At 42.6% G+C, this 72089-nt stretch overlaps 1 protein-coding gene across 1 annotated transcript; it reads right to left on the bottom strand.

Annotated features, from left to right (window-relative positions):
- Positions 1-13844: 13844 nt before the first annotated feature.
- On the bottom strand, positions 13845-39631 carry LOC311238041 (uncharacterized protein; the record flags this gene model as incomplete). Its single annotated transcript, XM_084326005.1, has 2 exons — positions 39362-39631; positions 13845-15340 (listed from the first exon to the last, which is right to left on the bottom strand). The coding sequence occupies exons 1-2, from the start codon at positions 39594-39596 to the stop codon at positions 13845-13847; spliced, it is 1731 nt and encodes a 576-aa protein (XP_084182131.1). The 5' UTR covers positions 39597-39631.
- Between the last annotated feature and the right edge of the window lie 32458 nt (positions 39632-72089).

Below are 72089 nucleotides of genomic sequence, written 5' to 3'. Positions count from 1 at the left end.
ATATTTTAAGCCGTTTTGAGGCTTGGCCACGCCCATACTCTGAAGACCAGCAGGGCTGAGTCGTCCGCAAACAGGAACAAGTTGCAGTCACAGGCTGCCGACATGTCATTTGCATAAATTAGGAACAGTAGCGGTCCTAGTATGCTTCCTTGTGGAAACCACACAGCTCACTGTGAGGGGGGGGGGATAGAGTACCGTTTACCTCCTGTTGTGTCTTCCATCTGTTAATAATGGCAGGTTCCAAGTACAACCCCCTCCAATGTACAGTCATTTACGGTTGTCAATAGTCCAATGTACAATTTTGTTTGTTTGTACAGTGTCTCCTCCCCCCCCCTCAATGTACAGTTTTGCTTGTTTATACAGTGTGTCTCCCCCCCCCCCCCCAACCACCTCCAATGTAAATTACCCAGTATGGGTGTCAATATCCCAATGCACCCAACCCCCCCCACCCAACCTCCTCCAATGTACAGTTTCTACGTCAAATGTATATACTCCCTTTTCTTGACTCCTTCTGTATCACAAACAGTACTGTATTTGCAAATCTGGTATGTCATAAATGTATAGATGTAGCAGTACTGAATATCTGTATGTCATGTATGTCCTGATGAATTGAAAATGGGGGACCCTGATGTAAACAAGACGAAAGCCTTTCTCTGGTCTGCATCCCCTTAACAATTGTGTGTATTGAGCTGTACTGTACTGTACCCATTCTGCAATCTGTTAATAAACTTTTCAATCAATCAATCAATCAATCAATCATCCTGGCGTGTCTCCGAAACGCGCTGTACTTCATCGTCTTGACGCGGAATGCATTGAGAACCCAATATTTTTTAAGACAAGAAAATAATAAATTAATAACGCTAAACACAAACAAAATGGAAACATAATGGATACATGACTTATGCAATCAATACCTTCTCCATTTGGTTGAAAGATGCCCCTGTGAAGTAGACAGCAGCAGAACGTTGTAGGTTCCCTGCAGGTGTGGTTCCAATCAGTGGCTGACTCGCCCACTTTCTGCTAAACTGGCATCACATGCAGCACTGCACACCGGACACTTTTGGAATAGCTGGAGGAGACAGTCTTCGTATACGATGTATTTAGGTACATCGTATATGGGGGGTGAGGCTTGCCTGCTCAAGGGATATGAGCGTAAGAATAAAGAAAAAAGGAAAAGAGAAACACAATGACGTAAATAAATGACGTCATCTACATCAGAACTGGCACATTACTATTAGAACAGCATTACTATTTACTGGCTAAGAACTTACGCTAGAATGGAGGACTCGGTCGTCGCTGAGTCAGGGGTGTAGGTGGAGTCATGAGGCTCTTGGTCCTCACAGGGGGAGCTGAAGAAGACATCATCATCATCATCATCATCCAAATCCAGCCGTGGTCGTTTACCGGATGGAAACGTCTTCACTGGTGTTGAGGTGGAGGGAGCAGGTTCATTGAACCAGCAGCGTCTTCACGGGTGTTGAGGTGGAGGGAGCAGGTTCATTGAACCAGCAGCGTCTTCACTGGTGTTGAGGTGGAGGGAGCAGGTTCATTGAACCAGCAGCGTCTTCACTGGTGTTGAGGTGGAGGGAGCAGGTTCATTGAACCAGCAGCGTCTTCACTGGTGTTGAGGTGGAGGGAGCAGGTTCATTGAACCAGCAGCGTCTTCACTGGTGTTGAGGTGGAGGGAGCAGGTTCATTGAACCAGCAGCGTCTTCACTGGTGTTGAGGTGGAGGGAGCAGGTTCATTGAACCAGCAGCGTCTTCACTGGTGTTGAGGTGGAGGGAGCAGGTTCATTGAACCAGCAGCGTCTTCACTGGTGTTGAGGTGGAGGGAGCAGGTTCATTGAACCAGCAGCGTCTTCACTGGTGTTGAGGTGGAGGGAGCAAGTTCATTGAACCAGTAGCCTGGGGTTCCAACTCCAACCTCTACAGACGCCACTTTTGCCTGAACAGCTATTTAGAAAACATACAGTAGTTTAGTCGAAGAAGGCAGACTTTAGTTCAATGTGTACAGATTGCTAGGCATTCACAAGTCTTATGGCCTGTTTAGTTTGTCTGTGGATGATATTACAGTAGATAGATTGATATCTAAAGGCTATTATAGCTGCCAAAACTACATGTGTGCATTACATGTGCAATAGCTACAGAATTGATATTCTAAGCAACACATCACAGCACTAACTGGAATACATAATTTGCTAATTGATCAGAAATGTTACAAACCTCGACTTTTGACATGTGTCTGAGTGCCAACAGATATTCTATTTGGAGGGTCGGTCTGGCAACAGATGTCCCGGGAAGCTGCGCGCTGCAAAGGCCTGCTGCCCTAAGGATAAAAACAATTACATATATAATACAATACAATGCATAATCTGTCTGTAACATATTTTGATTCACTACTTGGAATAAAACCATTGAAGGTAGGGTAAGAATAGTGCAGGTAAAGTTTAGATAGTCAGGCCCGACTGGATTATCTGATCATTTATTTCACAATTAGGATGGAATACCTTACACTCCGTCTAACACACACACACACACACACACACAGCGTGTACTAACGTTAGATTTTCTTGGCGCAATAAACAGCTGAGATAAACCTAGCTATTCCCCCCCAAACACACACAAGGAACACAATCATTCATTCGCAATACACACAACTAGGTCTACATATATATAATGAAGCACAGAGCTAAAATAACGTTAGCTAAGCTAGCAACAATTATTTAGTTAGCTGACTAATTACATTTGTACTTACGGATTCGTTCGGGTCCCGAATACTCGGTACAGCACCCTTCTTTAGTGTAATCCTGGAACTCATCCCAGCATCATAAAGTCCTTTGTTATCAATGTCATCCTTGCAAAAATGTGCGGTACAGACTCGACTGCGAGGAGTTGGAAAACCATTCGGCGGGTCGCCGAAAATAAACTTGGTCCATTGATGACAGGTCTCGCTATCGTCAGGGAATAAATGCAAGGACACATTCATTGCTCGGCAGTTAGGAACAGCACAACGTAGCTTGCCCGATTTGCTCATAACGTCTAGCTAATCCAATGCTAACTCACTTCAATTCAATTTGCTTGCGTCCTGCAATAAATACTGTTTGACTGTGTTTACCTGCGGTGGCTCGTGGCTGCCTGACCACCTGACGTCCCGAATACGCTAATTTTCAGATGACTCACTTGAGGGAGGGACATTATTGTGAGATGAGAATTGGAAGAATGCGCCAAATCGAGAATTAGAGACATAGATCCTATTACTATAAGTCCACATAGCTAGAAAATAACCCTAAACACTGCAAAAGGTCATTTATAAGATAGTTCCCCTTTAACTTGTACCAAACAGTCCATTTGAATGTCTTGACACTTTATATTGGCCGGCTACAACAATCACTTGGGACTTCAGTAATCAGGACATTTTATATGGGGGTTTATTATATGTTTAATAGTCTACCATCAGCTAAACTTGACATTTTCATTTAAACTGGGTGAAAAAAAACTACATTTTTAACAAAACACTTTTTGGAAAACATTTCCAGTCCTGGAAAACACCCTTTTTCCAAACACCATGCCGCCTCCAGGGGCTCCCTGCACGTAGGAACGATGTGGTTTAAATCCACCAGACAAGAAGCTGAAGTCACTCCACATTACATCCCTGGGGTGAATATAGAGGATTATTCCGGAAAGACTGCGTGTTTCCGGGCAGATTAGGGTTAGTGTCTTAGTGTGGCAAAAACCTCCTTTCTCCCTCCAACATGCAAACCATGTTCTTCCTAAGACGGTGTCCATAGCATCCATTCAATATTTGATCGTTTTGATCAGGACTGAAGTTGATTGATACAAACCTTTTTCTTCTCTGTGCATGCAGTAGGAGTAGGAAGACGCACACCGTTAGCCTAGCTTAGCGTCAGTCACTGGAAGTAGGTTCCTCCATTAGCCTAGTTCCCAACGTCTTCCTACTCCTACTGCACACACAGAGAAGAAAAAGGTATGTATCTTCTTGTCTAACTCCAGGGTTCCCAAAATGTTGGAGTGTTAAGATGCATACCTTTTTCTTCTCTGTGCATGCAGTAGGAGTAGGAAGACGTGCACCGTTAGCCTAGCTTAGCGTCAGTCACTGGAAGTAGTAATTTAATTTCCCAAAATGTTCCTTTAAGAGGGTAGTACATTTAAAATCTGACAAAACAAACAATGCATCCAGGGTATATCTGCAGGTTTAGCCCAGTCAGATTTAAGGCTTTTTAAGACTTTTTAATGCCACTCAGAATTAAATTTAATACCAGTTTCACAATAACAATGGCAAAAATCATGGGTACTCTCAGTACACTCATTCAAGGGTACTATGACTATGCCTGCACCTCATGGTACCAAAGCACCTCAAAGGCACTAAAAACAAGATTACAAACATCACAAAACAAACTGGTCAGACTACTGCTTAACCTCACTCCTAAAACCCACTTTACCCCTGCCCACATTCAAAACCGCTCTTAAAGAGCACCTACGGGAGGCTGCAATTCGAAACTGGCCACCGTAAATGTGCAGCCCCCCCCCCCCCTCCTCCTAATGTACAGTCTCATCCCCATCATATGTATATAATATTTTCTGTTAGGATCTCTGGGTAACAGTACTGTATATTATTTGCATATCGTATATGTCACAAATGTAACAGTACTATATACGTGTATGTATGTCATGTATGTCCCTATCCCATAAATGTCATGTATGTTGTGTATGTCATAAATGTCTATAAATTGAAAATGGGGGACCCTGATGTAAACAAGACAAACGTCTTTCTCTGGTCTGCATTCCCTTAACAATTGTGTGTATTGAGCCGTACTGTATTGTACCCATTCTGCAATCTGTTAAATAAAGTTTTCATTCATTCATTCAGTTGTTTTGTTTTTGTGGTTTGGTTGAATGAATGAATGAATGAATACTTTATTTAACAGATTGCAGAATGGGTACAATACAGTACGGCTCAATACACACAATTGTTAAGGGGATGCAGACCTGAGAAAGACTTTTGTCTTGTTTACATCAGGGTCCCCCATTTTCAATTAATCTTAACATATATGACACACAACATACATGACATTTATGGCATAGGGACATACATGACATACAGGTATATAGTACTGTTACATTTGTGACATATATGATATGCAAATATACAGTAGTTACCCATAGATCCTAACGTATATATATATACATATGATGGGGAAGACTGTACATTAGGAGGGGGGGGGGGGGGGGGCGGTGGGTGGGTGGTAGAAAAAAATACATACGGTGGGGTGAAGCTCTCATCGAACATCAACACAAACGTGTCCTTGTTTACATCCGTGAATAGATTATTTTGGATGTAAGAGGCCAATCCAAACCTGGCTATGTAGGAATGTTTTGTCTTTGCCGCATGTTAATGTCTTAGCGATTTCCGAGTCAGGGAACATGGCACGGAATACCTCTCCTAGTCCCTCATTGCCAGTGTAGGACTGGTGCTTTGCGACTGTTGAGAAACCACAGTACCTCAGCTTCAAGCGTTGGCGTGGAGCCGAACGTTATCCGGACTTCTGTTGGTGCAGATGTTATAGTCCTACCTGAGATGTAGGTAACATGCTTAGCGCTCTGCATGTGTGACTCGACTGCTTTTACTCCCATCGTAAAATCCTTTTTGCAGAGTTTGCAGCGGGCCTCGTAAATGTCTTTCACTGGGACCAACCACGGTGCAAACAGAGGGTTGTCGAGCCAGTTCTCATGAAATTTGCACTTTCCCATGATATTAAATTAACGAGTGCAAATAAATACAAATTAATAAAACTAAACTAAACGTCAGCGTTATCGCTATGGCTTGATAACGTGTTACCTATTACTCCGGTGCTCTGAAATAGTTCCAGACAAACATTAAGGACCATCTTTATTGGTTCCGCTCCATTGCGTGAAAGAAAAAAAAAAGTCAGACTTTATCTCCCGCTTTTCCCCAGATTTCACAATGAAACATAAGATGACATGTAATTTTATCTTTCCTGTCTATGGCATTTTTTAAGACCTCCGAAAGTCGGATTTAAGACAAATTAAGGCCTTAATAGTTGATAAACAAATTTAAGACTTTTTAAGGTCCCGCGGACACCCTGTGCATCAAAGTCAATATTTTGGCTAATCCTTGACATAGCCAAGACAAAAAAAACAAGCCACCCAACATTTGTTATATGGAATTTCCTTTTTTTCCCATAAATAACAGTGACATCAAGTAATCAAACAGGCATTTAAAGGGTTAAAATCCTTGAAATTGTTGAATGTTTGGTACTTTTGAGCATTAAGATGTTAGGGTTGAACGGTGGTTGGGGTTAGTGTCCATAAGGCAGGTCAGCGGTCCTTTACTGAGGCCCCGTTTAGACGGAAACGCTAGCAGGTGAATCCGCAAAAATATTTTTGCGGATGTGCCTTTCGTTTATACGGAAACGGCGTTTTTACGGGGTGAAACCGCAAAAAAGTGAGACTACCTTCCAGGGTGGAATTCCTAGAAACGCAAAAGCTTTGCGCTCTCGTCTAAACTGTTAAAACGTATACATCTGATAAAACGATGACGAAAGGTTTGTCACGGCTCTGGTCGCGCGTACTGCTTACGTCACAGGTAGCAGGTATGCGCCAGTAGCCGAGACGTAAACAAAGCAAGTATGTCTGACTTATATCAACGGAGATCACCTGAAGGCTACATTGGCAGTACTTTTAACCCTTTCACTGCCACACGACAGAAGGTTAACCCTTTACTATCACACAACCGGCTGTCGTGTGGCAGTGAAAGGGTTAAATACACAAGAATCTGTCCCGCGGCGTGAGTGGACCCACTGTCTGTGAGTGACTCTGCTTTGGTGCAATCACATTCCCCATCCACAGTCTGCGAATCAGAGGCAGAGTAGGGCGGGTCTTCACAGCACATCATGTGACATATGCGCCAATCGTGTGACAGTGGGGCTCCGTCGTCTCGAGTCGTTACAGCGTCGTCTGCACGCAGAATTCCATCCCAAAACGCTCGTCTAAACGTAAAATTAAAAGTGAAACCGCAAGATGACTTTTGCGGTTTCTGTTCACAAAACGCTCGTCTAAACGGGGCCTGAAACACCTAGTTTGTTACATTTAGGATAATCTAAATTTCTTTGCAAACTGAAGGGGATTTCTTTTTTTAAACCTTTAACTGTACAATGTGTCTGGTGAATACAAGCAATAGCCCAACATGTAACTATCCATATGGTTAGATATCAGATGTAACTATCAATACGGTTAGATATCAGATGTAACTATCCATATGGTTAGATATCAGATGTAACTATCCATATGGTTAGATATCAGATGTAACTATCCATACGGTTAGATATCAGATGTAACTATCCATACGGTTAGATATCAGATGTAACTATCCATACGGTTAGATATCAGATGTAACTATCCATACGGTTAGATATCAGATGTAACTATCTATACGGTTCAGGGTTCGAAATTAACGGGGGCTTGGGGCAAAATGCCCTCGAAAATTGACCAAATGCCCTCGAACATCAGTTAAGGGGGGCAAAAAAAGCCCCCGACAGTTTACTAATTATATATATAATTATATATATGCTCTACAGTGCGAGCATTTCCCTCGTATTGCCCCTAATAATATGTGTGTGTGCAAACCGGAAAAATCATTTACTTGCAGTGTGCGAGACAGACGAGTGATTGTGAAGATTACAAAACAGCTCCGCTGTTAATAGTTCAGATTGAAACTGGACTGAAATTCAGTTTTTGGGTGGAATGTTTGTTCCAAGGAGGAGGGAGGCGGGGCCCGCTGCGTGTTACAGGCACTTGAGAGGTGCTGCGATTCCTGCGAACACAGAGAGAGCGCTCTGCTCTCATCAAGCATTACACTGCTATCTTAACGTTAGCAAGCTAAGCATCTGCATAGCGCGACCTGTGTTCTGTGTAACGTTAAGTAACTTGTGTTCGGCGGGGAAAGACCATTCCATTTGTAACACAACTCCAAAAGAATAACATCCAAATCCGATCCCGATGCGCATTTCCTTCATTCCACAGCGCTGAGCGCGCAACGTATTTCATTGATCGATCTGGCCAGAGCCTATACTCACAAACGTTGCGTGTGTGGGGTTTTTCATCAATTTGAAACAAGCTTCTTGACTGTTGGAATTAGGGATGTTAAAAATAAAATATCTAATAATATTATTCAATATTAGACATTCGTTGATCCAGAGGCAACCGGTTATTATATCAAGACAACAACACAACTTGCCCTCACTCAGGGACAATAATATTTAATCTATTTAGATAGAGTATGTATGTATTATTTACAGATAATTGAAGGTACCTCAAAACATGAAACCAAGCCATGATGTCACACATCGTGTGCGTGTGTGTTACTTGAACAATTGTCACTGTGCTCCTAAATTTGTATTTAGATTTTATTTATTAACATTTTATTTAGGAGCACATGTGCTCCTTGGGAAAAAGGTTAGCGTAGAGCCCTATATATGGAGACATTAACATTACGTTATCAAACATAGGGACGAAGACTGTAAAAAAAGTGTCAACAATGTTTTATAATCTTTATGTTAATTTTCATTATAAAAATGTTGTGCCCCCGAAATACAAAAAAAGCCCCCGAAAAGCAATTAAGTGGGGCAAAAAAAGCCCTTGAATTTTTTTTTTTTATTTCTAACCCTGATACGGTTAGATATCAGATGTAACTATCCATACGGTTAGATATCAGATGTAACTATCTATACGGTTAGATATCAGATGTAACTATCTATACGGTTTGATATCAGATGTAACTATCCATACGGTTAGATATCAGATGTAACTATCTATACGGTTAGATATCAGATGTAACTATCCATACGGTTAGATATCAGATGTAACTATCTATACGGTTAGATATCAGATGTAACTATCTATACGGTTAGATATCAGATGTAACTATCTATACGGTTTGATATCAGGAACTGGTCATGACTGGACTATAGCCGACAGCAGCAAATACTTGACAGTTTGTCTGAGCTTGACAAAAAAAAACATGACACAGCAAAATGCAATAGCTGCAGCAAGAGTGTATTGGAGCCCCTCCAACATGACGCAGCATTTTCTCCGACCCTCCGCGCAGCAGTCAACGGCCTCCCAGTCAGACTCTGTTACCATAGCAATGTCACTGCTTCACTCTGGAGCACAGCGACATCAGGGATGGCCGACGTTCATCTTTACGCCGCGAGTACCAGTCAACGAATGATAATCCTTAGATGCAAGTTCACACTTCCGCCTCCAGCTCATCCCCCCCCCCCCCGAGACCTCCCGCTAAAGAAAACCCTGTTGACTTTAGCCGTGAAGGGGAGGATGAGACCATTGACTTTAGCCGTGAAGGGGAGGATGAGACCATTGACTTTAGCCGTGAAGGGGAGGATGAGACCATTGACTTTAGCCGTGAAGGGGAGGATGAGACCATTGACTTTAGCCGTGAAGGGGAGGATGAGACCATTGACTTTAGCCGTGAAGGGGAGGATGAGACCATTGACTTTAGCCGTGAAGGGGAGGATGAGACCATTGACTTTAGCCATGAAGGGGAGGATGAGACCATTGACTTTAGCCGTGAAGGGGAGGATGAGACCATTGACTTTAGCCGTGAAGGGGAGGATGAGACCATTGACTTTAGCCGTGAAGGGGAGGATGAGACCATTGACTTTAGCCGTGAAGGGGAGGATGAGACCATTGACTTTAGCCGTGGAGGGGAGGATGAGACCATTGACTTTAGCCGTGAAGGGGAGGATGAGACCATTGACTTTAGCCGTGAAGGGGAGGATGAGACCATTGGGTCTCTTTCTCTTAGTAGACCGTATGGTGAAGGCTGAGAAGTGGCTAGAAAACTATTCTCGTTCCCACCTCGGCGAATTACACAATTTTCACTCTGAGTGAAAGATATATTGGTGTAGATTTAGGAACAAAAAGTTCTCCATTGACAAAATAGCAAAAAAACTTTACACATCATTTTAAAGTCGGGACTAGCTCTTTCCTCGCGAGTGGATATTTTGTCACCAGACTTTTATTTGACGCAATTGGTGCTAGTTCGGTCACGTATCTTGCGGTCGACCAATAGCAGCCATCTTTGTTGCGAGGTCGTCGCAACAAAGAGAGCTGCTATTGGTTGATCCGGTGTCAACAAATAAATTGCATCCACACTCTAACGTCACAGATATCATGACATTTATGACACAAATCGATCTCTAAACACTACCATCACCGACATCTAAGAAGGGAGATCCCCCTTGAATGGCCCTTCTAAGGTTTCTCTTCTCCACATTGCCTGTGGTGCATTTTTCCCTATTGTTAGGTTTTAGTGAGTTTTTCCTTACCTTCGCGTGGGGTATGTCTGCATTGTCTGGGAGTGCTTGCATTCATTTATTTATTTGCATTTATTTTAAATTTGTTGGACCTTATGGTGTTCTTGTTTTATTCTCGACTTATTGTTATGTTTCTTCTTGACTTGTTTAAAGAAGACGTGTCCGGCCCATGGGGACATTAACGTGTGTTGTTGGGCCTTACAAATAAATTCGATTTGTTTTGTTTGTCTCCACAATGGTATGATTTTGGCCTGGTAGGTTAAGCCACCGTTCGACGCAGTTTCTATATCTATCCCACCGTGTCTGCGTCTAATCTTGTACACGTTCTTTCTGAATGGACGTAAGATGCATATAACATTGTTTAGAAACCTTTTTGCAAACTTTAGAAGGTGCTTTTCTGTCCATTTTAGTCCGTAACATTAGAGTGTGGATGCAATTTCTTTTTTGACACCGGATCGACCAATAGCAGCTCTCTTTGTTGCGACGACCTTGCAATAAAGATGGCTGCTATTGGTCGAGCGCAAGATACGTGACCGTCACCAAACTAGCACCAATTGCGTCAAATAAAACTCTGTGGTGACAAAATATCCATTCGCGAGGAAATATCTAGTCCCGACTTTTAAATTATGATTGCGCAAAATGTGCTATTTTGTCAATGGAGAACTTTTTGTTCCTAAATCTACACCAATATTATCTTTCACCCAGAGTGAAAATTGTGTAAATCGCCGAGGTGGGAACGGGATGAAACGATCCAGCCTTCACCATACGGCCTATAGGGCCATTTGAGACCTTTTCGGGCAAGACATGAATATAGACAATATATTATAATATAATATTAATTATATATGTTTTATTTGGGACGGTTGGTGAATCCCAAAATCTGCCCGAAAAGGTCTCAAATGACCCTAAGAGAAAGCCCTTTTTGTCGTAAGTCCTTGGAGGATGAGACCATTGACTTTAGCCGTGAAGGGGAGGATGAGACCATTAACCGTGAAGGGGAGGATGAGACCATTAACCGTGAAGGGGAGGATGAGACCATTAACCGTGAAGGGAAGGATGAGACCATTAACCGTGAAGGGGAGGATGAGACCATTAACCGTGAAGGGGAGGATGAGACCATTAACCGTGAAGGGGAGGATGAGACCATTAACCGTGAAGGGGAGGATGAGACCATTAACCGTGAAGGGAAGGATGAGACCATTAACCGTGAAGGGGAGGATGAGACCATTAACCGTGAAGGGGAGGATGAGACCATTAACCGTGAAGGGGAGGATGAGACCATTAACCGTGAAGGGAAGGATGAGACCATTAACCGTGAAGGGGAGGATGAGACCATTAACCGTGAAGGGAAGGATGAGACCATTAACCGTGAAGGGAAGGATGAGCACATTAACCGTGAAGGGGAGGATGAGACCATTAACCGTGAAGGGGAGGATGAGACCATTAACCGTGAAGGGGAGGATGAGACCATTAACCGTGAAGGGGAGGATGAGACCATTAACCGTGAAGGGGAGGATGAGCACATTAACCGTGAAGGGGAGGATGAGACCATTAACCGTGAAGGGGAGGATGAGCACATTAACCGTGAAGGGGAGGATGAGACCATTAACCGTGAAGGGGAGGATGAGCACATTAACCGTGAAGGGGAGGATGAGACCATCGAGTGGTTTATGCTGAACGGGTTACTTCCTTTCATCCACAGCGGTACTCATGAATATAATAACAAGCCTTCCTTGAGTTCTCGTCATATCATGTATCAGGATCAGATGACGGTAAACTGGACCGCAGCAAATTACGAGACAAAAGATTCACAATTGACTGATTATAGCCTCGTTTTGCTAAGAATAAGACGTAGACTTGTTTTTGTTGTTGATATTTAATTCCATCCGCCACCAAAAACATTAGAATCGGAACCCCGGGATTCGATGAGCAGAACCGGAGTCAATAAAATCCAAACGATAAAACCAATGTCCCTGATATCTTCACCTCTTGTCCACCCGGTGAGTCTCTCCACGGCCCCAGTGTTACCGCTGCGCACTGAAATCAAGTCAATAAAAACGCAGAAAAAAACACTTGCACACGTAAATTAATAAATAAATAAATAAATACAATTTGGAGGCCTGGATGACGCCAGATGGCCGTGTAACTACATCAGTAACTGAGCCTTCGCTGCCGCGTAACCAGCCCCCCCCCCCCCCCCCCACACACAGAGCCCCCCCCCCCATACAGCCATACAGAGCCCCCCCCCCCCCCCCCCACAGAGCTCCTCCTATACTTTTGTTTTTTAATTAGTGACTCATGATTTTATCCAAATTCTTTTATTCTACTTTTTTGTATCTGGTTTCACTGTTTTTTAACTGCCGTCTGTTGTTGTTGTCATTTATTTCAGATTTAGTTTGGTTGTGTTTTTTTTATTTTAACACTTTCAGTGCCCATGATGTCATATCATGTTTTATCAGCCCAATGCCTGAATGCCCATGATGTTTATTAGCGATCTGAATTCATATTTCATCAACCGAGTCTCCCGTTGGTACAGCAGCCCCTGTAGGAGCTCAGATGTGGAAAAACCGCCCCCTATCGTCTCCCAGATGGTAATGCACCCTTTTGGAATGGACTCAATGAAAATGGATGGGAAAAAAAATATCCGGAATCCACATTTTACTTCTCAGGCATGTAACCCGAGCCGATCGGATTCATTGTGGACCCTCAGAACAGCGTGGAATATGTACAGTATGTAGCGTTGGATCAATAAAAGCGATCGATATTTGGAATGGCGATCAGGAATTGGAATAATCTTTTTGGATAACATCTGATCTCAGGTAAGGTATCTATTTTACCAGTCTTAGGATAATCAGACCTATTTTCACGGAGATATAAGCTTTTCCCCTATGTGTGATGTGGCTGTTTGGCTGTGCGAGCGATCAGGAAATAAGAAAATCGATTTTTCAGATCGCCTATATAGCGTGCATACGTACACATATACTTCGATAATCTAGCGTTTATTTGAAAACGATTCATAAATAGGCCGAAAAATGACAACATTTTTGTGTATTCTAGAATATTCCAGTACAGGGCGATTATCACGGAATCTTTATATTTCCCTTGAAAACGACGGCTTTTCAAAATGCTATAAAGCGTAAATGAACTGATAAAAAAACAATCCGCTTTGACAATGTTGACTGCAAACAAGTCATTGATAAGCGACGGGCAGATTAGACACATAGCCATAATTTAAAACCTAGATTAGGCGTTTTAACGCTATCATTGAAGTGGGTGGTGGCACTCAAACACTAAATCGTGCGCCCCCTGCTGGCACTGAAAGTGTTAAGCTGTAGTGTAAAGCACCCTGTGCATTCGTGCTGTGAAGGGTGCTATATAAATAAAAGTCATTCATTCATTCATTCATTCCCCCCACGCCGAGCTCCCCCCCTCCCCCCACAGAGCTCCTCCCCCCACGCCAGGAGGGCCCTGTCACGTCTTGGCCACGAAGCACATGTCCTTCTTCAAGTGGAGCTGCAGCACGCCGGCGCTGGCGAACGTCTTGGAGCACTGCAGGCAGCGGTAGGGCTTCTCCCCGGAGTGCGTGCGCTTGTGCTTCTTCATGGTGTCGCCGTCGCTGAACGTGCGGTAGCAGTAGGGGCAGCTGTAGGGCCGCTCCCCCGTGTGGATGCGCAGGTGGCGCCGCAGGTTGCCCCGCTGGCTGAAGCTCTTGGAGCACCAGGTGCAGCGGTGCGGCCGCTCGCCCGTGTGAGTGCGCAGGTGGCGCCGCAGGTCGGCCGACTGCGCGAAGGACTTGCAGCACCAGTCGCAGGCGTACGCCTTGCGCTTCTGCTGCAGGTGGAGGCGCAGGCCGCCCTGCTGGCCGAACGAGTCGCCGCACCGCGGGCAGCAGTGGCCGAGCTCCGGCCCGCAGCCGGCCGCCGACGCCGGTTCGTCCCCCATGCCGTGCAGAGGCAGCCGGTCCGGCGGGACGCTGTCCGCGTGGCCGTTGTCCTCGTCCTCGTCATCGTCGTCGTATAGGTCTGGGTGGCCCGCCGCGCTTATTCCATCCATATCAATCCTGAGACTTTCCTCCTTGGAAGGGTTTCGGACGTGGAAGGAGTCCGTGTGCCCTAGAGGCAGCGTACCTGTGTGCCCTAGAGGCAGCGTACCTGTGTGCCCTAGAGGCAGCGTACCTGTGTGCCCTAGAGGCAGCGTACCTGTGTGCCCTAGAGGCAGCGTACCCATGTGTCCTACAGGCAGCGTACCTGTGTGCCCTAGAGGCAGCGTACCCATGTGTCCTACAGGCAGCGTACCTGTGTGCCCTAGAGGCAGCGTACCCATGTGTCCTACAGGCAGCGTACCTGTGTGCCCTAGAGGCAGCGTACCTGTGTGCCCTAGAGGCAGCGTACCCATGTGTCCTACAGGCAGCGTACCTGTGTGCCCTAGAGGCAGCGTACCTGTGTGCCCTAGAGGCAGCGTACCCATGTGTCCTACAGGCAGCGTCACCTTGTACGCCTCAGGCTCCATCTTGATCAGCGCCGGATGCAGGTGCAGCGCCTCCGGTGGTTCTCGGTGCGTCGGGGGGACGGTGGCGGACGACGTGGGGGCGACGGGCCTCCCACACGCCCCCTGCTGAGGGTCGGGCTCGGGCTTCAGATGCGTCTCCAGAGGCTGGGGCTTCTTGTCGGTGGGTTCCACAGCGTCCAGGTGGACCGAGGGGAGCTGCTGCTGCGTGAGGGGTGTCTCACTCTGCACAGACAACAGCTGCACAGACACCTCCCTGTCCTGCAGCTGGCTCACGGCTCCGCCCGGGGTGTGGAGCGGACCCAGGGCAGGGTCTGCTGCGTGGTGGCTGAGCTGACTGAGGGCAGGGTCTGCTGCATGGTGGCTGAGCTGGTCTGCTGCCTCTTCAGAACAGGACATCAACTCCTGATCGCTGGACTGCTCCTCGTGCGTCGGAGAAAGGAGGGTTGACCTGGTGGTTCCTGCAAATGGAATGATAGAATATAATTAGACTGAAGAATTAGACTTGCAAGACAACATGTATTACAAATAGTGTGTGCCCATCCCTAATACTAACTTAATTCTAAGAAGTGCAACTTGTATGGCTGTTACGTTGTCATTGACCTTCTTTAAGCTCGCTGTCGAGTCAATGCAACACAACAAGGAGACGGCAGTCAAAGTAGTGTATTAAGAAATATTTAATAAAATAATTACCATGGATGAAATGAAGAATAAACTAAAGTAACGACAGACAAGGACACATACTACACAGACAGGATCAGCATCAGACAAAGGGAAAAGACAGAATACTTATACATGAGGGAATGACGAGACAAGCCACACCTGGGTTAATTACAAATGGGTACAGCTGGAGGGGGAAATGATAAGGACTACAAAACCACGACAGGGAACTACAACTAGACAGGCCACATCACACTAGGAATGCCTGATCAGGGCACAAAACACATAACACCCCCACACCCGACTTTATGTCATAACCCCAAGGCGAAAATGGGGGAATGAACATAAACAAAAGGAGTCAAGGAACAATAATACTACTAATAACACTGTCAGCACAATAAAAACAAAAACGAATTGTACGAACAGCATCTATATGGACGGCCATAACCCCACACTCACCCAATTTCAAACCCCACCCGTATATACTGAGTTATATACCTATACCAGACCATGTTGCTATCGGACTATCATGCCCGTGGGCAGTCGTCCCCCCACCCCCACAGGCTGGAGGCGCACACAGCTCACAACACCCCCCCAACACGTTCCGTGTGACAGTACAGCCCACAATAACTACAGTACACAAATATCAACAAGCGGAAAAAACAGTGGTCGAGAAATGGGCAGCCCTAATCCGAAACCCCAGATCATCCCTCGTCACTCCCGACCCCTGGAAGACAGAACAAATCATTACCAACGAAGCAGCAAAGCATGCATAAACCCATACACAAAAAAATATATACAATAGGCAACACGACAGCTCTGACAGAGATCAACATTTCGCGAGGAATGTCCAGCCTCGTTTCTACTATTGCCTGGGATGGGACAATGACACCGGCCCTCAGCTCCCCAACCCCTTTAAAAAAGAAAAATCAAGGCTGTCATTATCACCGACACCCCTAGGTGGAGCCACCACCGAGACTGCCGCAGGTATAGTGGACACTGGAGATGATGACAGGCCGAGCTCCCCCCATCCTCCTCAGCATTACCCGCCATGGCCGTCGTAACTGCACCTGATGGAACAACTCCTGTATGTGCATTCGCCAGAACGTCCGCCGCAACAGGCACCGCTGGAGCGCAAATGACAGCCGACTTATTATTATTATACAATTTTTTCTTGTTTAACTGTGGATTGTGTGTTTCTTGTATAATGTTATAAATTATTATTTGTGTAAATTTGGTTGTAAGCCGACCATTAAGTAAATACTTGTTTAGTTTAGGAATAAGGGGCAGGTAACTATAAGATTTATTCTTCTTCCTGCTCCTTTTGTCCATGGAATGATATTAATGATTGTGTAATGAAGAAACTCTGATTGTATGATTCCATGTGGCAAATAAAAACTCTGAACTGAACTGAACTTTATCAACACCTTACCTCCTGCCACCTCCCTCTGTAACCGCGCCCGCTTATGTGGATTCACGCGATACGCGTGCTGCTTAATGGGCAATGCCTCCCCCACATTGATGTCATGATGCAATACATTTGTGAGCGAAGGGATATCGGAGAAAAGCTCACCATGAGCCCTAATCAGACTCATGATATCATCTCGCTGCAGCTCTGATAAATGGCCCAGACGACAGCCAAGAGTGACCAAAGACTCAGCGTTTGTCAAACGTCCCTCCACGACCGCTTTAGACGGAATAATGACATCATCTTCCATTTCACCAGCTCCCTCTGAAAAAAAAAGACTGTCATTATCATTGTCAACTCCAGGTGGAGCCACCACCAAGGCTGACACCGGCATATTGGGCATAGGTACCCGTCCCACGTCACCCATGGGCAAAACAGGGCCAGTACCATCAGGCACCGCGTCACTGACCGATACACCCACGTCAAATAAATCCCCCCCAGCACCCCCCGTCCCCCGCCAGTGCATCTGATGGAACAACTCCCGTACGCACATTCGCCAGAACGTCCGCCACAACAGGCCCCGCTGAAACGCAAATGACATCTGATTTTATTAACATCTTACCCCCTGCCAGGTCATTACCGAGGATCAATGACACTCCCTCAACCGGAAAACGGCTATCCACCCTGATTACGACAGGTCCCGACACCAGATCCGACTCTAAATGAATATTGTGTAGCGGCATTCTCATAACATGTCTACCAAAAGCTCTGACCCTTATCCCAGCATGTGCCTTTGATCTGTTATCAAAGGGTAACATATTCCTACGGATAACCGATTGAGACGCAGCAGTGTCTCGTAAGATAGTTACAGGAACTTTCCTACCACCTTTGCAAAATGATACCAACCCCCTGCTAATAAAAGGTAAATAGGTTGCCATGCCTTTACCCATAGCAGTGGGCGTCGCAACCAACAATATTTGTGGCATCTGCATGGTAGGACTGTTAACCCTGTGAAGGAGAGCATAACAATTGTCCTTGATGTGCCCTTTCTTCCCACAGTGAAAACACACGCAAGTGTCCCCCCCCATTCCTCGCTTAACTCCACCTGCGTCCGCATGTTCTAACTGCTCGCTACTGCCAGAGGCTACCGGTTTGCCACCGGAGCTTCACCCCGGTCTGTCCCCCCCACTAGGGCAGTCAGGCTTGACAAACAGCACCCTGTGTGTTAAAACAAACTCATCCACAAGGCTCGCAGCCACCGAGCACTCGTTACTTTATGCTCATTCATGTACATAGCCACATTGTCGGGCAAACTAACGACTTGAACTCCTCAAAGAGCACGAGTTCCCACATCTTATGTAGGGTGTCCACTTTCTCCGATGCGCACCACCGATCAAACAATAATAATTTTTCGTATGCAAACTCCACATAGGTCTGCGAGCTGTTCTTCCTCAGAGCACGGAACCGCTGCCTGTATGCCTCAGGTACCAGCTCATATGCCCTGAGAATTGCAGCCTTGACCATAGCGTAGTCCTGGGTATTTGGGCATAGCGACGCATACACATGTTGCGCTTTACCTGTAAGGACGCTCTGGAGCAACAACATCCAGTGTTCGATCGGCCACCACAGTGTCGTGGCTACATTTTCGAACATGGAAAAATATTTATCCACATCCTTTTCTAGAAACGGTGGTACTAGACGTAGGTACATCGAACCTAGGTTCCTCAGGATGTGCCGCCCGCGCCTCTACCCCAAGCCTCCTGAGTTCGAGCTCATGCACGCGAGACCGTTCCGCCTCCGCGCGCACCCGTTCCGCATCTGCATGTTTTAGCTGTTCGAACTGAAACTCTAATTCTAATTTCCGCAGCACTAGTGAGCCATCAGAGACTGGGTCTAACTCCTCCTCGCCAACAGAGCCCTGCAGCACCTCCTGGGCGGTCAGAGCCTCCACCAGTGCTACCCGCTGCTCCTTCCTCATGCCCGGGGCAAGCTTAACCCCATAGTGCTCCGCTATCCCCACCAACTCCTCTTTCGTGCATACGCCCAACAAGCCCACTGTTGGCCTATCCACAAAATCACCTACTTTTACCGGCATATTTGCGCCACTCAGGAATAAACAGGGGGGGAGAAAGAAAAAACAAAACCCCAGGAGAACAAAAAACCAGACCCGCCCCTACCACTGAATATGCCCAATCAATATATACACAAGAGCAGGGTTAGAAATTAAAAAAAAATTTCAAGGGCTTTTTTTGCCCCCCTTAATTGATTTTCAGGGGCTTTTTTTTGTATTTCGGGGGCACTGAATTTTTATGATAAACGGTAGGGGTGGGACGGTTAGCAAAATGGACGGTTCGGTTCGTATCACGGTTTTGGGGTCACGGTTTTCAGTTCGGTTCGATATACGTAAATTTTTATAAAAAAAAAATTTAACACTCAAATCTAAACATGTTTCTCATTTATTAAAAAAAAATTAAAAAGTTTACAGTGTTAGTGTTTACAGCCTTAAATAATGTTTGGCACACAAAGACCGAACTGACTGAAAAATATAGGCTACATTTGTAGTATTAACTTAGTGCAAACAAACAATATGCTCAGCCAGCACTAGACTTTCCTTTCTTTAATATAAACACAAAAAAACAATGTCAACCATGTTTAAATTCCCTGATTGTCAGTTCTTTGACAATGGAAGTTTTCTTAATGGAAAGATTCGTGTTCTGCTTGAAATTATTATGTATCTGTCTACATTTATTTAGACTAACATTATTTAAATATTGAGTGCAACTGTGGTGGATTACGTAATTCGGTGAGTTGGAACTATCTATGGGTTGGCGCCGGGTCCCCACGGACATTTTATTGTCACGCACCTTCAGCTCAGGCAATGTTATTATCAGCTCCGGTAGCTCCGGTAACGTTAGGAGGTGATGGCATGCAGCGGGAAAGCGGCAATAGTCCCGGTTGGAGTTAGTAAAACACAGTTGTATGTTAGCCTTCTTGGATGTTGAATAAACGCCTATCATTGTCTTTAAACACCCCGCCTCTCAGACTCCCATTTCCTTCTCTGCTAGCTAGTAGCTACGGTAACATTTCGTTGACTGTATTACCTCGCGGGCTGATTCTATAGTTAAAACGTGCGTTGTTTTGTACAAACTGCTAACGCTATGGCAAGATGTGTGTATGCCTATGTAATGTTAATGGCTATGTTTTTAAAGTCGTAATGAAGATTGATTTAGATTGTGCTTGCCATTTGTACACAAACTGACTAGCACCTGGCTCAGCTGCAGTAGCCAGTGCTCACCTCCGCCAAATGAATTTTTTTTATTTGCGCGTCATCTGAACGGTACGATACACAGACGCGCCATTACCGGATAAATATATATATATAATTAGTAAACTGTCGGGGGCATTTTGTGCCCCCCTTAACTGATTTTCGAGGGCATTTTGTCCATTTTCAAGGGCATTATGCCCCAAGCCCCCGTTAATTTCGAACCCTGCACAAGAGAGAAACAACAAAACAAAAAACAAAAAATGGCTTCACCCTATACGTCTGTATAGTCTGGTCCTACATACTTTGGCCACCGCTCCACTACCGCAGTGCTTAGGGCAGTCCCAACCACAAAACACTGTCACTATACATAAGAAAGAGAAAGAAGAGCACTGGTATGACCACCTAACGCCTAGTCCACACCTAAAAGTATTCGCAAATTAACAACTGTCGTGTGTCAAAAGAAAACCTAATCCCATCCCCAAACGTTCTCATCCCTCACTATAATGCCTCCTATGTAACTAAAAGCTAGACACACGCCGGCCTAGGAGGAGCCGGACAGGATTTTTCTAAAATCCCGACCGCATATGGTGTGTCCCCAGGCGACGGAAGGCACCATAAAAATTTTTCCAACTGCCCTTGCTGGTTGAGAACGCTCCCTGTTGGAGAATCATTTGCCAAGGGGGTCTAAAACATGGGCCACACACACAACACTGCCAACCATACTTCACAGTGTGGGTTGCTGTTCTGGCCGATACCGATATTTACCGATGTCGATCTCTGTATAGAAAACACTTTTTTATGATAATCAAATAAAGAGCTATTTTCCAAAACGCATAATTGTTTTACTTTTGTAACTTATTTTCAGAAATGACTGATATTTTGAAACTATTTAAGGCCAAAACATGTTAAAATAAAAAAGATTTAAAAAAATACTTTTATTTTTTTTTATATCGGCCCATATACTCAAATCTGATTGATTGAAAATGATTGCAGAATGGGTAGAATACAGTACGGCTCAATACACACAATTGTTAAGGGGATGCAGACCAGAGAAAGACTTTCGTCTTGTTTACATCAGGGTCCCCCATTTTCAATTTATAATGAATTGTAAGTAGGGTGCAACTAGCACCGTGCAATCCATTCTTAGTGGATCTAGCCCCAAGTATTTGATGGAGCTAGTGATCAGATGCTTCACCCCTATTCCATTGGGATGGACACCATCGTGTCTCTGAACAGGTCATTGCTCGACCAGAACAGATCAAAGTTATTCATGTAACCAAGGCCAGCGGCGATGAAAGGTTCTGTAACCAACAGTTCAAACTAACGGGACGACTGAACCGCTCTGAGCCCCGTCAGGGATGGAATGGGGCCAGACAGGAAGCAGATTTTCCCCAGACTCTCAACAGACTGTCATGTTGGCTGCTGCTCTGGGGAAAATCTGCTTCCTGTCTGGCCCCATTCCATCCCTGACGGGGCTCAGAGCGGTTCAGTCGTCCCGTTAGTTTGAACTGTTAAGTAAGGGATAATGTATAGCTACGAGGTCATTGTCGCAAAATAATTGACCGACACAGAGTTTAGAATACCGAGGCGCAGCCGAGGTGTTTTAAACGTCAGTGAAGGTCAATTATTTTATAGTATAGGCTATACATTATTATTTTATAGTATAGGCTATACATTATTATTTTATAGTATAGGCTATACATTATTATTTTATAGTATAGGCTATACATTATTATTTTATAGTATAGGCATAGGCTATACATTATTATTTTATAGTATAGGCTATACATTATTATTTTATAGTATAGGCTATACATTATTATTTTATAGTATAGGCCAGGGGTTCCCAAACTTTTCAGGCCAGGGCCCAGAAAATAAGGCGTCAGAGAGCCGCGGCCCAATGCACATCGTCGGGGTTTTTATTTTTTTTTATTTTTGTCAGGCGACCGATTTTTTAAGCCAAATATCACTTCAATCCTATTAAGTTAGTTCAAGTTAGTTATTCATTTATATGTGCTATTTATGAGAGGGCTAACTTGTTGCAAAAGAATAATGATTATAATAATAGCCTCATTAAAATACTATTGTTGCTTCGGTTGTTTTCAGCGTTTTATGTGCATAATCTGTTATTTAGTTTGAAATGTTCGTTGAAATAAGTAGATTTTTCGTTTTTGTTTATTTATTAAGTTAATATAAAACCATATAGTCACATTTTAGAATACAATAGAATATAATTTTAGAATACTACTAGAAACACTGTCCTGGCCTGCTTCTAAGTTCAGTGGCCTGACAAAAAAAAAATTATACATTTTTTTTTTTTTTTTAAATCATCTCACGGCCCACCTGTGGCTGCTGGCGGCCCACCTTTGGGTCGCGACCCACGACTTTGGGAACCACTGGTATAGGCTATACATTATCCCGCTTATTACATGGCTAACTTACTAACAAATATACCTAATTCATTGTACACCATCGACAAGACGAGATCAAATGCAGACGCAGTTGTTCTGTGGCTCTGTCAGCCCAAATAAAGTGATTATTATTATCGGCAGCTGGCAGGTCTCTGGTCTGATTGCACTGATGACTGAGTGCAGCTGTGCATATGCTGAGCAGCACTGATACAGTGTGTGTAGTGGGCTTGATTGGTCCAGCTGCACACAGCGGTCATTATTGCTCAGCAGAGGTCCGTTATCGAGTAATAACGGACCTCTGACGAGCGCTATTGACCAATCACAAGCAAGCATTTCGGCGAATGTTAAAACGCCATGTAATAAATTAAGTTATTTTTTTTTACCCAGGTTGGTTACAGAATAATTGTTTGTTTGTTTCATTGCCACTGGCCTTGGTTATATGAATAACTTTGATCTGTTCTGAGCAGCAGCCAGGATGATGAGCAGCAGCCAACCCGCTGGCGCCAGACGAGGTGGCCAGGAGAGGGAGGGGGCATCCACCAAGCTGACCCCCGGAGAGACAGCACGACAACCAGGCCGAGGTCCGTTCACAGGGGGAGACACATGACCCGGCAGACGAGGACGCTTGACTCCTGGAGAGCCGGACTTAGCTGAGGTTGTGGGAGAGTTGGTTAACGAGGGAGGATGCGGGGCAGAACGTTTCCTACGTCGGAGAGCAGCTCTGCACCCAGACTGCAATGTGGAGGACTTGCTAGCAGCTAGTGTCGTCACGATACTGGCATTTCTAACTTCGATACGATACCTTGAAAAGTATCGATATTCTATACCATTTTCGATACCACAGGGAAAAGATTTTAATCTTAAAATGTAAATTCCTTTATTACATTTTTTTTTTTAGCTGTTGTTGCTGGTCGATTCTCCTCACCTTCTCTCTGGTATTATAAGATAAGATAAATATAACACTTTTAAAACCCTTTGTTTTAGGGCTGGGCGATATGGCCTAAAAATAAAATCTCAGATTATTTTTATTTATTTTTTTTTTAAATCTGATTTACGATTTTAATCGATTTTTTTCTCTTGAAAACTAGAAATCATTCAAATAACCTTTGTTTTTATTTGACACAAAAAATATATCAAACCAAGATGAATTTCCCTATTGGGATTGAAGTGCAAACCTAACTTTCACCAATCTTCATTAAAAAAAAAGAAATAATAATAATATATATATAAAAGGTTACTCTTGATCAAACAAAGATGAATGTCCCTATTGCAGGGCTCTACGCTAACCTTTTTCCCAAGGAGCACATGTGCTCCTAAATGAAAACATGTAGGAGCACACAAAGAAATTTAGGAGCACACAAAAATATTTAGGAGCACAGTGAAAATATTTCAAGTAACAGAGTTTTTTTTTTTTTAATAAATGTATATTTGTACTGTGCGTGCATGTGTGTAAATTAGCTCTTGCTACAACCCTGCATGTTTACATTTTGTATTTGATGTTCATTAACATGTGCTGTCCCTATCAAATAAACTATCAACTCAAACTACTGCTACAAAAGTAACAGTCACTTAACTTTAGCTTTTGCCCCTTTTATGCATACAATGCCTATGTTTTGGCTGTGTTGCTCTTCTAGAAAAATAATCCTTCCAGGGTTGCCTATTGAAATACTGTACACCTCCAGTACAGAAACATTGTTTATGAGTTTGCGTGTCAGGTAGACCATTGGTTGACAGTCGATTACGCCAATTACGTCACACCGCTTGCACTCCGGCCGTCCGGCGCTGCAGCTGGACCCTATTGCCCACCTCTGCTGTTCATAACGCTAGCCAAGTTAGCTGTACACACATACACAGTGGGCCAGTTACTTTGGTGTAGGGGTGTAACAATGCATCGATCCTAAGGGAGAAATTCAACTGCATCGATTTGAAAATGTTAGAATCGATTATAGCAATTTGAATGTGTACACAGTGTTATGTTGTTATCATGTCCGTTACAGCCAACACAACGACATACGCTACTGCATCAACGTTATGATTAACAAAGCAAGGCATTCGTTTTGTTGCATTAACGTTATATTACTATTGCTATCGCTAAATCTAGGTGTTCTAAAATCTATTGCTATTGGTAAGACTATAATAACTATGTTAGTGTCTCGGAAAACGCTTGCATATCGCAATCAGAGCCCTGATCGCAATGGCAGACTTTCAGGAAGTAAACAAGCCAAATGAGAGCTTCCGATTGGTCATTTGCTTTATTTCCCATGAAACCAGTCACGTCACTCTACTGTGATTGGACCGTTGGCTTAAGTGCAATGTGGGACTTGTAGTTTAACGATTCTCAGCGGAAAAATAAAAAGAATGACTGAGGCTGTAATCTGCACTCGCACACCGTGCGAGTAATTGATTTTTCAGGTTCGCACACACATATTTTTAGGGGCATATGCGAGCAATATGGTCGCACTGTAGAGCCCTGTATTGGGATTAATAGTGCAATAACTTGCTTTTTCACCAAACTTCACTTAAAACAAATAAAAGGTGCCTCTTGATCATCAAACAAGAATGAATTTCCCTATTGGGATTAATAAAGTGCAAATCTAACTTTCACCAAACATCACTTTTTGTAAAATAAAAGGTGACTCTTGGAGAGAAAAAGAAATATATATAAAAAAAAAACATTTTTGAAAATGGATAGTGCAGAAAGTATCGATATTGCGGGAAATTTGTATTGAAACTGTTTTAAATATTCAGAATCGATATGTATCGAAAAATCTATATTTTTGACAACACAACTAGCAGCTAACGTTAGCATGGGGTAGTCCGCTAAGGGAGCAACAAAGCTAGACAGATGGAAGCTAGGCTAGTGGTCCGTATCCGCTTCCATTAATTTGTGCTGTAGGCTAGCTTTCTACTGAACGCACAGAGAGGAAATTGGTATCTATCTTCTTGAAGTCGGTAAGCGCTTTGCCCATAATGTTGGTGTGTTCCTTTAAAATGAATGGCGTGAAGACCATTTTGAGACCTGTGGTTCTCAAAGTGCGGTCTGGGGACCCCCACGAGTCCTTGAAGGGGATCCCTTGAAGAATAGTTAAATTTCACTAGAACTTCATCCATTAAGAACACAATCTGACAGGATGGATAACTCTGGTTATAGGTTTCACTCTGTCATCTCATCATCTACAGCAGGGCTGTACAGGTGCTATGAAAAAATCTGTCTGTGTGCGATGAATGAATTTACTGCGTAGCACCCGTGCGATAGCCTGACAGCCTGTGGGTGAAAAAAGAAATGTGCGTGTGAAGTGAATCGATGGACCTGGGCCACGCTATTCTACTTGGTAGTTGTAGTCAATCGTGCGATTAAAGACCATGTCCCCGTCTGCGTAGAGTTCTCAATAAAAAAACATTGTATGGCTAATTTAAACAGATTTGCACTGCTAAATTTGAAGCGTAACATGATGCCTTGTATACAGTTGTTATGTCCCTGCAATTTACCATTATGGGCAAATAAAGAGAAAATGTTTGTCTGAAGACATTTCTTGTTAAGGTTTGGATTTTGCGTGCCCTGTATGCAAGATTCACGTCACATACCTATTTAAGTGATGGACTGCACTACGTGTGGTTGTTTTGAGAGATTTTAGATACGTTTTATACTTGTGCTACAAGATTTTGGCCTGTAGCACCAGTGCTATGTGCAAAAAAAGTTAACGTACAGCCCTGATCTACAGTATAGATTAGATTGAAATGTATTGTCGTCATACACAGTACAGTACAATGAAAATAAGTTTGTCATCTAACCAGAGTGCAAATGTAGCAGTAAAGTGCATTAACAATATACAAGTGATTACATGCGATATACAGTGTGCATATGTGTAACAAGATAAAGAGTAATATATGCTAAACTCATGTATGTACAGTCTAATAATGTACAGTGATACAGGTATAAATTACACTATAGTAGTAGCCATACTGGCCAGTGGTATAACTATTAAGAGTAGGTATGGGATACATACAGATATTGATATAATATATACAGGTATGCAAGTGAACATGAATGCATTATGCATATATATCCAATATCATACATATATTGTAACGAATTCATGGGGCAGCCGGGAAGCGAACCCAGGAGGCAACAACACTAACCCAGGTGGCCCAGACAACAGGAGGCAACAACACTAACCCAGGTGGCCCAGACAACAGGAGGCAACAACACTAACCCAGGTGGCCCAGACAACAGGACGCAACAACAACACTAACCCAGGTGACCCAGACAACAGGAAGTAACAACACTAACCCAGGTGGCCCAGACAACAGGAAGCAACAACACTAACCCAGGTGGCCCAGACAACAGGAAGCAACAACACTAACCCAGGTGGCCCAGACAACAGGAAGCAACAACAACACTAACCCAGGTGACCCAGACAACAGGAAGCAACAACACTAACCCAGGTGGCCCAGACAACAGGAAGCAACAACACTAACCCAGATGGCCCAGACAACAGGAAGTAACAACACTAACCCAGGTGACCCAGACAACAGGAGGCAACAACACTAACCCAGGTGGCCCAGACAACAGGAAGCAACAACACTAACCCAGGTGGCCCAGACAACAGGAGGCAACAACACTAACCCAGGTGGCCCAGACAACAGGAGGCAACAACACTAACCCAGGTGGCCCAGACAACAGGAGGCAACAACACTAACCCAGGTGACCCAGACAACAGGAAGCAACAACACTAACCCAGGTGGCCCAGACAACAGGAGGCAACAACACTAACCCAGGTGACCCAGACAACAGGAGGCAACAACACTAAACCAGGTGGCCCAGACAACAGGAGGCAACAACACTAACCCAGGTGGCCCAGACAACAGGAGGCAACAACACTAACCCAGGTGGCCCAGACAACAGGAAGCAACAACACTAACCCAGGTGGCCCAGACAACAGGAAGCAACAACAACACTAACCCAGGTGGCCCAGACAACAGGAAGCAACAACACTAACCCAGGTGACCCAGACAACAGGAAGCAACTACACTAACCCAGGTGACCCAGACAACAGGAGGCAACAACACTAACCCAGGTGGCCCAGACAACAGGAGGCAACAACACTAACCCAGGTGACCCAGACAACAGGAAGCAACAACACTAACCCAGGTGGCCCAGACAACAGGAAGCAACAACAACACTAACCCAGGTGGCCCAGACAACAGGAAGCAACAACACTAACCCAGGTGACCCAGACAACAGGAAGCAACAACACTAACCCAGGTGACCCAGACAACAGGAAGCAACAACAACACTAACCCAGGTGGCCCAGACAACAGGAGGCAACAACACTAACCCAGGTGACCCAGACAACAGGAAGCAACAACACTAACCCAGGTGGCCCAGACAACAGGAAGCAACAACACTAACCCAGGTGACCCAGACAACAGGAAGCAACAACACTAACCCAGGTGACCCAGACAACAGGAAGCAACAACAACACTAACCCAGGTGGCCCAGACAACAGGAAGCAACAACACTAACCCAGGTGACCCAGACAACAGGAGGCAACAACAACACTAACCCAGGTGACCCAGACAACAGGAAGCAACAACAACACTAACCCAGGTGGCCCAGACAACAGGAAGCAACAACACTAACCCAGGTGACCCAGACAACAGGAGGCAACAACAACACTAACCCAGGTGACCCAGACAACAGGAAGCAACAACACTAACCCAGGTGACCCAGACAACAGGAAGCAACAACACTAACCCAGGTGACCCAGACAACAGGAAGCAACAACACTAACCCAGGTGGCCCAGACAACAGGAGGCAACAACACTAACCCAGGTGACCCAGACAACAGGAAGCAACAACACTAACCCAGGTGACCCAGACAACAGGAAGCAACAACAACACTAACCCAGGTGACCCAGACAACAGGAGGCAACAACACTAACCCAGGTGACCCAGACAACAGGAAGCAACAACACTAACCCAGGTGACCCAGACAACAGGAAGCAACAACAACACTAACCCAGGTGACCCAGACAACAGCAAGCAACAACACTAACCCAGGTGACCCAGACAACAGGAAGCAACAACAACACTAACCCAGGTGGCCCAGACAACAGGAAGCAACAACACTAACCCAGGTGACCCAGACAACAGGAAGCAACAACACTAACCCAGGTGGCCCAGACAACAGGAGGCAACAACACTAACCCAGGTGGCCCAGACAACAGGAGGCAACAACACTAACCCAGGTGACCCAGACAACAGGAGGCAACAACACTAACCCAGGTGGCCCAGACAACAGGAAGCAACAACACTAACCCAGGTGGCCCAGACAACAGGAAGCAACAACACTAACCCAGGTGGCCCAGACAACAGGAGGCAACAACAACACTAACCCAGGTGGCCCAGACAACAGGAAGCAACAACACTAACCCAGGTGACCCAGACAACAGGAAGCAACAACACTAACCCAGGTGGCCCAGACAACAGGAGGCAACAACACTAACCCAGGTGACCCAGACAACAGGAAGCAACAACACTAACCCAGGTGGCCCAGACAACAGGAAGCAACAACACTAACCCAGGTGGCCCAGACAACAGGAGGCAACAACACTAACCCAGGTGGCCCAGACAACAGGAGGCAACAACAACACTAACCCAGGTGGCCCAGACAACAGGAGGCAACAACACTAACCCAGGTGGCCCAGACAACAGGAGGCAACAACAACACTAACCCAGGTGGCCCAGACAACAGGAAGCAACAACACTAACCCAGGTGGCCCAGACAACAGGAGGCAACAACACTAACCCAGGTGGCCCAGACAACAGGAGGCAACAACACTAACCCAGGTGGCCCAGACAACAGGAAGCAACAACACTAACCCAGGTGACCCAGACAACAGGAGGCAACAACACTAACCCAGGTGGCCCAGACAACAGGAAGCAACAACACTAACCCAGGTGGCCCAGACAACAGGAAGCAACAACACTAACCCAGGTGGCCCAGACAACAGGAAGCAACAACACTAACCCAGGTGGCCCAGACAACAGGAGGCAACAACACTAACCCAGGTGGCCCAGACAACAGGAGGCAACAACACTAACCCAGGTGGCCCAGACAACAGGAAGCAACAACACTAACCCAGGTGGCCCAGACAACAGGAAGCAACAACAACACTAACCCAGGTGGCCCAGACAACAGGAAGCAACAACAACACTAACCCAGGTGGCCCAGCCAGGAAGCAACAACACTAACCCAGGTGGCCCAGACAACAGGAAGCAACAACACTAACCCAGGTGACCCAGACAACAGGAAGCAACAACACTAACCCAGGTGACCCAGACAACAGGAAGCAACAACAACACTAACCCAGGTGGCCCAGACAACAGGAAGCAACAACACTAACCCAGGTGGCCCAGACAACAGGAGGCAACAACACTAACCCAGGTGACCCAGACAACAGGAGGCAACAACACTAACCCAGGTGGCCCAGACAACAGGAAGCAACAACAACACTAACCCAGGTGACCCAGACAACAGGAGGCAACAACACTAACCCAGGTGACCCAGACAACAGGAAGCAACAACACTAACCCAGGTGGCCCAGACAACAGGAGGCAACAACACTAACCCAGGTGGCCCAGACAACAGGAGGCAACAACACTAACCCAGGTGACCCAGACAACAGGAGGCAACAACACTAACCCAGGTGGCCCAGACAACAGGAGGCAACAACACTAACCCAGGTGACCCAGACAACAGGAAGCAACAACAACACTAACCCAGGTGGCCCAGACAACAGGAGGCAACAACACTAACCCAGGTGGCCCAGACAACAGGAAGCAACAACACTAACCCAGGTGGCCCAGACAACAGGAAGCAACAACACTAACCCAGGTGGCCCAGACAACAGGAAGCAACAACACTAACCCAGGTGACCCAGACAACAGGAGGCAACAACACTAACCCAGGTGGCCCAGACAACAGGAGGCAACAACACTAGCCCAGGTGGCCCAGACAACAGGAAGCAACAACAACACTAACCCAGGTGGCCCAGACAACAGGAGGCAACAACACTAACCCAGGTGACCCAGACAACAGGAAGCAACAACACTAACCCAGGTGACCCAGACAACAGGAGGCAACAACACTAACCCAGGTGGCCCAGACAACAGGAAGCAACAACACTAACCCAGGTGACCCAGACAACAGGAAGCAACAACACTAACCCAGGTGGCCCAGACAACAGGAAGCAACAACACTAACCCAGGTGACCCAGACAACAGGAAGCAACAACACTAACCCAGGTGACCCAGACAACAGGAAGCAACAACACTAACCCAGGTGGCCCAGACAACAGGAAGCAACAACACTAACCCAGGTGACCCAGACAACAGGAGGCAACAACACTAACCCAGGTGGCCCAGACAACAGGAAGCAACAACACTAACCCAGGTGACCCAGACAACAGGAAGCAACAACACTAACCCAGGTGACCCAGACAACAGGAAGCAACAACACTAACCCAGGTGGCCCAGACAACAGGAAGCAACAACAACACTAACCCAGGTGACCCAGACAACAGGAAGCAACAACACTAACCCAGGTGACCCAGACAACAGGAAGCAACAACACTAACCCAGGTGGCCCAGACAACAGGAAGCAACAACACTAACCCAGGTGACCCAGACAACAGGAGGCAACAACACTAACCCAGGTGGCCCAGACAACAGGAGGCAACAACACTAACCCAGGTGGCCCAGACAACAGGAAGCAACAACAACACTAACCCAGGTGGCCCAGACAACAGGAGGCAACAACACTAACCCAGGTGACCCAGACAACAGGAAGCAACAACACTAACCCAGGTGACCCAGACAACAGGAGGCAACAACACTAACCCAGGTGGCCCAGACAACAGGAAGCAACAACAACACTAACCCAGGTGGCCCAGACAACAGGAAGCAACAACACTAACCCAGGTGACCCAGACAACAGGAAGCAACAACACTAACCCAGGTGACCCAGACAACAGGAAGCAACAACACTAACCCAGGTGACCCAGACAACAGGAGGCAACAACACTAACCCAGGTGGCCCAGACAACAGGAGGCAACAACACTAACCCAGGTGACCCAGACAACAGGAGGCAACAACACTAACCCAGGTGGCCCAGACAACAGGAAGCAACAACACTAAAAAGTACTAAACTAAAGGACCCGTTAGCCCAGGGCTAGCTAGTCTAGGCATCCGTGACTGTTACACTATACTAGGGTTGCACGGTATACCAGTATTGGTATAGTACCGCGGTACTAGAGTGTTTGAAATGATACTATACTGCGTTTGGGGGAAGAAAAAAAAACTGTACTTTTTTATTTATTCACGAATGCCTTCCTATTGGAGCACAGCGCTGCTGTCAGTGGTGACGTTGCGCTAGTTTACCGGAAGCAACCTTCTGGAATGAAGAACAACAAACTCTAGTTGGGACGGGAGCTGGCATGGCTCGTCCGGCGAGTGTTGGCATCGGTGGCACGACTGCAGTGCTGATGGGGGGCTGCTGTGGCGAGCAGCGTTGGTTGTCGTGGCCATCGGCAGTCGCGGTGAGGATCTTTGTTGATTGGCGTTGGCTGGCTGGCTTTGGCTAGAGTTGTGGTTGGCTAGCTGTGTGGGCTAACGTTAGCCGAGTTGACTCTGGCAGCGTGTGCCGGCTAGCTGGCGTTGGTCAATAAAGATCCTCACTGCAATTAGTTAGTTCTCATAACCATCGGCAGTTGCAGTGCGGATCTTTGTTGATTGGCGTTGGCTGGCTGGCACATTTTGCAATAGGGGGAACTCGGCTGGCGTTGCCTTGTGTAGCTGGCGAGCTGTAGTTCTGGTTGGGGCTGGCTAGCTGGCGTTGATCAGTGGGGATCCTCGCTGCGATGGACCTGTCTCAAAACCCTGCCCCTTTTCTTGATCCTCCAATCACAACTGTTTGTCCGAGGTAAGCGACAGTTGTGATTGGAGGATCAAGAAAAGGGGCAGGGTTTTGAGACAGGTCAATTGCAGATGGTTGTGGTGGCTGGCGTTGCGTGCTGCGGTCGCTCCTGTCGGTGCTGTGGTCGTGCCGTTGATGCCAACGTTCGTTGGACGGGCTATGCTGGCTCTCGTGACTACAGTTCCTTATACGAGCATTAGAACATTTCCACAATGCTATTTGCAAGAATAGAAAATAAATTGAAAAGCCTAATAATAAGCTATACAGAGCCTAAACTGCCGTGCTGAAAGCTAGTAAACACAGCATCTCTATGGCTTAGTCACAAACGTGATTTATACAGAGACATTTGACAATTGCCCATTAAATGGTTCATACATACTGTATAAAGACAACGGAAATCTATTTTATTTTTGTTAAACAGCCTACAATATGACATAACCTAGTTCTAGATTATGATAGGCTATAATCAGTCTCACTCATCAAAATGTTTTCTAGGTTATGGTATCTCAAACTAATTAGGCCCTCTGCTATGACAAATGTATAATAATAATAATAATAATAATAATAATAATAATAATAATAATAATAATAATAATAATAATAATAATAATAATAATACAACTATACTTTTTCTACCCCTTGAATTTTTTTTAACTACAGAAGTCTGCTGCATTTGGCTCACAGAGTGACTCCCCCCACTCAGAAGCAACCTAACCTCCGCTTTTTTTTAGCAGCATATAAAGTACACAAATTAGTCCAAAGATGATAAAAGGCTCAACAGGGCAGTCTCAGAGTTCATCTGTATGGACCAAGTTCCAATATATATACAGTTGAGAAAGCTGGGTTCAGAAACCTTGTACAGCAACTGTTTTGAGTGCAAAAAAAGTTCTCCAGCCATTTGAATGCCATTGCTTTTAATTTAATTTATTTATTCTTGTCATTGTTCATCGTTGTGTTTTAAAATAAAGAACAATAATGACATCTGAGAGTTTTTCCCTGATTTTGAGGAAAAGTATCGAAAGTATCGAAATTAATATTGGTATAGTATCGAAACTAAAATGTTGGTATCGTGACAAGTTCAACCCTACACTATACCACGTATATGCGATAGTATTATTGTACACATCTAAAAGCTAAAACGTTAAAGGGGAACTATCTTATAAATGACCTTTTCCAGTGTTTAGGGTTATTTTCTAGCTATGTGGACTTATAGTAATAGGATCTATGTCTCTAATTCTCGATTTGGCGCATTCTTCCAATTCTCCCCTCACAATAATGTCCCTCCCTCAAGTGAGTCATCTGAAAATTTGCCTATATGGGACGTCATATGGTGCATTTGCATAATAACACCCGCCGAGCGAGAGAAGCAGAGAACTGTAAACGCTCTGCGTGTCTCCCTCTCCCTCTCGATGAAGTCCACCACCGTGCTGCGCTACAGCTCATGCTCCCGAACCGAGAGAGAACTGTAAACGAGCTCCCGAACCGAGAGAGAGAGAACTGTAACACTGCGTGTCCTCCCGGCTCCCTCTCCCGGGAGGACACGCAGAGTGTTTTCTCTTTTCTCTCTCTCTCTCTCTCTCTCTCTCTCTCTCTCTCTCTCTCTCTCTCTCTCTCTCTCTCTCTCTCTCTCTCTCTCTCTCTCTCTCTCTCTCTCTCTCTCTCTCTCTCTCTCTCTCTCTCTCTCTCTCTCTTTTCTTGTGGCTGAAAAATGATGGGTTTGAGTTGAGTACTTGATTAGAAATATAAACCAATGCATTTTTTTTTTTTTAAACGTACAGATGTCTTCAATAGACTGACAGGAATTGTTTAAAGTTGCCCAAATAGTGCTAGGAATAGTAAAATAGTTCCCCTTTAATATGCAGGTGTACATGGTATAATGTGCATCCGTTTAAAATAAGTTTGAGAAGACAAGTGTGTTGTTGTTGTTGTGAAAGTGAGCTAACGTTAGTAGCAGCAGTGTCACACTACCAAACGGTTAACCCTTTCACTGCGACAACACACAGAAGGTTAACCCTTTCACTGCGACAACACACAGAAGGTTAACCCTTTCACTGCGACAACACACAGGTTAACCCTTTCACTGCCACACAACAGCAGGTTAACCCTTTCACTGCCACCAAACGACAGCAGGTTAACCTTTCACTACCACACTACAGGTTAACTTTTCACTACCACACTACAGGTTAACCTTTTCACTGCCACACGACAGCAGCAGGGTTTCCGTTAGAAAAAATTGTTGCCGGTCTCCGTGACCTGCAAGATTTCAATCTACCGGACAAATGAGATTAATTCCGGTCATAGTTTATTGAGCTTTAAAACAATTGAATAAAGAATGTCATCCTCAAGGCATGTAGATTTATAATATTATTACTTAAAACTATAGGCTACTTTTGCGTATACAGTCATTAATATATTCCAAATAAAATAAGTCCCTCGATACTCCGTGCTGCTGCTGACTTGAAATAAAATAGACCGCGTATGTGGGCAGTCGGTCCGACACTAAACAGCAGTCTGTTATAATCACATTTTTATGAGCTAACGAATTCCGTTATATTGGACATTTGTATTAATTATATCAAGCGAAGAACTGAGAAATTTTGCAGAGAGACTGCAACATTATCGTGGGTTTGCGTGATGTATATCTCCACCTCCGAGTCCCAACGACTTGGTGCTGGTCATAATGTCCGGTGAAAACAACTCCCTCCAAGCACAACTTGACCACCCGAACCGTACCAAAACAGGCCAAAATTAAATAGCCCATGCGACGAACGATTCATTACATTCGTTTCATCGTTGCTCCACCAAGCAGCCGGTCCAACAATGAAAGCTGTTATCAGCGCGAGCCGGTCGCAGTTAGTTTGCAAGAAGCATCCAGCTGCAGACCCGCAGAGCAGCTTTCCAGGTCTGGGGACCGCACTGTGCCAGCAAAGCTGGTGGGTTCTGTGGGTCTGCAGCTGCATACCTTCCGCAAATCCAGCAGCAAGCTCTCGCTGAGCGAAGCAACGACAACAAACGCAATGATTGTTTCGTTCATCGCATAGGCCACCCAACTCCAGCCCATCCAAATACAATTCAAATAATCAAACTGTGCCCAGAGGGAACTATTTTCACCGGACACTATGACCGGAGAGATTAAATATGTCGGACTTCAACAGATTTTGCCGGTCAAAAACCGGTAATTACCGGCTAACGGAAACGCTGGACAGCAGCAGGTTAACCCTTTCACTGCCACACGACAGAAGGTTAACCCTTTACTATTAAGGGTTAACCTTTTGTTGTGTGGCAGTGAAAGGGTTAAAATACGTTTGAGAAGACATTAAGTGTGTTGTTGTTGTGAAAGTGAGCTAGTAGCTAACGTTAGTAGAGAATACTTTCACTGCCACACGACAGAAGGTTAACCTTTCACTGCCACACGACAGAAGGTTAGCCCTTTACTATCACACAATCGACAGCGATGCTCGCTAATGATGGAGCATCACCGTCGGTTGTGTGATAGTAAAGGGTTAGCCTTCTGTGTTGTCACAGTGAAAGGGTTAACCTGTAGTGTGGTAGTGAAAGGTTAACCTTCTGTAGTGTGGCAGTGAAAGGGTTAACCTGTAGTGTGGCAGTGAAAGGGTTAACCTGTAGTGTGGCAGTGAAAGGGTTAACCTTCTGTGGTGTGGTAGTGAAAGGGTTAACCTTCTGTGGTGTGGTAGTGAAAGGGTTAACCTTCTGTATTGTCACAGTGAAACCTCCTGTATTGTCACAGTGACAGGGTTAACAACATTAGTGGTGTCTCTCTCTCTCTCTCTCCCTCAGGGTTAACAACATTAGTGGTGTCTCTCTCTCTCTCCCTCAGGGTTAACAACATTAGTGGGTGTCTCTCTCTCTCTCTCTCTCCCTCAGGGTTAACAACATTAGTGGGTGTCTCTCTCTCTCCCTCTCCCTCAGGGTTAGTAACATTAGTGGTGTGTCTCTCTCTCTCCCTCAGGGTTAACAACATTAGTGGTGTCTCTCTCTCTCTCTCTCCCTCAGGGTTAACAACATTAGTGGTGTGTCTCTCTCTCTCTCCCTCAGGGTTAGTAACATTAGTGGGTGTCTCTCTCTCTCTCTCTCTCTCCCTCAGGGTTAGTAACATTAGTGGTGTGTCTCTCTCTCTCTCTCTCTCTCTCTCTCAGGGTTAGTAACATTAGTGGGTGTGTCTCTCTCTCTCTCTCTCTCTCAGGGTTAGTAACATTAGTGGGTGTCTCTCTCTCTCTCTCTCCCTCAGGGTTAGTAACATTAGTGGGTCTCTCTCTCTCTCTCTCTCCCTCAGGGTTAACAACATTAGTGGGTGTCTCTCTCTCTCTCTCTCCCTCAGGGTTAACAACATTAGTGGGTGTCTCTCTCTCTCTCTCCCTCAGGGTTAACAACATTAGTGGGTGTCTCTCTCTCTCTCCCTCTCTCCCTCAGGGTTAGTAACATTAGTGGTGTCTCTCTCCCTCTCTCTCTCCCTCAGGGTTAGTAACATTAGTGGTGTCTCTCTCCCTCTCTCTCTCCCTCAGGGTTAGTAACATTAGTGGGTGTCTCTCTCCCTCAGGGTTAGTAACATTAGTGGTGTCTCTCTCTCCCTCACTCAGGGTTAGTAACATTAGTAGTGTCTCTCTCTCTCTCTCCCTCGGGGTTAGTAACATTAGTGGGTGTCTCTCTCTCTCTCTCCCTCAGGGTTAGTAACATTAGTGGGTGTCTCTCTCTCTCTCTCCCTCAGGGTTAGTAACATTAGTGGTGTCTCTCTCCCTCACTCTCTCTCTCACTCTCTCTCTCCCTCAGGGTTAGTAACATTAGTGGTGTCTCTCTCCCTCACTCTCTCTCTCTCTCTCTCTCTCTCTCTCTCCCTCAGGGTTAGTAACATTAGTGGGTGTCTCTCTCTCTCTCTCTCAGGGTTAGTAACATTAGTGGTGTCTCTCTCTCTCTCTCCCTCAGGGTTAGTAACATTAGTGGTGTCTCTCTCTCTCTCTCTCTCTCTCTCTCCCTCAGGGTTAACAACATTAGTGGTGTCTCTCTCTCTCTCCCTCAGGGTTAGTAACATTAGTGGTGTCTCTCTCCCTCACTCTCTCTCTCTCTCTCCCTCAGGGTTAGTAACATTAGTGGTGTCTCTCTCTCTCTCTCCCTCAGGGTTAGTAACATTAGTGGTGTCTCTCTCTCTCTCTCTCTCTCTCTCTCTCTCTCCCTCAGGGTTAACAACATTAGTGGTGTCTCTCTCTCTCCCTCAGGGTTAGTAACATTAGTGGATGTCTCTCTCTCTCTCCCTCAGGGTTACTAACATTAGTGGGTGTCTCTCTCTCTCCCTCAGGGTTAGTAACATTAGTGTCTGCCTCTCTCTCTCTCCCTCAGGGTTAGTAACATTAGTGGGTGTGTCTCTCTCTCTCTCTCCCTCAGGGTTAACAACATTAGTGGGTGTCTCTCTCCCTCTCTCTCTCCCTCAGGGTTAACAACATTAGTGGTGTCTCTCTCTCTCTCCCTCAGGGTTAGTAACATTAGTGGGTGTCTCTCTCTCTCTCTCTCTCTCTCTCTCTCTCTCTCTCTCTCCCTCAGGGTTAACAACATTAGTGGGTGTCTCTCTCTCTCTCTCCCTCAGGGTTAACAACATTAGTGGGTGTCTCTCTCTCTCTCCCTCAGGGTTAACAACAGTAGTGGGTGTCTCTCTCTCTCTCCCTCAGGGTTAACAACATTAGTGTCTGTCTCTCTCTCTCTCCCTCAGGGTTAGTAACATTAGTGGGTGTCTCTCTCTCTCTCTCTCCCTCAGGGTTAACAACATTAGTGTCTGTCTCTCTCTCTCTCCCTCAGGGTTAGTAACATTAGTGGGTGTCTCTCTCTCTCTCCCTCAGGGTTAACAACATTAGTGGGTGTCTCTCTCCCTCTCTCTCTCCCTCAGGGTTAACAACATTAGTGGTGTCTCTCTCTCTCTCTCTCCCTCAGGGTTAGTAACATTAGTGGGTGTCTCTCTCTCTCTCTCTCTCTCCCTCAGGGTTAACAACATTAGTGGGTGTCTCTCTCTCTCTCTCCCTCAGGGTTAACAACATTAGTGGGTGTCTCTCTCTCTCTCCCTCAGGGTTAACAACAGTAGTGGGTGTCTCTCTCTCTCTCCCTCAGGGTTAACAACATTAGTGTCTGTCTCTCTCTCCCTCAGGGTTAGTAACATTAGTGGGTGTCTCTCTCTCTCTCTCTCCCTCAGGGTTAACAACATTAGTGTCTGTCTCTCTCTCTCTCTCCCTCAGGGTTAGTAACATTAGTGGGTGTCTCTCTCTCTCTCTCTCTCCCTCAGGGTTAACAACATTAGTGGGTGTCTCTCTCCCTCTCTCTCTCCCTCAGGGTTAACAACATTAGTGGTGTCTCTCTCTCTCTCTCTCTCTCTCCTCAGGGTTAGTAACATTAGTGGGTGTCTCTCTCTCTCTCTCTCTCTCTCTCTCTCCCTCAGGGTTAACAACATTAGTGGGTGTCTCTCTCTCTCTCTCCCTCAGGGTTAACAACATTAGTGGGTGTCTCTCTCTCTCTCCCTCAGGGTTAACAACAGTAGTGGGTGTCTCTCTCTCTCTCTCCCTCAGGGTTAGTAACATTAGTGGGTGTCTCTCTCTCTCTCTCTCTCTCTCTCTCTCTCTCTCTCTCTCTCTCTCCCTCAGGGTTAACAACATTAGTGGGTGTCTCTCTCTCTCTCTCCCTCAGGGTTAACAACATTAGTGGGTGTCTCTCTCTCTCTCCCTCAGGGTTAACAACAGTAGTGGGTGTCTCTCTCCCTCACTCAGCCAGTCCGTCTCGGCCTCCAGCTGCAGGATGTCCCTCAGCTGCCTCCGCAGGCTCCGGTTCTCCCGCTGGCTCCGCGCCGTCTCCTCCCGGTGCTCCGCCACCGTGTCCCGCAGCCGCGCCGTCTCCTCCCGGTACTCCGTCACCGTGTCTCCCACCACGTCCACGATGTCCCGCACCACCGCCGCCAGCCGCTCCGTCAGGTAGGCGTTCAGAAGCTGGAGTTTGGTCATTTTGGAAGCAACATATAAACAACAGCCACCACGGAGGCTGCCTGGCTGCTTCCTGTCTGTCGAGGGGACCGAGAGGAAATGGAAATGGTGTTGATCCTTTCTGTTGTGTCTTCCGCCTCTATGTTGTCGCCACCTGCTGGAGGGAGTCTGGGGTGAAGAACACTGTCTGCCACAAGGTGGCAGTAGCTACTGAATGAATGATGAATGAATGAATGAAAACTTTATTTAACAGATTGCAGAATGAGGACAATACAGTACAGCTCAATACACACAATTGTTAAGGGGATGCAGACCTGAGAAAGACGTTTGTCTTGTTTCCATCAGGGTCCCCCATTTTCAATTCATATAGACATTTATGACATACACAACATACATGACATTTATGGCATAGGGACATATAGGTATTTAGTACTGATACATTTGTGACATAAACGGTATTCAAATATACAGTACTGTTACCCCTAGATCCTGACAGAGTATATACATATGATGGGGAGGAGACTGTACATTAGGAGGGGGTGGGTGGGTGGGAGAGAAATATACATACGGCGGGGAGGGAATATATACATGCGGTGGGGAGGAGACTGTCTATTAGCTGTCGTTTGGTGGCAGTGAAAGGGTTAACCTGCTGTTGTGTGGCAGTGAAAGGGTTAACCTGTGTGTTGTTGCAGTGAAAGGGTTAACCTTCTGTGTGTTAACCTGCTTTCGTTTGGTGGCAGTGAAAGGGTTAACCTGCTGTTGTGTGGCAGTGAAAGGGTTAACCTGTGTGTTGTCGCAGTGAAAGGGTTAACCTTCTGTGTGTTGCCTCCTATACTAACACATGACTGAATGATGAATGAATGATGAATGAAAACTTTATTTAACAGATTGCAGAATGGGTACAATACACTACAGTACGGCTCAATACACACAATTGTTAAGGGGATGCAGACCAGAGAAAGACTTTCGTCTTGTTTACATCAGGGTCCCCCATTTTCAATTCATCAAGACATTTATGACATACACAACATCTCAAGTTTCTTTAATAGTTGTCATACAGAAGTACAGAATACTTTTATACAAAATGCTTCTTACTGTTACGCTCCAGAGACTGTGCTAGACAAGATAAGTATGAAATAAAATAGTATAGCATGTAAAATAGAAGTAAAAATAGAGGTCACAGTGTTCAGTATAGACATATGTACAATGTTCGATGCAGAATAGAAGTAACTGAGTTACCATACAATATACAATATACTATGCAATGTACTAATATACAATATACAAATAGTATATATTTATTATAATATTATATTATTTAATATGCAATTTGCAATAGTGCAAAGCAGAAATGGGATGAGGTACAATTTAGGTACAATTTACAGTAAGGTGTACGAGTTGTAGTGCAAATCCTTTACCAATAAATATAAAGTGTGTTTAGGTGATCTAAAGTGTGGAGAGTGGGTGCTGCAGTGTGTTGTTTGTTTAAAGTGAGTGTGTGCGTGTGGATGTGTGTGCTGTGTGCATTTGATGGTTGTTGCATAGTGTTTATTGTTTGTTGAGCAGCCTGATGGCCTGGGGATAGAAGCTTCTTCTGAGTCTTTCTGTGCTCGCCTTGAGACTCCGGTATCGCTTGCCTGACCGCAGCAGTTCAAAGAGGCAGTTGTTCGGGTGGCTGGAGTCCTTGATGATTCTCTTAGCCTTACCCCTGCACCGCTTGTTGTAAATGTTCTGGAGGGTGGGAAGCCCCCCTCCAATTGTGCGTTCGGCTGAATGTGTCACTCTTTGTAGTCTGCTACATGCCATCATGACATTTATGGCATAGGGACATACATGACATACAGATACAGGTATATAGTACTGTTACATTTGTAACATATACGATATGCAAATATACAGTACTGTTACCCATAGATCCTAACAGAGAATATATACATATGATGGGGAGGGGACTGTACATTAGGAGGGGTGGGTGGGTGGGAGAGAAATATACATACGGCGGGGAGAGAATATATACATGCGGTGGGGAGTAGACTGTACATTAGGAGGGGGTGGGTGGGTGGGAGAGAAATATACATACAATATATACATACAGTGGGGAGGAGACTGTACATTAGGAGGGGGTGGGTGGATGGGAGAGAAATATACATACGGTGGGGAGAGAATATATACATGCGGTGGGGAGGAGACTGTCTATTAGGAGGTGGTGGGGGTTTGGACATTTACGGTGGCCAGTTGCGAATTGCAGCCTCCCGTAGGTGCTCTTTTTTTTTAACTTTTTTTTTTTAGCGTTTATCGCTTTTCTGGTCAAGCATGACCGACAGATACAGGGTGAATCGGGATATAGAGCAGGGGAAGACATTCTGGCAAATGACGGCGGGTCCGGGAATCGAACTCGGAGTCCACCAGATCCGTGAGTGTGACGCAGCACGGTTTTCCCCGACGCAGAAATAGCGCCGAGATATGCGGTGAGCTACTGGAGCTCCCCCCCGTAGGTGCTCTTTAAGAGCGGTTTTGAAAGTGGGTAGTGATTCACATTCCTTTACAGCTGTGGGTAGGGCGTTCCACATTGATGTGGCATAATTGCGAAACGTGTTTAGTCCCTTGTTTGAGCCGAATCTGGGTTTAACATGATTTGTGGAGCTTCCTCTGGTGTTGTGGTCGTGGTATTCACTGACCTTTGGGAAGTATTTTGACATGTACATGGGTACCTTAGGCTGGAGTTACACCTAGGTTGTTTTCGTTTCGTTTTCAGGATGAGTTTCGCTTTTCCAGGTGGCAACGTAGTGGCAGCCGAGTTAGACATTCGTTTTGCCTCCTGAGCACAGTGATGTAGTACAATGCCAAAGCAGTAGGTGGCAGTAGGTGGCGAACATGAAGGCAATTTTCAACCAATCAGAACTTGAATGTGCCAATACACTTCCTGCAAAAATAATACACAAGCCGCCATCTTTAAATTTCTCTGTGAGCTATTAACCACTGTAGCACTTATTTTTCAGCAAAGAACGTGCAATAAACAAAACGGATACATTCACTGTGCTCTGCCTCTCATTTGTTGATGAAACAAAACTAACATCAACACAATTGAACACCAAAAGCGGAGTTTAGTCTCATCGGCGCCGAATTTGTTAGCTTACATGCTAACGTGAATGGAATATGCCAGTATAACAGTATAGCATTGTGGCTAGCAGCTAACGTTAGCTCACGTTAGTTAGCAAGCCAGCACCAAACTGATGATATCGGGAGCTATCAGTAGCTAGATAACATTAGAGACAACGCCTCATGTATTAAACAAAAGTGAATAGATGACTGGGCCATTTTGTTTAATGCTTGTTATGTTGAAAGAGGGGCTCTGAGCTAACAGGGTCTGGTAGCTACGGTAGGTAGCTAACGTTAGCTCACGTTAGCCAGCTGCTCATGCAATCGTTAATGCTAGCAGAATGAATGGATGTAAACTTTATTTAACATATTGCAGAATGGGTACAATACAATACGGCTCAATACAAACAATTGTTAAGGGAATGCAGACTGTTGTAGCTTGGACTGGGGTCCTTATAACAATAACTTGACAACACATGGTAGCTGCAGCTATTTGGGACAGCTCTGTTGTCACCGGACGTTGGTGAGGGCACGCAGATGTCGGTATCTACTGCGAATGGGGGCGTTGAGCAAAAACGGCTCCGCGCAGATTACACGACACGTTCTCGGCGAGTTTTGGCGAGTGTCCAAAAACGAAAACACCTTTTCAGCGTTCCCGTAGTGTAACGGGGAAGCCTGTGAGTATATCCACAGTCACAGAAACAGGGGTGTTGACAAGTGACTGTGGCATTACGGGCTGGTAAGTTAAACTCACTTCCTTATAACAGGGTTAACAGACGCATAGGTACGGTACATAGCAGTGGATTCACTTCTTAGTGCATCTGGGGGAAACATCAGGCCCACACAATGACTTGCATAAAACTCATAAATCTAGCCGGCCCAGATATAGCGAACCATTAAAATAATACGATATCCAGCGTCAAATATTAACCTATTTATAAATCGAGGTTACAAAATTTATTTGACGCCGTTTGGTGTTAAAGTCATAACGCAGTGATCAGAAAAAAAGGAAAACTATCCATCACGTTGTGGGTCCTGCATGTAATCCTCGGCTTCTTTAGGCGAGGAAAGATAAACCCTCCGTCCGTCTTTATCGATGATGGAAAGCTTTGCCGGGTACCACAGTGTTGGTCTGAGCCCTTTCTCATAAAGTTGAGACATCGCTGGCTTGTACCGGGCTCGTAGACTCACAACTTCACGGCAATAATCCTCGTAGAAATAAACTGGTTTCCCGTTGTATTTCAGAATACCCTTCATCTTCCGTGCCTCCCGAATAATCCTATCTCTTGTTCCAATTTGACGTAGGCTAGCAATAACCACGCTGGGCTTGTTGGGTTTGTTGTCGTTGTTAATTCGGGATCCAATTCTATAGCAATGATCCACTTCAGGTGGCGTAGAAAGGATACCGGATCCCAGAATCTCAAGTAACACTGCCGCAAACGAGACATTGGGTTGTACACAGCTCACAGACTGATCCAGACCCACTATACGGATATTCAATCTACGGGCCTGGTATTCAAGATCGAATATCTTAGCCATTATCTTCTTGTTGTTTTCCTCCATCTTAACTGTTAGGTTCTCGTTGTTTTCACCCATCTTATCCGTTAGATACTTGTTGTTGTCATTTATAGCTCCATCGACCACATCGAATCTCTGTGTGTGTTCGACCAAGGTAGCTTCCACTGCAATAGTGCGTTCGATATGTTCACCAGCCTCTACCCTTAACTCTTCAATTTTGGTGTCGAGAGAATCTTTGATAGCGTCAACCTTATCAGATAAGGCCTTTGATGATGTAACTATTAGCTTAGCAAGAGATTCTATATCGGCGGTGGTGGAATAGGTCTCCGCTGTTTTTGCCTCTATCTCTTTTGCTCTATCACGCACGGAGCCCATATCCACTGTTGGATCATCTGCAGTTGCTCTAGTTCCCCGTTTCTCTTTTCTTGTTGTTGTCATCTTGATTCTTTCAGTCAATATAGTTAGTTGAAGATCTCAGTTGATATATACGTCGAGGTTTAAACGCATTGGTGGTGTAAAAAGAGGCTTTTAAAAGCAAAATAAAAATAACAGGAGAGGAGCTGTGTCCAATGCGACTCACTCCATTCTCAAGCAAAACTGGGTCTTATAAACCAGTCACAGTAAAGATATGATGTGTTTACTGGGTCTTATAAACCAGTCACAGTAGAGATATGATGTGTTTACTGGGTCTTATAAACCAGTCACAGTAGAGAACAGTGATTTGATTTGATTAGATTTTTATTTGGAAATTAGAAACACATCATAAAAACAAATTATAATGACCAATTTGTATTCCTGAGGATATCACCTAAAAGCATTCATTAAAATACTTATTTCCAAGGTGGTCCTCGATGGAAGACATAAAAACATAACAAATTTAAAACATAAAAACATAAAACACAGCACCTATAGCCTACTAGGAAGAACTAGAGTTTCAGTCCCCTGTCTACTCAGCCCTGGAAGCTGATTTACTGCCAGTTGCTCTTCCCATAATTTAGCCTTTACCTTTGTTTTAAAAATGCTTTTGGTTTGACTTTGCTTGGTAGGCAGAGGTAGTTCATTCCAGAGTACAGACAACATCTGTGTAAAAAACGGAGCTCCTTGCTATCTTACTCTTAACTTTAGGAACACTGCAACACATAATGCTAGCTCTGGTGTTATGATCGTGGAGCTCTCTTACCATAACCACATGACCTTTCATATATTCAGGGAACCTGTCGTTAACATACATGTGGTTGGGGCGGATAGGTGGTGCAGTGGCAAGGCACCCACCACCAATGCTGGAGACGCTGGGTTCGAGCCCAGCTCTCCACATTGTTTTCAGTTTGGCTGGTCGTCCGTACTAATACAATTGGCAGCATTAGAGGGTGGGAAAACTGATGGGTGGGGATCGGACGTTGTGGACAGCGACTCCTACAGGTCGGTTGGTGCGCCTGCGCAGTAGAATCAGGAAGCGATGGGGGCGACGTCCCTCCAAAGCGCAGACCCCTGACGCTGAAAGATTGCGCTGCGCAGGTGGAAAGATGCGACTGCTGTTACCTCGAGTATCGGAGGGGACTCGTGCTATATGTATGGCTTCGTCCACATTGCAGCCGGCTTGTAGGAGGCATGAAACAGCGTTCGAGACAGGGGAGGGTAGAATTGGATGATACGAAATTGGGATGGGAAGAAAATAGAAAATGGGAGAAAAAGTGGACCCAAAAAAAAAACATACATGTCGTTTAGCTTTAGTTGTTTTACTCTTTTATCTACTGGTAATAGTCCTACTTCTTCTCTTTCTATCGGCCTATAGATGTGTCCTGAGAGGGGCGTTTAACATGTATCTACACACATCGTTCTGTGCAGCCTGCAGTTTATTTTTGAGCCTTTGGGAAAGACCGCTATACCATCCAGAACAATCATAATCAAAATGACACTGGATTAGAGATGCAACTAATACTTTGACTTTTAGGTTTAGATCACGTGTGTATCTATATAGAAATGTTACTTTCCTTGCGACTTTGGACAGGACTGTCACTACGATTTCTTCTCCAGAGACAGACTGGTCAAGTGTGATTCCTAGATATTTCATTATGATGTTCCCTTCACACTGTACTGTGACCGTTTCCTCTTCCTGAGCTTCATTTTAGTTCCAAATAAAATAGACTCTGTCTTTCCTAAATGCAATGAGAGTTTGTTATCTATCAGTTTTTACTGGGTCTTTTTCAAAGATCTACATTTTAAAAGGCCATACCTGTCTTTTTGACATGTGGATTCTGAGTCATTCTTGCCTTGATACAAAACAGTGATGTGTCACAAACGATTAGATTATTTTCAACGGCTCTTTGGAACGAACGAAGGGAACCGAGTCACACTTGGCGGGAGCCGTAACACTTTCAGTTTCTTTGAATCCGAAATTGCAACCATTGCCACAAGCGCGATTCATTTACAATCTCATGTCCCCTTCTGCCTTCTATAACGTGATAAGGATATAAGCGTTTTTATATTCTTTAATGTAAGAACGAATTGGGAACATTTTGGGCGACATTCTAACAATTTAAGGCTTTGTTTCCAGGGGCTTTAAGTATCTGATCCAAATCCTATCATTATCCTAGTGATTATTCTATCATTATCCTAGTGATTATTCTATCATTATCCTAGTGATTATTCTATCATTATCCTAGTGATTATTATTCTATCATTATCCTAGTGATTATTATTCTATCATTATCCTAGTGATTATTCTATCATTATCCTAGTGATTATTCTATCATTATCCTAGTGATTATTCTATAATTATCCTAGTGATTATTATTCTATCATATAGTGATTATTCTGCTGATAAACCAAAGATTTTTATTTTTATTTTGAAAGAAAAAGAACGATGAGCCGTTATTTTGAAGGGCTCTTGGAAAGGAACAGAGCCAAAAGATCCAGCTCCCCTCACAGAGCCACAATTCACATCACTACAAAACTCAAGGCGCCCTTCTTTTTTCATAATCTTTTACTTTTACCTATTTTTTTAAGTTATTTTCTGCTGACCACTGCCACAGACTTCTGTTTATATCTGTAAATGTGCCTTGAACACCACAATAGACCAGAATACCATGCATACAGCATTACTGGTCATCGTGACTGCAGGGTTGTTATCGTAGCCGGTCTTTCTCTCTCCATATCTGCATCGAGGCTCAGTCGGGCGGAAATAGGGAGCGTCCGTGGCCAAGCAAGCAGATGCAGATTGTGCAGGAAAAGACTTGCCTTGCAGTCGATTCATTGATTAGATAATTCAGTCAAGGGAAGCTAATGAAATCCTTCAAGGTTGACTGTAATTCTCTCCAAGTGTCTTCCCTAATACAAGTCTCTCTGCTAATCTCTCTCTATTTTTCTTTCTTTCTTTCTTTCTTTCTTTCTTTCTTTCTTTCTTTCTTTCTTTCTTTCTTTCTTTCTTTCTTTCTTTCTTTCTTTCTTTCTTTCTTTCTTTCTTTCTTTCTTTCTTTCTTTCTTTCTTTCTTTCTTTCTTTCTTTCTCTCTCTCTCTCTCTCTCTCTCTCTCTCTCTCTCTCTCTCTCTCTCTCTCTCTCTCGCTCTCTCTCTCTCTCTCTCTCTCTCTCTCTCTCTCTCTCTCTCTCTCTCTCTCTCTCTCTCTCTCTCTCTGTTCAGTATTTGTTCAGGCTGTTGGTGCTGATCACCCCACTAACCAAGTTAATTAAACTAGCATCCTACACCCCCCACTAACCAAGTTAATTAAACTAGCATCCTACACCCCCCACTAACAAAGTTAATTAAAGCATCTTACACCCCACTAACTAAGTTAATTAAACTAGCATCCTACACCCCGCACTAACAAAGTTAATTAAACTAGCATCCTACACCCCCCACTAACAAAGTTAATTAAACTAGCATCCTACACCCCCACTAACAAAGTTAATTAAACTAGCATCCTACACCCCCACTAACAAAGTTAATTAAACTAGCATCCTACACCCCCACTAACTAAGTTAATTAAACTAGCATCCTACACCCCCCACTAACAAAGTTAATTAAACTAGCATCCTACACCCCCACTAACAAAGTTAATTAAACTAGCATCCTACACCCCCCACTAACAAAGTTAATTAAACTAGCATCCTACACCCCCCACTAACAAAGTTAATTAAACTAGCATCCTACACCCCCACTAACAAAGTTAATTAAACTAGCATCCTACACCCCCACTAACAAAGTTAATTAAACTAGCATCCTACACCCCCACTAACAAAGTTAATTAAACTAGCATCCTACACCCCCACTAACAAAGTTAATTAAACTAGCATCCTACACCCCCACTAACAAAGTTAATTAAACTAGCATCCTACACCCCCCACTAACAAAGTTAATTAAACTAGTATCCTACACCCCCCACTAACAAAGTTAATTAAACTAGCATCCTACACCCCCCACTAACACAGTTAATTAAACTAGCATCCTACACCCCCACTAACAAAGTTACTTAAACTATCATCCTACACCCCCACTAACAAAGTTAATTAAACTAGCATCCTACACCCCCCACTAACAAAGTTAATTAAACTAGCATCCTACACCCCCCACTAACAAAGTTAATTAAACTAACATCCTACACCCCCCACTAACACAGTTAATTAAACTAGCATCCTACACCCCCACTAACAAAGTTAATTAAACTAGCATCCTACACCCCCCACTAACAAAGTTAATTAAACTAGCATCCTACACCCCCACTAACAAAGTTAATTAAACTAGCATCCTACACCCCCCACTAACAAAGTTAATTAAACTAGCATCATACACCCCCACTAACAAAGTTAATTAAACTAGCATCATACACCCCCACTAACAAAGTTAATTAAACTAGCATCCTACACCCCCACTAACAAAGTTAATTAAACTAGCATCCTACACCCCCACTAACAAAGTTAATTAAACTAGCATCCTACACCCCCCAATAATAAGTTAATTAAACTAGCATCATACACCCCCCACTAACAAAGTTAATTAAACTAGCATCCTACACCCCCACTAACAAAGTTACTTAAACTATCATCCTACACCCCACTAACAAAGTTAATTAAATAGCATCCTACACCCCCCACTAACAAAGTTAATTAAACTAGCATCCTACACCCCCCACTAACAAAGTTAATTAAACTAGCATCCTACACCCCCCACTAACAAAGTTAATTAAACTAGCATCCTACACCCCCCACTAACAAAGTTAATTAAACTAGCATCCTACACCCCCACTAACAAAGTTAATTAAACTAGCATCCTACACCCCCCACTAACAAAGTTAATTAAACTAGCATCCTACACCCCCCACTAACAAAGTTAATTAAACTAGCATCCTACACCCCCACTAACAAAGTTAATTAAACTAGCATCCTACACCCCCCACTAACAAAGTTAATTAAACTAGTATCCTACACCCCCACTAACAAAGTTAATTAAACTAGCATCCTACACCCCCCACTAACAAAGTTAATTAAACTAGCATCCTACACCCCCCACTAACAAAGTTAATTAAACTAGCATCCTACACCCCCACTAACAAAGTTAATTAAACTAGCATCCTACACCCCCACTAACAAAGTTAATTAAACTAGCATCCTACACCCCCACTAACAAAGTTAATTAAACTAGCATCCTACACCCCCACTAACAAAGTTAATTAAACTAGCATCCTACACCCCCACTAACAAAGTTAATTAAACTAGCATCCTACACCCCCACTAACAAAGTTAATTAAACTAGCATCCTACACCCCCACTAACAAAGTTAATTAAACTAGCATCCTACACCCCCACTAACAAAGTTAATTAAACTAGCATCCTACACCCCCACTAACAAAGTTAATTAAACTAGCATCATACACCCCACTAACAAAGTTAATTAAACTAGCATCCTACACCCCCACTAACAAAGTAAATTAAACTAGCAGCATCCTACACCTCCCACTAACAAAGTTAATTAAACTAGCATCCTACACCCCACTAACAAGGTTAATTAAACTAGCATCCTACACCCCCACTAACTAAGTTAATTAAACTAGCATCCTACACCCCACTAACAAAGTTAATTAAACTAGCATCCTACACCCCCCACTAACAAAGTTAATTAAACTAGCATCCTACACCCCCACTAACAAAGTTAATTAAACTAGCATCCTACACCCCCCACTAACAAAGTTAATTAAATTAGCATCCTACACCCCCACTAACAAAGTTAATTAAACTACTGTAGCATCCTACACCCCCCACTAACAAAGTTAATTAAACTAGCATCCTACACCCCCCACTAACAAAGTTAATTAAACTAGCATCCTACACCCCCCACTAACAAAGTTAATTAAACTAGCATCCTACACCCCCAATAACAAAGTTAATTAAACTAGCATCATATACCCCCACTAACAAAGTTAATTAAACTAGCATCCTACACCCCCCACTAACAAAGTTAATTAAACTAGCATCCTACACCCCCACTAACAAAGTTAATTAAACTAGCATCATACACCCCCACTAACAAAGTTAATTAAACTAGCATCCTACACCCCCCACTAACAAAGTTAATTAAACTAGCATCCTACACCCCCACTAACAAAGTTAATTAAACTAGCATCCTACACCCCCACTAACAAAGTTAATTAAACTAGCATCCTACACCCCCCACTAACAAAGTTAATTAAACTAGCATCCTACACCCCCCACTAACAAAGTTAATTAAACTAGCATCCTACACCCCCACTAACAAAGTTAATTAAACTAGCATCCTACACCCCCACTAACAAAGTTAATTAAACTAGCATCCTACACCCCCACTAACAAAGTAAATTAAACTAGCATCCTACACCCCCCAATAACAAAGTTAATTAAACTAGCATCCTACACCCCCACTAACAAAGTTAATTAAACTAGCATCCTACACCCCCACTAACAAAGTTAATTAAACTAGCATCCTACACCCCCACTAACAAAGTAAATTAAACTAGCATCATACACCCCCCACTAACACAGTTAATTAAACTAGCATCCTACACCCCCACTAACAAAGTTAATTAAACTAGCATCCTACACCCCCACTAACAAAGTTAATTAAACTAGCATCCTACACCCCCCAATAATAAGTTAATTAAACTAGCATCATACACCCCCCACTAACAAAGTTAATTAAACTAGCATCCTACACCCCCACTAACAAAGTTACTTAAACTATCATCCTACACCCCACTAACAAAGTTAATTAAATAGCATCCTACACCCCCCACTAACTAAGTTAATTAAACTAGCATCCTACACCCCCACTAAAAAAGTTAATTATACTAGCATCCTACACCCCCCACTAACAAAGTTAATTAAACTAGCATCCTACACCCCCCACAAACAAAGTTAATTAAACTAGCATCCTACACCCCCACTAACAAAGTTTATTAAACTAGCATCCTACACCCCCACTAACTAAGTTAATTAAACTAGCATCATACACCCCACTAACAAAGTTAATTAAACTAGCATCCTACACCCCCACTAACAAAGTTAATTAAACTAGCATCCTACATCCCCCACTAACAAAGTTAATTAAACTAGCATCCTACACCCCCCACTAACTAAGTTAATTAAACTAGCATCCTACACCCCCACTAACAAAGTTAATTAAACTAGCATCCTACACCCCACTAACAAAGTTAATTAAACTAGCATCCTACACCCCCACTAACAAAGTTAATTAAACTAGCATCCTACACCCCCCACTAACAAAGTTAATTAAACTAGCATCCTACACCCCCAATAACAAAGTTAATTAAACTAGCATCCTACACCCCCACTAACAAAGTTAATTAAACTAGCATCCTACACCCCCCACTAACAAAGTTAATTAAACTAGCATCCTACACCCCCACTAACAAAGTTAATTAAACTAGCATCCTACACCCCCCACTAACAAAGTTAATTAAACTAGCATCCTACACCCCCCACTAACAAAGTTAATTAAACTAGCATCCTACACCCCCACTAACAAAGTTAATTAAACTAGCATCCTACACCCCCCACTAACAAAGTTAATTAAACTAGCATCCTACACCCCCCACTAACAAAGTTAATTAAACTAGCATCCTACACCCCCCACTAACAAAGTTAATTAAACTAGCATCCTACACCCCCACTAACAAAGTTAATTAAACTAGCATCCTACACCCTACTAACAAAGTTAATTAAACTAGCATCCTACACCCCCCACTAACAAAGTTAATTAAACTAGTATCCTACACCCCCCACTAACAAAGTTAATTAAACTAGCATCCTACACCCCCCACTAACAAAGTTAATTAAACTAGCATCCTACACCCCCACTAACAAAGTTACTTAAACTATCATCCTACACCCCCACTAACAAAGTTAATTAAACTAGCATCCTACACCCCCCACTAACAAAGTTAATTAAACTAGCATCCTACACCCCCCACTAACAAAGTTAATTAAACTAACATCCTACACCCCCCACTAACACAGTTAATTAAACTAGCATCCTACACCCCCACTAACAAAGTTAATTAAACTAGCATCCTACACCCCCACTAACAAAGTTAATTAAACTAGCATCCTACACCCCCCACTAACAAAGTTAATTAAACTAGCAGCATCCTACACCCCCACTAACAAAGTTAATTAAACTAGCATACTACACCCCCACTAACAAAGTTAATTAAACTAGCATCCTACACCCCCACTAACAAAGTTAATTAAACTAGCATCCTACACCCCCACTAACAAAGTTAATTAAACTAGCATCCTACACCCCCCGCTAACAAAGTTAATTAAACTAGCATCCTACACCCCCACTAACAAAGTTAATTAAACTAGCATCCTACACCCCCCACTAACAAAGTTAATTAAACTAGCATCATACACCCCCACTAACAAAGTTAATTAAACTAACATCCTACACCCCCCACTAACAAAGTTAATTAAACTAGCATCCTACACCCCCCACTAACAAAGTTAATTAAACTAGCATCCTACACCCCCACTAACAAAGTTAATTAAACTAGCATCCTACACCCCCACTAACAAAGTTAATTAAACTAGCATCCTACACCCCCCACAAACAAAGTTAATTAAACTAGCATCCTACACCCCCACTAACAAAGTTAATTAAACTAGCATCCTACACCCCCCAATAACAAAGTTAATTAAACTATCATCCTACACCCCCACTAACAAAGTAAATTAAACTAGCATCCTACACCCCCCAATATCAAAGTTAATTAAACTAGCATCCTACACCCCCACTAACAAAGTTAATTAAACTAGCATCCTACACCCCCACTAACAAAGTTAATTAAACTAGCATCCTACACCCCCACTAACAAAGTAAATTAAACTAGCATCATACACCCCCCACTAACACAGTTAATTAAACTAGCATCCTACACCCCCACTAACAAAGTTAATTAAACTAGCATCCTACACCCCCACTAACAAAGTTAATTAAACTAGCATCCTACACCCCCCAATAATAAGTTAATTAAACTAGCATCATACACCCCCCACTAACAAAGTTAATTAAACTAGCATCCTACACCCCCACTAACAAAGTTACTTAAACTATCATCCTACACCCCACTAACAAAGTTAATTAAATAGCATCCTACACCCCCCACTAACTAAGTTAATTAAACTAGCATCCTACACCCCCACTAAAAAAGTTAATTATACTAGCATCCTACACACCCCACTAACAAAGTTAATTAAACTAGCATCCTACACCCCCCACAAACAAAGTTAATTAAACTAGCATCCTACACCCCCACTAACAAAGTTTATTAAACTAGCATCCTACACCCCCACTAACTAAGTTAATTAAACTAGCATCATACACCCCACTAACAAAGTTAATTAAACTAGCATCCTACACCCCCACTAACAAAGTTAATTAAACTAGCATCCTACATCCCCCACTAACAAAGTTAATTAAACTAGCATCCTACACCCCCCACTAACTAAGTTAATTAAACTAGCATCCTACACCCCCACTAACAAAGTTAATTAAACTAGCATCCTACACCCCACTAACAAAGTTAATTAAACTAGCATCCTACACCCCCACTAACAAAGTTAATTAAACTAGCATCCTACACCCCCCACTAACAAAGTTAATTAAACTAGCATCCTACACCCCCAATAACAAAGTTAATTAAACTAGCATCCTACACCCCCACTAACAAAGTTAATTAAACTAGCATCCTACACCCCCCACTAACAAAGTTAATTAAACTAGCATCCTACACCCCCACTAACAAAGTTAATTAAACTAGCATCCTACACCCCCCACTAACAAAGTTAATTAAACTAGCATCCTACACCCCCACTAACTAAGTTAATTAAACTAGCATCCTACACCCCCACTAAAAAAGTTAATTATACTAGCATCCTACACCCCCCACTAACAAAGTTAATTAAACTAGCATCCTACACCCCCCACAAACAAAGTTAATTAAACTAGCATCCTACACCCCCACTAACAAAGTTACTTAAACTAGCATCATATACCCCCACTAACAAAGTTAATTAAACTAGCATCCTACACCCCCCACTAACAAAGTTAATTAAACTAGCATCCTACACCCCCACTAACAAAGTTTATTAAACTAGCATCCTACACCCCCACTAACTAAGTTAATTAAACTAGCATCATACACCCCACTAACAAAGTTAATTAAACTAGCATCCTACACCCCCCACTAACAAAGTTAATTAAACTAGCATCCTACATCCCCCACTAACAAAGTTAATTAAACTAGCATCCTACACCCCCCACTAACTAAGTTAATTAAACTAGCATCCTACACCCCCACTAACAAAGTTAATTAAACTAGCATCCTACACCCCACTAACAAAGTTAATTAAACTAGCATCCTACACCCCCACTAACAAAGTTAATTAAACTAGCATCCTACACCCCCCACTAACAAAGTTAATTAAACTAGCATCCTACACCCTACTAACAAAGTTAATTAAACTAGCATCCTACACCCCCCACTAACAAAGTTAATTAAACTAGCATCCTACACCCCCCACTAACAAAGTTAATTAAACTAGCATCCTACACCCCCCACTAACAAAGTTAATTAAACTAGCATCCTACACCCCCACTAACAAAGTTAATTAAACTAGCATCCTACACCCCACTAACAAAGTTACTTAAACTAGCATCATATACCCCCACTAACAAAGTTAATTAAACTAGCATCCTACACCCCCCACTAACAAAGTTAATTAAACTAGCATCCTACACCCCCACTAACAAAGTTTATTAAACTAGCATCCTACACCCCCACTAACTAAGTTAATTAAACTAGCATCATACACCCCACTAACAAAGTTAATTAAACTAGCATCCTACACCCCCCACTAACAAAGTTAATTAAACTAGCATCCTACATCCCCCACTAACAAAGTTAATTAAACTAGCATCCTACACCCCCCACTAACTAAGTTAATTAAACTAGCATCCTACACCCCCACTAACAAAGTTAATTAAACTAGCATCCTACACCCCACTAACAAAGTTAATTAAACTAGCATCCTACACCCCCACTAACAAAGTTAATTAAACTAGCATCCTACACCCCCCACTAACAAAGTTAATTAAACTAGCATCCTACACCCTACTAACAAAGTTAATTAAACTAGCATCCTACACCCCCCACTAACAAAGTTAATTAAACTAGCATCCTACACCCCCCACTAACAAAGTTAATTAAACTAGCATCCTACACCCCCCACTAACAAAGTTAATTAAACTAGCATCCTACACCCCCACTAACAAAGTTAATTAAACTAGCATCCTACACCCTACTAACAAAGTTAATTAAACTAGCATCCTACACCCCCCACTAACAAAGTTAATTAAACTAGTATCCTACACCCCCCACTAACAAAGTTAATTAAACTAGCATCCTACACCCCCCACTAACAAAGTTAATTAAACTAGCATCCTACACCCCCACTAACAAAGTTACTTAAACTATCATCCTACACCCCCACTAACAAAGTTAATTAAACTAGCATCCTACACCCCCCACTAACAAAGTTAATTAAACTAGCATCCTACACCCCCCACTAACAAAGTTAATTAAACTAACATCCTACACCCCCCACTAACACAGTTAATTAAACTAGCATCCTACACCCCCACTAACAAAGTTAATTAAACTAGCATCCTACACCCCCACTAACAAAGTTAATTAAACTAGCATCCTACACCCCCCACTAACGAAGTTAATTAAACTAGCAGCATCCTACACCCCCACTAACAAAGTTAATTAAACTAGCATCCTACACCCCCACGAACAAAGTTAATTAAACTAGCATCCTACACCCCCCACTAACACAGTTAATTAAACTAGCAGCATCCTACACCCCCACTAACAAAGTTAATTAAACTAGCATCCTACACCCCCCACTAACAAAGTTAATTAAACTAGCATCCTACACCCCCACTAACAAAGTTAATTAAACTAGCATCCTACACCCCCCACTAACAAAGTTAATTAAACTAGCATCATACACCCCCACTAACAAAGTTAATTAAACTAACATCCTACACCCCCCACTAACAAAGTTAATTAAACTAGCATCCTACACCCCCCACTAACAAAGTTAATTAAACTAGCATCCTACACCCCCACTAACAAAGTTAATTAAACTAGCATCCTACACCCCCACTAACAAAGTTAATTAAACTAGCATCCTACACCCCCACTAACAAAGTAAATTAAACTAGCATCCTACACCCCCCAATAACAAAGTTAATTAAACTAGCATCATACACCCCCCACTAACACAGTTAATTAAACTAGCATCCTACACCCCCACTAACAAAGTTAATTAAACTAGCATCCTACACCCCCACTAACAAAGTTAATTAAACTAGCATCCTACACCCCCACTAACAAAGTTACTTAAACTATCATCCTACACCCCACTAACAAAGTTAATTAAATAGCATCCTACACCCCCCACTAACAAAGTTAATTAAACTAGCATCCTACACCCCCCACTAACAAAGTTAATTAAACTAGCATCCTACACCCCCCACTAACAAAGTTAATTAAACTAGCATCCTACACCCCCCACTAACAAAGTTAATTAAACTAGCATCCTACACCCCCACTAACAAAGTTAATTAAACTAGCATCCTACACCCCCCACTAACAAAGTTAATTAAACTAGCATCCTACACCCCCCACTAACAAAGTTAATTAAACTAGCATCCTACACCCCCACTAACAAAGTTAATTAAACTAGCATCCTACACCCCCCACTAACAAAGTTAATTAAACTAGCATCCTACACCCCCCACTAACAAAGTTAATTAAACTAGCATCCTACACCCCCACTAACAAAGTTAATTAAACTAGCATCCTACACCCCCACTAACAAAGTTAATTAAACTAGCATCCTACACCCCCACTAACAAAGTTAATTAAACTAGCATCCTACACCCCCACTAACAAAGTTAATTAAACTAGCATCCTACACCCCCACTAACAAAGTTAATTAAACTAGCATCCTACACCCCCCACTAACAAAGTTAATTAAACTAGTATCCTACACCCCCCACTAACAAAGTTAATTAAACTAGCATCCTACACCCCCCACTAACAAAGTTAATTAAACTAGCATCCTACACCCCCACTAACAAAGTTACTTAAACTATCATCCTACACCCCCACTAACAAAGTTAATTAAACTAGCATCCTACACCCCCACTAACTAAGTTAATTAAACTAGCATCCTACACCCCCCACTAACAAAGTTAATTAAACTAGCATCCTACACCCCCCACTAACAAAGTTAATTAAACTAGCATCCTACACCCCCCACTAACAAAGTTAATTAAACTAACATCCTACACCCCCCACTAACACAGTTAATTAAACTAGCATCCTACACCCCCACTAACAAAGTTAATTAAACTAGCATCCTACACCCCCACTAACAAAGTTAATTAAACTAGCATCCTACACCCCCCACTAACAAAGTTAATTAAACTAGCAGCATCCTACACCCCCACTAACAAAGTTAATTAAACTAGCATACTACACCCCCACTAACAAAGTTAATTAAACTAGCATCCTACACCCCCACTAACAAAGTTAATTAAACTAGCATCCTACACCCCCACTAACAAAGTTAATTAAACTAGCATCCTACACCCCCCACTAACAAAGTTAATTAAACTAGCATCCTACACCCCCACTAACAAAGTTAATTAAACTAGCATCCTACACCCCCCACTAACAAAGTTAATTAAACTAGCATCATACACCCCCACTAACAAAGTTAATTAAACTAGCATCCTACACCCCCACTAACAAAGTTAATTAAACTAGCATCCTACACCCCCACTAACAAAGTTAATTAAACTAGCATCCTACACCCCCACTAACAAAGTTAATTAAACTAGCATCCTACACCCCCCAATAATAAGTTAATTAAACTAGCATCATACACCCCCCACTAACAAAGTTAATTAAACTAGCATCCTACACCCCCACTAACAAAGTTACTTAAACTATCATCCTACACCCCACTAACAAAGTTAATTAAACTAGCATCCTACACCCCCCACTAACAAAGTTAATTAAACTAGCATCCTACACCCCCACTAACAAAGTTAATTAAACTAGCATCCTACACCCCCACTAACAAAGTTACTTAAACTATCATCCTACACCCCACTAACAAAGTTAATTAAATAGCATCCTACACCCCCCACTAACAAAGTTAATTAAACTAGCATCCTACACCCCCCACTAACAAAGTTAATTAAACTAGCATCCTACACCCCCCACTAACAAAGTTAATTAAACTAGCATCCTACACCCCCCACTAACAAAGTTAATTAAACTAGCATCCTACACCCCCACTAACAAAGTTAATTAAACTAGCATCCTACACCCCCCACTAACAAAGTTAATTAAACTAGCATCCTACACCCCCCACTAACAAAGTTAATTAAACTAGCATCCTACACCCCCACTAACAAAGTTAATTAAACTAGCATCCTACACCCCCCACTAACAAAGTTAATTAAACTAGTATCCTACACCCCCACTAACAAAGTTAATTAAACTAGCATCCTACACCCCCCACTAACAAAGTTAATTAAACTAGCATCCTACACCCCCCACTAACAAAGTTAATTAAACTAGCATCCTACACCCCCACTAACAAAGTTAATTAAACTAGCATCCTACACCCCCACTAACAAAGTTAATTAAACTAGCATCCTACACCCCCACTAACAAAGTTAATTAAACTAGCATCCTACACCCCCACTAACAAAGTTAATTAAACTAGCATCCTACACCCCCACTAACAAAGTTAATTAAACTAGCATCCTACACCCCCACTAACAAAGTTAATTAAACTAGCATCCTACACCCCCACTAACAAAGTTAATTAAACTAGCATCCTACACCCCCACTAACAAAGTTAATTAAACTAGCATCATACACCCCACTAACAAAGTTAATTAAACTAGCATCCTACACCCCCACTAACAAAGTAAATTAAACTAGCAGCATCCTACACCTCCCACTAACAAAGTTAATTAAACTAGCATCCTACACCCCACTAACAAGGTTAATTAAACTAGCATCCTACACCCCCACTAACTAAGTTAATTAAACTAGCATCCTACACCCCACTAACAAAGTTAATTAAACTAGCATCCTACACCCCCCACTAACAAAGTTAATTAAACTAGCATCCTACACCCCCACTAACAAAGTTAATTAAACTAGCATCCTACACCCCCCACTAACAAAGTTAATTAAATTAGCATCCTACACCCCCACTAACAAAGTTAATTAAACTACTGTAGCATCCTACACCCCCCACTAACAAAGTTAATTAAACTAGCATCCTACACCCCCCACTAACAAAGTTAATTAAACTAGCATCCTACACCCCACTAACAAAGTTAATTAAACTAGCAGCATCCTACACCCCCACTAACAAAGTTAATTAAACTAGCATCCTACACCCCCACTAACAAAGTTAATTAAACTAGCATCCTACACCCCCCACCAACAAAGTTAATTAAACTAGCATCCTACACCCCACTAACAAAGTTAATTAAACTAGCATCCTACACCCCCCACTAACAAAGTTAATTAAACTAGCATCCTACACCCCCACTAACAAAGTTAATTAAACTATCATCCTACACCCCCCACTAACAAAGTTAATTAAACTAGCATCCTACACCCCCACTAACACAGTTAATTAAACTAGCATCCTACACCCCCACTAACAAAGTTAATTAAACTAGCATCCTACACCCCCACTAACTAAGTTAATTAAACTAGCATCCTACACCCCCACTAAAAAAGTTAATTATACTAGCATCCTACACCCCCTACTAACAAAGTTAATTAAACTAGCATCCTACACCCCCCACAAACAAAGTTAATTAAACTAGCATCCTACACCCCCACTAACAAAGTTTATTAAACTAGCATCCTACACCCCCACTAACTAAGTTAATTAAACTAGCATCATACACCCCACTAACAAAGTTAATTAAACTAGCATCCTACACCCCCCACTAACAAAGTTAATTAAACTAGCATCCTACATCCCCCACTAACAAAGTTAATTAAACTAGCATCCTACACCCCCCACTAACTAAGTTAATTAAACTAGCATCCTACACCCCCACTAACAAAGTTAATTAAACTAGCATCCTACACCCCACTAACAAAGTTAATTAAACTAGCATCCTACACCCCCCACTAACAAAGTTAATTAAACTAGCATCCTACACCCTACTAACAAAGTTAATTAAACTAGCATCCTACACCCCCCACTAACAAAGTTAATTAAACTAGCATCCTACACCCCCCACTAACAAAGTTAATTAAACTAGCATCCTACACCCCCCACTAACAAAGTTAATTAAACTAGCATCCTACACCCCCACTAACAAAGTTAATTAAACTAGCATCCTACACCCTACTAACAAAGTTAATTAAACTAGCATCCTACACCCCCCACTAACAAAGTTAATTAAACTAGCATCCTACACCCCCCACTAACAAAGTTAATTAGACTAGCATCCTACACCCCCCACTAACAAAGTTAATTAAACTAGCATCCTACACCCCCCACTAACAAAGTTAATTAAACTAGCATCCTACACCCCCCACTAACAAAGTTAATTAAACTAACATCCTACACCCCCCACTAACACAGTTAATTAAACTAGCATCCTACACCCCCACTAACAAAGTTAATTAAACTAGCATCCTACACCCCCACTAACAAAGTTAATTAAACTAGCATCCTACACCCCGCACTAACAAAGTTAATTAAACTAGCAGCATCCTACACCCCCACTAACAAAGTTAATTAAACTAGCATACTACACCCCCACTAACAAAGTTAATTAAACTAGCATCCTACACCCCCACTAACAAAGTTAATTAAACTAGCATCCTACACCCCACTAACAAAGTTAATTAAACTAGCATCCTACACCCCCCACTAACAAAGTTAATTAAACTAGCATCCTACACCCCCACTAACAAAGTTAATTAAACTAGCATCCTACACCCCCCACTAACAAAGTTAATTAAACTAGCATCATACACCCCCACTAACAAAGTTAATTAAACTAACATCCTACACCCCCCACCAACAAAGTTAATTAAACTAGCATCCTACACCCCCCACTAACAAAGTTAATTAAACTAGCATCCTACACCCCCACTAACAAAGTTAATTAAACTAGCATCCTACACCCCCACTAACAAAGTTAATTAAACTAGCATCCTACACCCCCACTAACAAAGTAAATTAAACTAGCATCCTACACCCCCCAATAACAAAGTTAATTAAACTAGCATCATACACCCCCACTAACAAAGTTAATTAAACTAGCATCCTACACCCCCACTAACAAAGTTAATTAAACTAGCATCCTACACCCCCACTAACAAAGTTAATTAAACTAGCATCCTACACCCCCACTAACAAAGTTAATTAAACTAGCATCCTACACCCCCACTAACAAAGTTAATTAAACTAGCATCCTACACCCCCCACTAACAAAGTTAATTAAACTAGCATCCTACACCCCCACTAACAAAGTTAATTAAACTAGCATCCTACACCCCCCACTAACAAAGTTAATTAAACTAGCATCCTACACCCCCACTAACAAAGTTAATTAAACTAGCATCCTACACCCCCACTAACAAAGTTAATTAAACTAGCATCCTACACCCCCACTAACAAAGTTAATTAAACTAGCATCCTACACCCCCCAATAATAAGTTAATTAAACTAGCATCATACACCCCCCACTAACAAAGTTAATTAAACTAGCATCCTACACCCCCACTAACAAAGTTTATTAAACTAGCATCCTACACCCCCCACTAACAAAGTTAATTAAACTAGTATCCTACACCCCCCACTAACAAAGTTACTTAAACTATCATCCTACACCCCACTAACAAAGTTAATTAAATAGCATCCTACACCCCCCACTAACAAAGTTAATTAAACTAGCATCCTACACCCCCCACTAACAAAGTTAATTAAACTAGCATCCTACACCCCCCACTAACAAAGTTAATTAAACTAGCATCCTACACCCCCACTAACAAAGTTAATTAAACTAGCATCCTACACCCCCAATAACAAAGTTAATTAAACTAGCATCCTACACCCCCAATAACAAAGTTAATTAGACTAGCATCCTACACCCCCACTAACAAAGTTAATTAAACTAGCATCCTACACCCCCCACTAACAAAGTTAATTAAACTAGCATCCTACACCCCCCACTAACAAAGTTAATTAAACTAGCATCCTACACCCCCACTAACAAAGTTAATTAAACTAGCATCCTACACCCCCACTAACAAAGTTAATTAAACTAGCATCCTACACCCCCACTAACAAAGTTAATTAAACTAGCATCCTACACCCCCACTAACAAAGTTAATTAAACTAGCATCCTACACCCCCACTAACAAAGTTAATTAAACTAGCATCCTACACCCCCCACTAACAAAGTTAATTAAACTAGCATCCTACACCCCCACTAACAAAGTTAATTAAACTAGCATCCTACACCCCCACTAACAAAGTTAATTAAACTAGCATCCTACACCCCCCACTAACAAAGTTAATTAAACTAGTATCCTACACCCCCCACTAACAAAGTTAATTAAACTAGCATCCTACACCCCCCACTAACAAAGTTAATTAAACTAGCATCCTACACCCCCACTAACAAAGTTACTTAAACTATCATCCTACACCCCCACTAACAAAGTTAATTAAACTAGCATCCTACACCCCCCACTAACAAAGTTAATTAAACTAGCATCCTACACCCCCCACTAACAAAGTTAATTAAACTAACATCCTACACCCCCCACTAACACAGTTAATTAAACTAGCATCCTACACCCCCACTAACAAAGTTAATTAAACTAGCAGCATCCTACACCCCCACTAACAAAGTTAATTAAACTAGCATACTACACCCCCACTAACAAAGTTAATTAAACTAGCATCCTACACCCCCCACTAACAAAGTTAATTAAACTAGCATCCTACACCCCCCACTAACAAAGTTAATTAAACTAGCATCCTACACCCCCCACTAACAAAGTTAATTAAACTAGCATCCTACACCCCCACTAACAAAGTTAATTAAACTAGCATCCTACACCCCCACTAACAAAGTTAATTAAACTAGCATCCTACACCCCCACTAACAAAGTTAATTAAACTAGCATCCTACACCCCCCACTAACAAAGTTAATTAAACTAGCATCCTACACCCCCACTAACAAAGTTAATTAAACTAGCATCCTACACCCCCCACTAACAAAGTTAATTAAACTAGCATCCTACACCCCCACTAACAAAGTAAATTAAACTAGCATCCTACACCCCCCACTAACAAAGTTAATTAAACTAGCATCCTACACCCCCACTAACAAAGTTAATTAAACTAGCATCCTACACCCCCACTAACAAAGTTAATTAAACTAGCATCCTACACCCCCCAATAATAAGTTAATTAAACTAGCATCATACACCCCCCACTAACAAAGTTAATTAAACTAGCATCCTACACCCCCCACTAACAAAGTTAATTAAACTAGCATCCTACACCCCCACTAACAAAGTTACTTAAACTATCATCCTACACCCCCCACTAACAAAGTTAATTAAATAGCATCCTACACCCCCCACTAACAAAGTTAATTAAACTAGCATCCTACACCCCCACTAACAAAGTTAATTAAACTAGCATCCTACACCCCCCACTAACAAAGTTAATTAAACTAGCATCATACACCCCCACTAACAAAGTTAATTAAACTAGCATCCTACACCCCCACTAACAAAGTTAATTAAACTAGCATCCTACACCCCCCAATAATAAGTTAATTAAACTAGCATCATACACCCCCCACTAACAAAGTTAATTAAACTAGCATCCTACACCCCCACTAACAAAGTTACTTAAACTATCATCCTACACCCCACTAACAAAGTTAATTAAATAGCATCCTACACCCCCCACTAACAAAGTTAATTAAACTAGCATCCTACACCCCCCACTAACAAAGTTAATTAAACTAGCATCCTACACCCCCCACTAACAAAGTTAATTAAACTAGCATCCTACACCCCCCACTAACAAAGTTAATTAAACTAGCATCCTACACCCCCACTAACAAAGTTAATTAAACTAGCATCCTACACCCCCCACTAACAAAGTTAATTAAACTAGCATCCTACACCCCCCACTAACAAAGTTAATTAAACTAGCATCCTACACCCCCACTAACAAAGTTAATTAAACTAGCATCCTACACCCCCCACTAACAAAGTTAATTAAACTAGTATCCTACACCCCCACTAACAAAGTTAATTAAACTAGCATCCTACACCCCCCACTAACAAAGTTAATTAAACTAGCATCCTACACCCCCCACTAACAAAGTTAATTAAACTAGCATCCTACACCCCCACTAACAAAGTTAATTAAACTAGCATCCTACACCCCCACTAACAAAGTTAATTAAACTAGCATCCTACACCCCCACTAACAAAGTTAATTAAACTAGCATCCTACACCCCCACTAACAAAGTTAATTAAACTAGCATCCTACACCCCCACTAACAAAGTTAATTAAACTAGCATCCTACACCCCCACTAACAAAGTTAATTAAACTAGCATCCTACACCCCCACTAACAAAGTTAATTAAACTAGCATCCTACACCCCCACTAACAAAGTTAATTAAACTAGCATCCTACACCCCCACTAACAAAGTTAATTAAACTAGCATCATACACCCCACTAACAAAGTTAATTAAACTAGCATCCTACACCCCCACTAACAAAGTAAATTAAACTAGCAGCATCCTACACCTCCCACTAACAAAGTTAATTAAACTAGCATCCTACACCCCACTAACAAGGTTAATTAAACTAGCATCCTACACCCCCACTAACTAAGTTAATTAAACTAGCATCCTACACCCCACTAACAAAGTTAATTAAACTAGCATCCTACACCCCCCACTAACAAAGTTAATTAAACTAGCATCCTACACCCCCACTAACAAAGTTAATTAAACTAGCATCCTACACCCCCCACTAACAAAGTTAATTAAATTAGCATCCTACACCCCCACTAACAAAGTTAATTAAACTACTGTAGCATCCTACACCCCCCACTAACAAAGTTAATTAAACTAGCATCCTACACCCCCCACTAACAAAGTTAATTAAACTAGCATCCTACACCCCCCACTAACAAAGTTAATTAAACTAGCATCCTACACCCCCAATAACAAAGTTAATTAAACTAGCATCATATACCCCCACTAACAAAGTTAATTAAACTAGCATCCTACACCCCCCACTAACAAAGTTAATTAAACTAGCATCCTACACCCCCACTAACAAAGTTAATTAAACTAGCATCATACACCCCCACTAACAAAGTTAATTAAACTAGCATCCTACACCCCCCACTAACAAAGTTAATTAAACTAGCATCCTACACCCCCACTAACTAAGTTAATTAAACTAGCATCCTACACCCCCACTAAAAAAGTTAATTATACTAGCATCCTACACCCCCCACTAATAAAGTTAATTAAACTAGCATCCTACACCCCCCACAAACAAAGTTAATTAAACTAGCATCCTACACCCCCACTAACAAAGTTTATTAAACTAGCATCCTACACCCCGACTAACTAAGTTAATTAAACTAGCATCATACACCCCACTAACAAAGTTAATTAAACTAGCATCCTACACCCCCCACTAACAAAGTTAATTAAACTAGCATCCTACATCCCCCACTAACAAAGTTAATTAAACTAGCATCCTACACCCCCCACTAACTAAGTTAATTAAACTAGCATCCTACACCCCCACTAACAAAGTTAATTAAACTAGCATCCTACACCCCACTAACAAAGTTAATTAAACTAGCATCCTACACCCCCACTAACAAAGTTAATTAAACTAGCATCCTACACCCCCCACTAACAAAGTTAATTAAACTAGCATCCTACACCCCCCACTAACAAAGTTAATTAAACTAGCATCCTACACCCCCACTAACAAAGTTAATTAAACTAGCATCCTACACCCCCCACTAACAAAGTTAATTAAACTAGCATCCTACACCCCCCACTAACAAAGTTAATTAAACTAGCATCCTACACCCCCCACTAACAAAGTTAATTAAACTAGCATCCTACACCCCCACTAACAAAGTTAATTAAACTAGCATCCTACACCCTACTAACAAAGTTAATTAAACTAGCATCCTACACCCCCCACTAACAAAGTTAATTAAACTAGTATCCTACACCCCCCACTAACAAAGTTAATTAAACTAGCATCCTACACCCCCCACTAACAAAGTTAATTAAACTAGCATCCTACACCCCCACTAACAAAGTTACTTAAACTATCATCCTACACCCCCACTAACAAAGTTAATTAAACTAGCATCCTACACCCCCCACTAACAAAGTTAATTAAACTAGCATCCTACACCCCCCACTAACAAAGTTAATTAAACTAACATCCTACACCCCCCACTAACACAGTTAATTAAACTAGCATCCTACACCCCCACTAACAAAGTTAATTAAACTAGCATCCTACACCCCCACTAACAAAGTTAATTAAACTAGCATCCTACACCCCCCACTAACAAAGTTAATTAAACTAGCAGCATCCTACACCCCCACTAACAAAGTTAATTAAACTAGCATACTACACCCCCACTAACAAAGTTAATTAAACTAGCATCCTACACCCCCACTAACAAAGTTAATTAAACTAGCATCCTACACCCCCACTAACAAAGTTAATTAAACTAGCATCCTACACCCCCCACTAACAAAGTTAATTAAACTAGCATCCTACACCCCCACTAACAAAGTTAATTAAACTAGCATCCTACACCCCCCAATAATAAGTTAATTAAACTAGCATCATACACCCCCCACTAACAAAGTTAATTAAACTAGCATCCTACACCCCCACTAACAAAGTTACTTAAACTATCATCCTACACCCCACTAACAAAGTTAATTAAATAGCATCCTACACCCCCCACTAACTAAGTTAATTAAACTAGCATCCTACACCCCCACTAAAAAAGTTAATTATACTAGCATCCTACACCCCCCACTAACAAAGTTAATTAAACTAGCATCCTACACCCCCCACAAACAAAGTTAATTAAACTAGCATCCTACACCCCCACTAACAAAGTTTATTAAACTAGCATCCTACACCCCCACTAACTAAGTTAATTAAACTAGCATCATACACCCCACTAACAAAGTTAATTAAACTAGCATCCTACACCCCCACTAACAAAGTTAATTAAACTAGCATCCTACATCCCCCACTAACAAAGTTAATTAAACTAGCATCCTACACCCCCCACTAACTAAGTTAATTAAACTAGCATCCTACACCCCCACTAACAAAGTTAATTAAACTAGCATCCTACACCCCACTAACAAAGTTAATTAAACTAGCATCCTACACCCCCACTAACAAAGTTAATTAAACTAGCATCCTACACCCCCCACTAACAAAGTTAATTAAACTAGCATCCTACACCCCCAATAACAAAGTTAATTAAACTAGCATCCTACACCCCCACTAACAAAGTTAATTAAACTAGCATCCTACACCCCCCACTAACAAAGTTAATTAAACTAGCATCCTACACCCCCACTAACAAAGTTAATTAAACTAGCATCCTACACCCCCCACTAACAAAGTTAATTAAACTAGCATCCTACACCCCCACTAACTAAGTTAATTAAACTAGCATCCTACACCCCCACTAAAAAAGTTAATTATACTAGCATCCTACACCCCCCACTAACAAAGTTAATTAAACTAGCATCCTACACCCCCCACAAACAAAGTTAATTAAACTAGCATCCTACACCCCCACTAACAAAGTTTATTAAACTAGCATCCTACACCCCCACTAACTAAGTTAATTAAACTAGCATCATACACCCCACTAACAAAGTTAATTAAACTAGCATCCTACACCCCCCACTAACAAAGTTAATTAAACTAGCATCCTACATCCCCCACTAACAAAGTTAATTAAACTAGCATCCTACACCCCCCACTAACTAAGTTAATTAAACTAGCATCCTACACCCCCACTAACAAAGTTAATTAAACTAGCATCCTACACCCCACTAACAAAGTTAATTAAACTAGCATCCTACACCCCCACTAACAAAGTTAATTAAACTAGCATCCTACACCCCCCACTAACAAAGTTAATTAAACTAGCATCCTACACCCCCCACTAACTAAGTTAATTAAACTAGCATCCTACACCCCCACTAACAAAGTTAATTAAACTAGCATCCTACACCCCACTAACAAAGTTAATTAAACTAGCATCCTACACCCCCACTAACAAAGTTAATTAAACTAGCATCCTACACCCCCCACTAACAAAGTTAATTAAACTAGCATCCTACACCCCCCACTAACAAAGTTAATTAAACTAGCATCCTACACCCCCACTAACAAAGTTAATTAAACTAGCATCCTACACCCCCCACTAACAAAGTTAATTAAACTAGCATCCTACACCCCCCACTAACAAAGTTAATTAAACTAGCATCCTACACCCCCCACTAACAAAGTTAATTAAACTAGCATCCTACACCACCACTAACAAAGTTAATTAAACTAGCATCCTACACCCTACTAACAAAGTTAATTAAACTAGCATCCTACACCCCCCACTAACAAAGTTAATTAAACTAGTATCCTACACCCCCCACTAACAAAGTTAATTAAACTAGCATCCTACACCCCCCACTAACAAAGTTAATTAAACTAGCATCCTACACCCCCACTAACAAAGTTACTTAAACTATCATCCTACACCCCCACTAACAAAGTTAATTAAACTAGCATCCTACACCCCCCACTAACAAAGTTAATTAAACTAGCATCCTACACCCCCCACTAACAAAGTTAATTAAACTAACATCCTACACCCCCCACTAACAAAGTTAATTAAACTAACATCCTACACCCCCCACTAACAAAGTTAATTAAACTAGCATCCTACACCCCCCACTAACAAAGTTAATTAAACTAGCATCCTACACCCCCACTAACAAAGTTAATTAAACTAGCATCCTACACCCCCACTAACAAAGTTAATTAAACTAGCATCCTACACCCCCACTAACAAAGTAAATTAAACTAGCATCCTACACCCCCCAATAACAAAGTTAATTAAACTAGCATCCTACACCCCCACTAACAAAGTTAATTAAACTAGCATCCTACACCCCCACTAACAAAGTTAATTAAACTAGCATCCTACACCCCCACTAACAAAGTAAATTAAACTAGCATCATACACCCCCACTAACACAGTTAATTAAACTAGCATCCTACACCCCCACTAACAAAGTTAATTAAACTAGCATCCTACACCCCCACTAACAAAGTTAATTAAACTAGCATCCTACACCCCCCAATAATAAGTTAATTAAACTAGCATCATACACCCCCCACTAACAAAGTTAATTAAACTAGCATCCTACACCCCCACTAACAAAGTTACTTAAACTATCATCCTACACCCCCACTAACAAAGTTAATTAAACTAGCATCCTACACCCCCACTAACTAAGTTAATTAAACTAGCATCCTACACCCCCACTAAAAAAGTTAATTAAACTAGCATCCTACACCCCCACTAACAAAGTTAATTAAACTAGCATCCTACACCCCCACTAACAAAGTTAATTAAACTAGCATCCTACACCCCCACTAACAAAGTTAATTAAACTAGCATCCTACACCCCCACTAACAAAGTTAATTAAACTAGCATCCTACACCCCCACTAACAAAGTTAATTAAACTAGCATCCTACACCCCCACTAACAAAGTTAATTAAACTAGCATCCTACATCCCCCACTAACAAAGTTAATTAAACTAGCATCCTACACCCCCCACTAACAAGTTAATTAAACTAGCATCCTACACCCCCACTAACAAAGTTAATTAAACTAGCATCCTACACCCCCACTAACAAAGTTAATTAAACTAGCATCCTACACCCCCACTAACAAAGTTAATTAAACTAGCATCCTACACCCCCACTAACAAGTTAATTAAACTAGCATCCTACACCCCCACTAACAAAGTTAATTAAACTAGCATCCTACACCCCCACTAACAAAGTTAATTAAACTAGCATCCTACACCCCCACTAACAAAGTTAATTAAACTAGCATCCTACACCCCCACTAACAAAGTTAATTAAACTAGCATCCTACACCCCCACTAACAAAGTTAATTAAACTAGCATCCTACACCCCCACTAACAAAGTTAATTAAACTAGCATCCTACACCCCCACTAACAAAGTTAATTATACTAGCATCCTACACCCCCACTAACAAAGTTAATTAAACTAGCATCCTACACCCCCACTAACAAAGTTAATTAAACTAGCATCCTACACCCCACTAACAAAGTTAATTAAACTAGCATCCTACACCCCTACACCCCCACTAACTAAGTTAATTAAACTAGCATCATACACCCCACTAACAAAGTTAATTAAACTAGCATCCTACACCCCCCACTAACAAAGTTAATTAAACTAGCATCCTACATCCCCCACTAACAAAGTTAATTAAACTAGCATCCTACACCCCCCACTAACTAAGTTAATTAAACTAGCATCCTACACCCCCACTAACAAAGTTAATTAAACTAGCATCCTACACCCCACTAACAAAGTTAATTAAACTAGCATCCTACACCCCCACTAACAAAGTTAATTAAACTAGCATCCTACACCCCCCACTAACAAAGTTAATTAAACTAGCATCCTACACCCTACTAACAAAGTTAATTAAACTAGCATCCTACACCCCCCACTAACAAAGTTAATTAAACTAGCATCCTACACCCCCCACTAACAAAGTTAATTAAACTAGCATCCTACACCCCCCACTAACAAAGTTAATTAAACTAGCATCCTACACCCCCACTAACAAAGTTAATTAAACTAGCATCCTACACCCTACTAACAAAGTTAATTAAACTAGCATCCTACACCCCCCACTAACAAAGTTAATTAAACTAGTATCCTACACCCCCCACTAACAAAGTTAATTAAACTAGCATCCTACACCCCCCACTAACAAAGTTAATTAAACTAGCATCCTACACCCCCACTAACAAAGTTACTTAAACTATCATCCTACACCCCCACTAACAAAGTTAATTAAACTAGCATCC

The sequence above is a fragment of the Notolepis coatsorum genome, assembly GCF_963971535.1.
Source record: "Notolepis coatsorum genome assembly, chromosome: 12".
NCBI lineage: Eukaryota > Metazoa > Chordata > Actinopteri > Aulopiformes > Paralepididae > Notolepis > Notolepis coatsorum.
This window is presented reverse-complemented; position numbering and strand designations above follow the sequence as displayed.